The following is a 72,089-nucleotide window of genomic DNA, read 5'->3' on the forward strand; positions in this document are numbered from 1 at the left end:
TGGGGCCTGAGCATGGTGTTGAGCACAGGATAACAGAGTCAGAAAATGACCTGGTGGAGACTGAGCTGAATGGAAAAAGGTACTGGTTGTAAACTGCCTCACTTGAGAAACTTCCAGAACAGGTGACCCGAGGCAGCTATGAGTAATGTCTGAAGACATTTAAGAACTGAGCAAGTACTTCAGGCAAGTGGTCAGTCTCCAGGGGAGATATAGGCTTGTCGCCTCTGTAGGTTCCTTGCAGCCTGAGGAGTCAGTGTTCCACCCAATTCCTAGAACTGTTGGCCGAAAGAGAGATGCTTACGATAAATCACAGCATGGGACTAAAGGTGACAGGAATCACGCATTTGGCCTGATGTTTATCTTGTGGGCCAGCCAGCCACACACAGCCAGTTACTACATGTGATCAGCGGTGTAGGGCTTTCCCCATAAGCTTCCTTTCCAATTACTCACAGCCCCTGTGAGAGGAGGGAGGAAATGAGGGCACATGGGGGAGGGGATCTCTCCCCAGAGTGCCATCACGGCAGGAAGCCAAGGGGTCTTACAGCTACTGGTTGTTTGCTGGCTGGACTAGAAAACCTGGAGGCCCACTTACCCATGGTCCAGACCCAGAGCCTGGTTAGTAGCACCCGCCAATCCTCCACCTCATTCACGACTGGTTTGCTCTCCCAATAAAGAAGAAAGAACTCACTCGGTGCACGCATCAATACCACTGATGTTCTACCGACTTTTCTAGCCCATCCCATATACTCAAAGCACATCTATCTGTTCATTTATTCTTTCAACCAACATTTTTAGTGAACACTTACTGTGCGCCAGCAGGGATGGGTAAGGGTTGGGATATAGAGATGACTAGAGAATCTTTCTCTGCCTTCAAGGAGCAACCAGCCAGTGAGGGGAGTTGGCAAGGTCCAATGTAATAATAGTACAACACGAGAAATGTGTGCAGGCAATAAAGGGAGTGAAGGAGGGCCACCAGGAGACATGGTGATGTTTGAGCTGGGTTGTGAAAATTGCATTAGATGGGAAAGGGCATTCTAGGAGGAGGGTTGCCTTCTGCAATAGGTGGAGACTCAGGAGGTTCAGGTATGGGTGACAGTGAGTTCCTTAAGACACTGGGAGTGGTATATGAGAGTGGGTATGGAAAGTCTGCACCAGTTAGACAATGACGGGCTTGCAAAGCGAGTCTAGATCTTATTCTACCAGAGATGTGAGCCAAGAAATTTCACCCTAGTGGCAACGTGAAGATGAATTGTGGAGAGACAATGGAGAAGGCTGAGGGACAAGCTGGATAATGATTGCCATGGTCCCCAACACCCACAATGAGGCATGACGAGGCGTAGCAGTGGCTCCGTGATTTTACCAGTTTGGCAAAGCAGTAGGGCACACTAGGAGAGAGCCCGAGCTCTGAGTCAGACGTTCCTGGGTTTGCATCGCGGTTCTGCCCCTTTCCCTGTGCGAGTATGGGCCAGTTCCTCTACATCTCTGTCCCCCTGTGCCCCCATCAGTCAACATGGAATGGTCATAGCACCCACCTTAGAAAGATGCTTTGAGAATTAAGTATGCACAATGCTCGGCACACAGTGGGTGCTTTATCGTGGTGACTTTTCTTACAATGAAAGGAATGAGAGGAGTGACAGATGACTGTCTTCATCAGCCAGGGGTGGTGCCATCACTATCCAGAAGACACCATATTCAAGAGGAGGAGCAGGTTTAGGAGAAGGATGTAGAGAAGGAGAGAGGTATGGGTTGGGTATAGGTCTTGAGGGGACTGGTTCTTTATATCTAAAAAGGCCAACATGAGGCACATCACCTTGTGCCATTCCCCCTATAGTCACTTTCCTGCCACAGGACCTTTGTACTTGCTGTTTCCACTTATTCCAATAACTACTATTTGCAAAAAAAAAAAAAAAAAAAAATCATCCCAAAACTTAATGGCTTAAATAGCATAGTCAATTTATTATTACATCTCAGTTCTGGGTTGACTGGACCCAGCTCTTGTTTAAAGTCTCTTATGTGGAGGCAGTCAGACCACGATGGAGCTGGAGACATCTCAAAGTTGTCCTCGCATCCTTGAGGGTAACTCCACACTCAGAATACAGAAATAAATAATATGTGTAAAAGAAACTCACATATGTTATTTCATTTGATTCTTAAATCCACACTGTGCAGCTGGTGCTACTGATATTTATTTCAGACGAGGTAAATCAAGCTCAGAAAGACCAACTGATTTTCTACCAGCTGGTGCGGACTTGAGAGTCACATGAGGTGCTCTGAGTGTAAATGTCCTATTCTTTTCACTTAGATTCCTACTGCTTGCATCTGTAGGTATAAATGACTGGTATGGGGAAGGAAGAGTAGGAAGGCAAGGGGTTTCCCGCGGATGTGGAGGGTGTTAGGACAAGGCTGCCAGCTAAACTTGACTCGCAGACAAAAGAATGTCATTTTTATGTAGAAGTATGGCCCAAACATTGTGTGGCAGCATACTGATACTAGAACATTATTCACTGTTTATCTGAAATTCAGTTTTAACTGATGTATGTGCTTCTATTTGCTAAATATGGCAACCTTACGTTCGGAGTATGAAAAGATGCACAGTGCTGGAGACCAGGTATCTGAAAATAAACTTTATACCATTTAAAGCATCGTGTCAAGCTAAGTCGGCATCCTTGCCCCCAGTGGACATGTGTGAGAGGATGCATCCTATCCTGGGTGCGGGATAAGTTCCGGGAAGAGGAAGCTTGGAAGGAGGGAGAGAGAGGCTGAAGAATGCAGCCTGATGCCGTAATACGGATGAGCCTTGATGGCATTGTGCTGAGTGAAACACCCCAGACACAACGAGCAAGTATGGTATGACTCCACCTATATGAAGTACCTAGAAGAGTCAAGTTCATGGAGACAGAAGTAGACCAGTGGTTACCAGGGGCCGGGGGCAGGGAGAGAGAAGAAGTTACTGTTTAGTGGGTGCAGAATTTCCATTTGAGAGGGTGCAGAGGACGATGATAATCTGGGGACAGGTGCTGATGGCAGCTGCACCACCATGTGAATGTACTTCATGCAACTAAAACATGGAGTGAAAAACGGTTAAAACGGTACATTTTACGTTATGTCTGTTTTACCACAATTGAAGGAAGAGTTCGGCCTGAGATCCTGCTGTGTCCAGTAAAGAGCTCTGGAGGGCAACTGATACTACAGCATTGCTCACTACTTATCTGAAGTCCAATTGTAACTGGCGTACGTGCTTCTGTTTGCTAAATATGCAGTTCGCTCTCGCCAGGGTTGCTCGGGACATGAAAGGCGGAGACAAAGCTCCAGCTTCTTGCTGCTCAACATCCAGGCTGCAGGGGCCAGGCATTTGCTGCCACCCGCCAGGAGGAGGTTTACTTGACCTGATTAAGGTCGCACTGGACAGGGGCTCAGGGAGCCTCTAAAGTGGGCCTCATTCCTCTGCCTTAATGGGAGAGAAGAACACGACGTGCCGCTCTCTCCTCCCTCCATCCCTGCCGCAATGAGCTAATGTCCCAAAAGAGCCTGGAGCTCTTCTCAGAAGGATGCTCTATAAATACAGCATCGTTCTGCCACTGGGAACTCAGGGGCGAAGGACAAATCACCAGAGGGATCCGAATGGGGGAGGCTCCCTGGGGGACTTAAATTTAGCATGGGCAACGCAGCTCAGGTCACTGGCTGAGGCAGCCCTGTGCTGTAGAACCATCAGGAGGGCACTGTTCATTCTTTGTTGGGGGCCTTCCCTGCCCTCAGTCACAGCCTAGGAGCATAATGGCTTTGTATGGAATTTTGGACAGAGAGTGTGAATTTTTATGGGCAACAGTTAGGACATCCCCCACCCTGGTCCTTGCTGTAGGGTGCAAGCCTGCTAAAATCAGACCAGAGTAGCTGCCCAGACAGACTTTACAGGAAGACACAAGGCCAGGGAGGCAAGGGGTGAATAGAGACTGTCCTCAATCTGCCCTAGAGATGGGTCACCAGGGGAATCTGGGAGCTTTATCTTCACCCTCTCTTGTTAAATGAACGAACACAGTAGCTCTCTCTACCCTGTCACATAAAGCAGCACATTTCATAGCAAGTATATTTTTAAACACTAAAAAAAAAGTTTATTTTTCAGAGAGACAGAGTGAGTGGGGAGGAGCAGAGAGAGAGAGAGGGAGACAGAGGCTCCAAAGCAGGTTCTGCACTGACAGCACAGAGCCCAATGTGGGGCTCGAACCCACAAACCATGAGAGCAGGACCTGAGCTGAAGTTGGACGCTCAAACAGCTGATCCACCCAGGAGCCCCATAGCAAGTATTTTATAACACAGTGTTTCCTATCTTAAAGCGAAATTCATGGTTAATATAAATTATGCACACCACTTTAAGAAAATCACTGGGATGCCTTGCTGCAGGAGAAATAGAAGTAACTTAAAACACTTGGTATTTCAACCTTTAAATGGTTAAGCACAACAACGTGAAAAAGCCAAAGAATTCAGTGCCATATATACTTGTAATGGATAAATGTGGATTTCACTGTGACAGAAAATGTTCTATTAAAAATGAATGTTGGAGCACCTGGGTGGCTTAGTCTGTTAAGCGTCTGGCTTCAGCTCAGCTCACGATCTCACAGTTCCTGGGGTCAAGCCCCTCACCGGGCTCTGTGCTGACAGCACAGAGTCTGCTTCAGATCCTCTGACCCCTCTCTCTCTGCTCCTCTCTTGCTCGTTCTCTCTCTCTCAAAATAAACTTAAAAAGAATTATATGCCTTTTTGACCTCTGAAGTAAGGGTTAAATAAGTATATCTGTGGGGGGAGAGAGAGAGAGGGAGAGAGAACACTGTGAATGTGGGAGCCACAAACACAGCTGTACTGATAACTCAGTACCACTGGCAGCACCATTATGAGATGGTTTTCCAAAATGGAGACCTGCTCGTGGAAAGTTCCAAACAAAATGAAGTGTGGTCCTCTGGGGCCTTACACCCTTGCCAGGGAGTTCAGTGGATATGAAGCAGATGGGAAAACACTTCTTGCTTTATGTAAAATAGAGTTTGATTCTAGGCCCAGATTTATGAACAGCTGTTTCATTAAATGACATTTTTTTGAAGTGCATTTATTTATTTTGAGAGTGGGGGAGGGGCAGAGAGAGGGAGAGAGAGAGAGAATCCCAAGCAGGCCTCTGTTGTCAGTGCAGAGCCTGACACGGGGCTTGAACTCACAGAATGTGAGATTATGACCTGAGCTGAAACCAAACATCAGACACCCAACTAACTGAGCCACCTGGGTGCCCCACTTACATGACATTTTAAAGTTGAGCAGAGCACGATGAGGGGACCGTCCTGCATGTTGCAGATGTGTCTAACCTGTGGCCTCTGCCCACGAAGGTTGGGAGCGTCCCCAGTCATCCTGACAAGGAAACACCCTCCCAGGTTGTCTAGGCGCTCTCACTGATAACCACTGACATTACAGGTCTGAAGGTGCCTGGCATTTAACAGAAATATTTCTTCCCTCCCTTCCTTTCCTCCTCTTTCCTTTGTCTCTCTGCAGGATTCTAAGAAGTGGGGGCAGCAGTGCAGGAAAGGAGACCCAGACCTGTCTTGCCTGTGGAATGGCTGAGGAGAAGCAGATGATGCAGCCGAAGAGGACCCTGGCACATAGGTCTCACAGATGTCACCAAGAGCCTGTGACCAGCGAGGAAAGAACTAGTGCAAGGACCTTATGTGGTCCTTAGTGAGCTTCATAACATTCCTTCCAGCACCTCATCTCACGTGAATCTACCCACTGACTGCACAGTGGGCAGTGCAGGGTTATCGATGGAATTTAAGAGATGAGGAAGCTGAGACACGGAGTGCTTAAGTGACACAGGCCCCCGAGGTTATCCTCCATTTTAGCCATGTGCTTGTTTCCTTGCCAGCCCTCCCCACAACATGGAATATGGTTGTGGTGGTGACTTAATGGACGGTCTAGTCTCCACTGAGATGAGAGCTCCCAATAGGCAGGAGCCCACTGTCTCCAGCTTACTGATCTCCACAAATGCCAGCATGGAGAGGTGGGGAACACTTTTGCACTGATGGTGGGAATGCAGACCGGTGCAGCCACTCTGGAGAACAGTATGGATGTTCCTCAAAAAATTAAAAATAGAACTACCCTACGACCCAGCAATTGCACTACTAGGTATTTATCCAAGGGACACAGGTATGCTGTTTTGAAGGGGCACATGCACCCCAGTTTTTATAGCAGCACTATCAACAATAGCCAAAGTATGGGAAGAGCTAAATGTCCATCGACCGATGAATGGATAAAGAAGATGTGTTATATACATACGATGGGATATTACTCTTATATACATATGATGGGATATTACTCAGCCATCAAAAAGAATGAAATCTTGCCATCTGCAACAACGCGATGGAGCTAGAGTGTATTACACGAAGTGAAATAAGTCAGTTAGAGAAAGACAAAGATCATGATTTCACTCGTATGTGGCATTTAAGAAACAAAACCGATGAACATAGAGGAAGGGAAGGAAAAATAAGATAAAAACAGAGAGGGAGGCAAACCATAAGAGACTCTTAGCTATAGAGAACAAACTGAGGGTTGTTGGAGGAGAGGTGGGTGGGGGATGGACTAAATGTGTGTGATGGGTATTAAGGAGGTCACTTGTTGGGATGAGCACTGGGTGTTGTATGTGAGTGATGAATCACTAAATTCTACTGAAATCATTATTACACTACATGGATTTAGTGTTAACTAAGTTAACACTTGGATTTAAAGTGGTTAACTTGGAAGTTAACTAACTTGGATTTAAATAAAATTAAAAAAAAATAAAGCTATGGGGCACCTGGGTGGCTCAGTCAGTTAAGCGTTCAACTTTGGCTTAGGTTGATCTTGTGGTCAGTGAGTTCAAGCCCCATGTCGGGCTCTGTGCTGACAGCTCAGAGCCTGGAGCCTGCTTCAGACTCTGTGTCTCCGTCTCTCTCTGTGCCCCTCCCCCACTAGTGCTCTGTCTCTCTGTCAAAAATAGACATTTAAAAAATTAAAAAAATAAAGTTAGTAGGTTTTAAATAAATATTTGTTTAATAAATGAACTAGTAGTTTTCTTGCTTCCAATCTTTTATCCTTGTCCCAGAAGTGTCCTCTTAAAACAGGATCTCATCACACCACTTCATTGCAAAAGCCTGCAGTGGTGCACCACTGTCTACAAGATAATTTTGAGCTCCTTGGCTTGGCATCCAAGATCTGGTGGCAACTTACATTCCCCTCCACACCCACCCATGCCACCCACCCTCTAAAGCACCCTAACTACTTGCCTGTAGCAGCCAACACTTATTGAACCCCCACGGAGGCTGAGCACTGCACAAAGCACTATAGGTATATCATTCTATTTAATCTTGACAAGGACATAGGAGATTGACACTGGTATTATCCCCATTGCCATGGAGGAGGAGACTGAGGCTTAAATAGCTCACCTAAGATCATGGAGCTCTCAAATGGCACAGGTGAGATTTGACCCCCCACCTGTCGGCCACCCAAGTCCATACTCAGCTGAACTTAGCTTGTGCTTTTATATCTTGACAGGGGCCTGTGCTCAGAGGCCTCTTAGTCTAGAGTATCGCTTCCTCTTCTCCATGTGCCTTTCATCATTGCAGCCCCAGCCTCAGTGGCCCTTTCCATCACTCTGGTGAGTCACTTCTACCTGGTCACTTCCACCTCTGCAACTTCACGTGTATTGTGACTTAAAAGCAGCAGTAGCTGGGCAGGTGACTGTCCTCCACTCAGGACTGTGAGCTCTTTCTAGGCAAAACTATGATCTATTCATTTCTAAAATTAGCATTGGAGTCCCAACTCACAACTGGCATTCAGTGTCTCACTCTTGAACATCTAGGGATGAAATCTAGTGACGAAGTAATCATTATGAAGGAAATAACCACAAGGGGGCGGTACCAAAGAGTCTGAATAAGGCATGCCCTGACTTCCTTCTGGGAGATAGGTGTTCTGTGTAAGAGACCCTGAGGGACAAGGGAACCAAAGGATAAACTAATTGAAATGTGCTTAGCCAAAAGAGTAAACAACAATGTGAAGGGTCAGAGGAAAATCAGAAAAAGTCAGAAAAAGAACAAATTTTTAGAAGTTTTAAGTTTTCGAGTTTTTTTGACAATTTGGAAAACATGAAGACATGGCTTTTTCTGCTGAGTATTTTTTTTTGTTCTTCTTTATAAAATGAGTATTTTTGCTGTTCTTCTTTATAGTTACATCTTTAGTTTACCAAACAAAATTTTATTAACAAATCAAGAAACACATAATACTTTCTATAATGGGAAACATACATTTAGATCTATAAAGAGGGCAAAAAGCATAATTAATGTTATTTTCTATTATTCTATTCCAAATTTTGCTACCTCTCTCCCTCCACCCTCCTAATTGTTGTCTATGGGTTTAAAATATGGGTTGCTTATTTTTTAAAATTTATTTGTAATTTTTGTTTTGCTGGTTGTTCTCAATTAAAAATGAATAGAAGACCATACAAATTTTGAGATATGTTATTTTCCCAACTGTGGGATGTCAGAGGGAACCCACAGCTCACCTTGGAGAAGGATGAGGCAGAGTTGGATAAAGAAGAATGGAGAAGGGCCAAAGAATATTGGGGGGCCGTAGCTCAAGTATTGGTGGAATTTACCCATATCAAGGGCCAGAAAATGAGGTTTTGAGAAGTGGGTTTTTAGGAGGAGACTTTTTAGGAGGGCCTTAGAAAGTCGATGAGATCCCATAGAAGGCTGGATATGTGTCTCCAAAGTTGAGGGACATAATGGATGCTGTGTGATTCTGCCTGGAAAATCTCCAAGGAAGGAGAAAGGAGGGTTCAATGCTGCTTCTGTGGTAAGGGTGAAGGGCAGGTTGCTGCCACTCTGGAGTTTACAGGGGCCAGAGCTGTTTGTGTATTTCCCAGGGACTTGGTGTGGGTCATGTATGGTAGGGGGGATGACTTACAACTTATTTAATATAGCCACCTAGAGAGGTAATGGGCTATGACAGAAAGAAGCTGCAGGTGGACTGCTGGCCTTTAAGGGGATGGAACAGGAGTAGGCAAATTCCCCACTCCTCCTCCAGAAGATGAATTCACTGGGTCTTAAATGTTATATGCAAGAGTTCTCCCGAGATGGACAGTCTCTGAAAAATTGAAAGCAGCCCCTAATGAGAGAAAGAGATAGGGGTAGGGAGAGAATGATATTGAGGAAGAGGGAGAAAGAGAGACAGAGAGAGAGAGAGTTTTAGGCATTTACCAGGCCCAGAGAACACAAAGCCTGGTGAGAACTTTGCTGCTCACCTTACCACTCTTTCTGGCCTCCCTTCTGCACCCCAAAAGGGTTAGGAAAAACTGCTAACCAGTCTGTGAGGAGGTACCCAAGGAAGTGAGAAGAAACTGGGTGGAACATACCTTCCTGCATATATGCAACAGCCCTGGCTGGGTTACGGGGAAGAAGTCTTACCTTTGAATGAAGACCAAAGTGCAGATTATTTTGGTGTTATACGTTCTGAATTGTGACTGTGTTTTGCAACTTGAATGGGAAAAAAAAACTTGAAAAAATTGCTTTTGAAATGCATATGGCTTGAAACACATATGGCTTTGTGTTAGTTATGAGTGGCCAGAAAAGCCTGTGAGTACCTGAGTTTTCCTCCAGGGACACTAGCTCCATGGAGCAAACTGAAAGGGCCAGGAAGAGACAGAAATAGAACTGTTCTGCAACAGCATCCAGTCATGCTCATGCCCCACATACTACCTTGATTTTACACATGAAAGACTGAAGAGGAATATAACAAAATCTTAAGAGCAGTAGTCTTTGGGCTGTGAGATGATGAGTCATGAGGTGGTTTTTTAATTTCCTGAGTTGTCTACATTTTCTACCATGAACATGTTTTAATTGTATAACCTTAAAGAAATGAATATAAACTGTGCTCTTTGGTGGGGGGAAAGAAGAAATTAATATTACATAGGTAACAAAAATTTATGACTAAAGTTCTGAAGAAAAACCCTGCTTGGCTGTCATGGAGCCTGGAGGTAGAGCCCCAGTCCAGGTGTGAGAGGGTGCAGGACGATGGTGAGAAAGAGTAAGGGCCTGTTGAGTTTCTTCCCCTTGATCCTAGTCACCTGCCCTTCATGCCACTCTGCTGACCCAGGAATGCCGACTTGACACCCCAGTGTAATGCTTCTCAGTGTCTATCTGCCAACCCTACTCTCTGGACCAGTAGTGAAAACCCACTGCCCTGATCACATTCTTACAAGGACCTCCTGGAGACTGGGTCTGGGTGTACGGGTTGATAATGACATCGAAAGCTTCTCTTCCAGCCTTTTCTTCCTAACCCGGGTCTTTGATGAGGGTTAATTTAAGTATATCGGGACAAATGAGAGGTGTGCTCTACTTTAGAGCAGGTTTCTCAACCTCAGCACTATTGATATTTGGGACCGGATCATTCTTTGTGTTAGGAGGCTGTTCTGTACATTGCTCGATGTTAGAGAGCATCCCTGGCCACTATCCATGAGAGATGAGTAGTGCTACACATTCCACACCCGCGAGTTGTGACGATCTGAAGACAATGTCTCCAGATATTGCCAAGCGTACCCTACATGTCCTCCCTACATGTCAAAATCATCCCCAGCTGAAAACCGTTACCTTAGAGGTAACTTCCTATTTCACCTACTCAAAAGAATAGGGCCCCCAGATGAGGCCTACTTGTGATTATAGCAGACCACTTGGGGGTCTGGTAAATGGACTGACTGACAATTTCCTTCCTGGAATGTTGTTAGCATGACATCATGTCTGAGGTCAGACTTCCCCAGATGGCAGTGGGGCACTGTTATGGACTGAATTCATATGTTGGAGCCCTAACCCCCAATGTGCCTGTAATTGGAGATAGAGTCTTTACGGAAGTGATTCAAATTAAATGAGGTCATAAGGGCAGACCCGAATCCTATAGGAGGGGTATCCTTATAAAGAGAAGGAGAGACACCAGAGAGATCTCTCTCTCCATGTCCATGCACAGAGGAAAGGCCACATGAGGACACAAAAAGAAGGTGGCTGTCTACCCCTGTGGTCCCTTGGAACTGCAAGTAACTTTGTCTCATGAAGACATATATTGGCCTGTTGGATGGAGAACGCCCCACCAAAACCAGATGGGAGGGCTCTAATGTTTCTTATAGAAATAAGTAATGATTAAGCATTGATATTTATAATAAACACTACAACTGGCCAGTCAACTGACCCTTCAGCCTTCCAAAGGGCCACAGTGAATACGCTCCCTTCTCTCTTTCAGGGCAGCTTCAGGAGGAATGCTCAAAGAATGGAATATTTTGGTTGGCTGATTTTTAAAACCGAACATTAAACTTTTGGGGGGATTGTCCAAAGTTTTCTGTTGAAAATTTTTAAAAACATGCATTTATTTTTTCATAAATACATTTGTCAACTGAAGATTTTTCAGATCTTGAACTTTTCACTCTGAGCATCATTTCCTGTTGTATGATGCTGTAGGAGAATATGGTATAGAAGTTTTGACTGGGTGTGGAAATACCAGAATGTCCCTGAGATATTGTTTTCACAACAAATGTTCAACATCTGGTATTAGCTTTTCTTGGCATTTTGGCACTTTCTCTTAAAGCCAGAGGAAAGGAGTGGAAGCAGCCACCCTGGCCAAGCATTATTTGTGAAAGGAGGTTGTAGCATCCCTTTGCCTATGTTCAGAACCATTGCACTGGGCCTCAAGGCCTTGATGATGGACAGAGATACCAGCAGAGGAGCTTCTTGGTTGGCCCATCTAGGGATGAGAGTGCTCATCAGACGAAGAATATGAAATCTCTTGAGATTCACCTCAGAAAATGGTGGGGCCTGCTGCCTATGTTTTAGAATAATCAAGTTCAGCTTATGAAGAGCTCCCTTTGGTCAGGACTGCTGTGTGAAATGACCAGCCTTTTTTCCACCCACTGTCACCACTCTATTCTGCCATCATCTCCTTAGCCCAGAGCACTCCAAAAGCCTCCAGTGATCCTCCCCATAAAGGGCTCACCTCCTCCATGCCACTCTATACCTGATAGTTCCAGCCATCTTTCTAAAATCCCTGTCTGGTCCTGTTACTTCTTAAACTCTCCAAGGATGGACCTTACATCGTTTTTAGATGAAAATTCAAGCTCCTTCAGTGACAGAAGCCAAACACAAGAAACCACATATTGTGTGATTTCTTTACAAGAAATACCCAGAAAAGGCAAACCTATGGAAACAGAAAGTAGATTAATGGTTGCCTGTGGTGGACATGGTGAAGTGGAGATTAAGGGTACATGTGCACAAAGAATCTAATTGGAGTAAAAAAAAATGTTCTAAAACTCACGTATGGTGATGGTTGCACAACTTGGTAACTTTAATTAAGAATCATTGAGTTGTACATTTGAAAAGGGTGAATTATATATGAAAACTTAAAAAATATCCAAGCGCCTTACTATACTTACCAGATAGATGCTCCATGATACATTTCCTAATGGCCTGGTTTGAGACCCCATCTCACCCCTGCCCTCCCTCTGCACACCTGCCTTACTGGACCTAGTTTAGGTCCTCCAAGGTGCCACGTTCTTCCCCTGGAATCTCACCTGGACCTTTGAACACCTACTGTAACTTTCCTACCCTGCCTGCTGACCCCCACCCACCTGCCCCAAATCTGGCTGATACCCTTCAAAGCCTACCTGTCTCTGGGATGGATTCTGTTTTCCACCCAGATGAGCTCAGCATCCTGTTCTGTGCCCCCATAGTTCACCTGGGCTTTGTTTCTCATGCCACTCATCACACTTTTCTGTGATTATTTGTTTAATGTCTGTCTTCTTTGCCAATATATAAGCCCACATATAATTGGTCACAATGATATTTCAAGGCACATAGTAGGATCTTAGAAATATCAATTGTGTGGATAAATACAGGAACAAGGTGCAGAGGCCACAGGACCAGGCAGCTCTTCCAAGAGTACAGAGATTTATTCAGAACCCAACATTGCTCAACCAAAGTCACATTTTATTCTCTTCCAGAGACTACACAAGGAATAGAAGAGGAACCTGGTTAGGGCTGGCATGATAGGGGCGTGGTCAGGAGATCACAGGTGTGATGATGAAGAGGCGTGGGAAGGGGTAAGTGGGACGTGAGAGAATAAGCTTGTGAGTCATAGGTTCTCATCTGGCTGTGTGATCCTGGGTGAGAAACTTAAACTCCCTCTTCTTCTTCTTTTAACCTATGTTCATAATTTATAGAGTATCTCTTAATTCAAATATTCTTCCGCGTCAGGCTCTGGGCTGATGGCTCGGAGCCTGGAGCCTGTTTCCGATTCTGTGTCTCCCTCTCTCTCTGCCCCTCCCCGTTCATGCTCTGTCTCTCTCTGTCCCAAAAATAAATAAAAAACGTTGAAAAAAAAATTAAAAAAAAAAACAAATATTCTGTAATTCTAGTCATTCTACTAGACTAGGGCTTCTCAATGTCAGAATTGCCTGGGGTGTGTGTTACAAAGGTAGACTCCTGAGCTCCGCCCAGGCCTCTGGATCAGTATCTCTGCAAGTGTGGCCAGGGAATCTACATTTTAACATACTCTTGGGTGTTTTTTTTTTTTTAAATGCAAGTTTGTGAGAGGGTGGGAATTGTGTCTACCTCATTCACTCACATTTCCCAAAACTCAACCCAATGCAGCACAGAGATAGGGTGCTCAGTAAGTATTTTCTTGATGGGTGAATAAGTGAATGAGTAAATGGTACAGTAACAGAAATGTGGATATCTTGCTTTGACCAAGGCAGAAGAGGAAGAGGGCTGCTGCCTCACTATGGTCTATGATAGCTTCCTTCCCCTTCGGAGCTGAATTCCACATTTTTAAAATATGGTGGTGGGACTGAGTGACTCACGTGATTTCTCCCTGCCTTAATAATCCATAGCACCATGAATCAATAATATTGACAGCACCATGAATCTATGCTTTCTGTTTCCCTTCGCCTTGCTCCTTGAGAGAAAAAGAATCAAGGTGAAAATCAACCACAACCTGGAGATTTGTTGTGAGTTTTAATAGGAGGGGTGGAGTCAAACAGTTTAGAGGAACGTATAAAAAGACCTTTTACTTTTTGCTGGAACATGATATGGTTTGTGCATAGCACATACATATTAAAAAATAGAAGCATCACATTATACACGCACATGACTGAACAAATTCTGAGGGTTTTCTATTCACTTTACCCAAACTTAAGGACAGCTCTGCATTGGGACCCAGCCTGAGGTACTTAATTGATTTATAGAAAGGGGAAACCATATGAGGACACAGCTGTCTGAATGCTGGAATCTCAGTAGTTCAATGAGGTATACAAGCATGGTTCTGTGTTGGCTCTTGGCACAATAGACTAGATTCAGGGTCTGTTTTGGGCAAAATCACTCCCTCCTCCCATTCTGGGAAGAGGAAACACCAACTCAGATATAAGCTCAGAGTGGATTATTTCTATCTACTCTTCTGGCCTTGTTCCAAACATTCTGGGAGGTAGCAGAATGAGTGGCCATTTCTGGCCAGGAGGAGGGGGGTGCAGATTTGAGGGACCCACTTCATAGACATGAAAGTGGCAAGCAGCAGAGAATCCCTCCTCAGCGACATCTGACCTGGAGCCTTTGGGGACAGAAAGATGTAGGAGCTTTCCAGCTTCTGTGCACATGAAAAGCAGCAGGAGGGGATAGATGGGAGAGAGAATACCCCCGTGTCTTAGGGCCAGCGATCACCCTTGGTAGATATGTTTGCACCAGTGACCGTGGCACAAAACAGGCAAGGGTAGTGCATGTACAAAGTTAGGAGGAAGGATGGGGCACCTGGGTGGCTCAGTTGGTTAAGTGTCCGACTTCAGCTCAGGTCATGATCTCATAGTTCGTGGGTTCGAGCTCCGTGTCAGGCTCTGTGCTGACAGCTTGGAGGCTGGAGTCTGCTTCAGATTCTGTGTCTCCCTCTCTCTCCGCCCCTCCCCCATTTGCACTCTGTCTCTGTCTCTCTCTCAAAAATAAATAATAAAAACATTTAAAAAAAAAACAAAGTTGGGAGGAAGGAAAACTACAACTTGTGGACTCTCATACGTCCTTCTCTTCTAGGATTGCACAGAGTGATAACTTGGAGGCACTGAGGTCTGAGACAAGAAAGGGGCCCAGCACCATCATGAGAAAGATTCCAAGCTTCCCAGCAGAGGATTAGGTTAGGAGAGACTTTCAGGCCTGGGTTATTGGCCTGGGAAGATCCTATGTCTAGAAAGGAGAGAGGTTCATAGCCTAGATCAGATGATAAGAGAAAATATTCTCTTTCCTAAGCCACAGAATGGCCCTCACCAGGGGCTTGGAGTGTGTGTGCTGGACGTGTTGTGGGACATGGCGGCAGAGGTATTAGGCTGTGAAGGGTAATGGTAGGGTATTAATTACAAAATTATATGCTTCTTTCCAAAGGAGGTTCAAAAACACATGGCAAGTGGGAAGGGAAGTGTTGTTAGAAGGCAGTGAATGATGAAGTGAATATATCAACAGCTTCAATGAGGCAGTTGGTTTCTGGTTTCCTCTGAGGCCCATCCATTGCCCTGAGGAAGGTGCAGATTCTACAAGGGGCCTGGAGCTCCCCTATTGGTTCTGAGCTCACCTTCCCCAGCTGAGAATTTCATCTTCAAGGGTGTGCACATATGTTGCTCTCATTTTTATCATTTGTTCTTGAAAAAGGAATAAGGCAGCATCTGGGCTCTTGGAGGCCCAAGTTTGCATGGAGCTGCCAGAGAAGGTTCAAGATAAGAGGGAAGCCAGTGACTACCAAACTCTGTAAACCAGGGTCACAGCTAAGGATCTGGGGGAGAAAGGACCCAAACTGTTTGTAATACATGGCAGCAGGAAGGTGAGGTTCATTCTGTCCCCCTGCTGCTGCCTTTTGGATCCAACAGGGCTGAGAGCTGAGTCCAGGAATCCTTAGATGTGATGATCAGACAGGAGACAACTCTGCATGCCTATGCACAGACACAGTAGCAGGCAAGAAGGGACTGAACTTGCTGGTCTTCCTTTGTTCCTGCCCCTTAACCCACTTCTGTGGATGGACAGTGACTTGTCCTAAGCCACTTACATGTCAAAGAGAAAGCTCTTGGGAGAGACCTCCTCTAGCAGGAGGAGTTTTAGCGAGTCAACGATGCATCCCCCATCCAGGAATATATTCAGAATGTTCAGCAACTGGTGCAACATAGGCCTTGGTACCGGTTTGAACAGATGCCCGGCTGCTAGTAACCAGTTCCTGTCCAGCAAATGGTGTGCTGGTGCCTCCATGTAGTGACTGACTAGCAAGGCAGCCTGGTCCTAGGCATGTCATAGCATCTCCTTCTCACTCTTAGCATGAAAAATGGGAGTGGACATTTGGGGGAACTCCTTGTCAGTATTTTGGCCCTTTTAGGAGCCTCTAGAGAGATGCAGGAAAGGTCTAGCAATCTGAGGCCTCTCTTTAGAAGTGTATCCCCTCTTACGCCAAATTGGCTCAGAGACTTAGGAAGAAAGGAGCTAACGCTTTGGGACCTAAAACTTTTCTCCTCATCAGATCATTGTCCGTCCATCCACCCAGCCTTCCTGCACTGCCAGTACATCCCATCAGAAACTGATACGTGCCTTAGGTCCTGAGTGCAACTCAGGTCTGATGTACCCTGTCAAAGAGGCCAATTACTCTGGACAAGATAATCAGCTTTGTACTCTGCCTCCAAGCAGAACTGCACTTCTAGTATTCTAAATGTTCAAGATGGACCAACTTTCTCCCATTTGACCCAAGACCCCAGCTCCTTCCCGTTTCTTCCAAGGCTTGGCCATGTCCACTCTTGCTCCCAAGCTCTTACTGTTTGTTCAGTCTTTCTGGTTGCTCACCTTGGTGTGGCCTTTTCCTCCTCACCCAGCACACACCCTCCCTGATGTGTGCCAGGCAGAAAGTAGTCAATATGATGTCTCCCTTGGTTTCCAACCTCCATGTCCATCTCACAGTCGCTCAGCTCAGATCTATCTATAGATGGCCGCATCTGCAAATAGAGAGGTATGTCGAAGATGAAGGTATTTGCAGCAGATGAGGGGTTGTCTTGCAGGGGCCCCTGAAAGCAGCAGGGTGTCAGGTCATTTTGTAACTTGATGGTTCATGTATGCCGAAAATATTTGCACTCTGATATGGCTCTCTCTGGTTTCAGATTTAGGAACATTCCAATGGTTCAGGAATCTGAAGGCTCCAGGCAGACAACATTTATAGTCACTTGGGGAACCTCTGCTTTAAATACTCTCAAAGGACAGGAGGCAAGAAGGCATTGTACAGCAAGGAGCTGTTTCAGTTTGGCTGCTTGATTTCACAGGATTATCACTCTTCTCTTACTGTAGAGGGGCCGGAGGGGGCAAACTCTGGAGGTCATGGTGCCCATTCTACTGCATCCAGGCATCAGCGTGTATGCAAACTGATGATGACCAAGAAGGAAGTGAGAGTATCAGATGAGGACTTGGGTGAGTTTCCTGGACGTAGCTGGAGAGGAATTATCATCTGCAGTCCAAAGCCTCTCTACTTCCTTCATGCCCTATTTTGCATCCCCTCACCCCTCGCCAAACAGGTTGCCATTATTAGGATCCTTGTCATCTGAGGTTAAAATAAGACCCAGTTCAAAGTGAGGAAAAGTTATGGGCAGGCAGCCTGGCCCCAGCTTGTTCTTGGAGCCACACGCAGCACTGAATCCTCCAGGCAGAATGGCACTCCATAGAACATCCAGTCCCTTCCGCTGCTTCCAGCAGGCCTTCCCCAACTGCCCGAGACACTGCTCTACCCCTTTTCTCCAAGAAGAGGATCATCCCTTCTCCCCCAGCTCCCCAGACAGGGCAGTCCCAGAGCCCTCACAGACAGGAAGTTTGGAACCTGCCCACCTTCTTTCTGGTTTGCAGTTAAACCCTACTTCCTCCCACCCTGCCCTCCCTACCCTTAGAGGACAGCTGTGCCCCACCACCCATGCAACCCATGCATGCACTAAGTGGCCTCTGGATGGAAGAATGATTGGAAAGAGGCAGAATGGGCACACACATCAATCCAGCTGGTTTGACAAGTGACATTCTTGCAGGCAGATTCCTGCAGCAATGATACTGGGAGAAAGAAACCCAATGCTCTGCAATGCCTTTTCTCAGACCATCTACATGAAGATGTATGGATATACATCAACACACACGAATACTCCCACCCTGGCCTTTTCCTGTGCACGTGGTCATATGCCACATGTACCTTCTTTCCTCAGCTGAGGTCACAGCATGCATCCATTGCCATTCTAGGATGTTGGTCGCAACCTCTCTCTTGGGTTGGTTACATACCATGCGGTCCGGTCACCCAGGGAACCAACTCAGGTCTCCCCAAGTACAGGAAAAGCCTGACTGAGGAGTCATGGGGGGTGGGAGGTAAGGGGAATTGTTCATTTGTGCAAAATTCCAAAACAAAAGATGTTGCTTTCAATCTGTGAGCCTTCTTTGAGGGTCCTTATATCCTGGGGAGGAAGTGAGTGACAGTCATGATCGGGGACACTTTGCTGCCCCGCTTTACCCGTCCATATTTGCTCAGTGCGATGTAGGTCCCTCGGTACAGGTCTGACTCGTAGGCATTGTAATTGTTGGGCAGGAGGGTTTCTCTGAACTTGCATTCCTCTTGGAAGCTGGGCTGCAAAAGAAATGGGCAAATAACAGAGGCTCAGTTATAAATGAGGTGTAGTGGGCCCTCTACCGGGTACACCTCCCTTCCCTTCGTAAGATAGCCAGCAGGGAAACTGAGCCATTCTAGGCCATTCTAGGCCATTCTAGGCCAACCAAATCATGGGAGGGCACAAAGGAAGAGACTTCCAAGCTCTTTTGGACCGCTCTCATGTTCTCCTCTTCATGATAAGCAAATCAAGGCCCAGGGACATGGTTGGAGAAAGTCTGTGTCACATGGGGTGGATCTCCTGATTTTCAGTTCAGGGCACTTTCCACCAAGCACCTAGCCGATAACTTATTCCATCAGAGAAAGAACCATAAAAGGATATAATAGGCTTTTCCCAAGTCCACTGTGAGAGGTGGTCTAGTGGAATGGGTTTGGGACCCCAGGCTCTACTTAGTGGTTTTCTGCTTCCTAGTTGTGTGACCATGGGCAGTCTCCTCTCTCAGCCTTGGTTCCCTTTCCTGCAAGCTGTGTGTCTGGGGAGGAGGTGGGGGGGGGCAGTTAGAGGAGGAGTGGGGACATATGATTCACTAAGTCCTTTCCAGCGCTGTTGACTATGTTAAACCTTTCTTCTTTCCACTCGTTGCCCCCTCACTCCATCTTTCCCAGGTTTGCCACCCCTTAAAGATGCCCATTCTTGGTTTTGACTTTGAGCCCAGAAGATGCCTGGTGCCTCCTAGACATTCATGGCTCTCTAGAAAAGTTCAGGAACAGAGATGGTAAGGAGCAGTGATTTTTATGGAGAAGAGAACCAGGTTCCCTCTGTGGCAGGTGGTGCCATGGAGTCTGGGGCCAGTGCTAATTTGGTAGAGAAGCGTGTGGAGCACCTGTTCTGAAAATGAGCACTAAACTTCCTGCCACACATCAACAAGTTCATTCCCTATGCATCACCCACGCCCTCCTTTATTCCTAGAAAAGAAGGCCGTTCCTCCCCGGACTTGCAGGGCCAATGCCGAGGGAGGCTGGGGGGATTTTTGTGTTTTGTATAGGGAATGGCTCTGTAGAGTCTAGAGGAAGAGAGAGAGCAAGGTGAGAACCAGGAGGTCTGAGATCCAATCTTGAAAGAAACACAGAATGAAACAAAAAGAGAGGTGGGGTGTAATTTCTGACTCCTTCCTGCTGACTGAGGCCATTGGCTATAAAAAGCCCACTCAATGGCTGGCCGGCTGTGCCAAAGGTGTCATCTGACCTTCTCGTACTATGAGCACCCTGGGTTGGCTGGAGGCGGGGGATGGACCAGAGCCTCTTCCTGTTATGAACAGAGGGTGATGAGCTAGTTCCCTGGGCTCCCAGACACCCACAGCTCTTTGGACGCACCTCTCAGACAGCATGTGCAACAGTGTGTGATCCCTGGGGACAGCTTCTTCTTTCTCAATAGACTCCAAGTTCCCCGAGTCAAGGATTGTGTCTTGTCAGGTATGTGACCCTGAGTGGATGATGACTTAATAGGGATGCCAGGAGGACAAATGGACACCCATACATGACCGGCTCCTTCAATGTAGCATAAGAGTGAGCAAGGGTACAGCATGGTGTAAGGAAGGAACACCACACTCACCTTCTGCCCTTCACCTCTCACCCCTTTCCCCACTCAGGCATCCAGTTTATTGTTTACAAGGCACTTCTACATGTATTAATTTACTTGAGGTGAATGTGAAAGCTTTAGCCAGTCACACCAACTGGCTTCCTAATACCACACTAGGGAATTTGGGTTTTTACAACCTTTAGTTTCCTTTGTAAGGAAATTTGAGGTTATGCTGATGATGATTCACCTCTTACTTCATTCGCTATGTGAACTAGGGCAAGTGATTTAACCTTCTAAATCTCAGTTCTCTCATCTGTAAAGTGGGGGCATTTAGAATAATTATGTCATAGAATTGGAGCATTAATTGAAATAATGTACAGGAAGTCCATGGTGTAACACCTGACACATAGTAAAATATAAAAAAAAATTGGGGGTATCTGAGTGCCTCAGTCAGTTAAGCATCTGACTCTTGATTTCAGCTCAGGTCATGATCTCACAGTTCTTGAGATTAAGTCCCACATCAGGCTCTGTGCTGACAGCGTGGAGTCTGCTTGGGATTCTCTCTCTTCTTTTCTGCCCCTCTCTTGTTCACATGTGCTCTCTCCTCTCTTTCTCTCTCAAAATAAGTAAACCTTTAAAAAATTCTTATTACTATAATTATTCTCTATCATGAACTACTTTGCATTAAAAGCTCTAAAGGACTTTGTCTTACCCTGGATTGCTATTCCTGCAAAACCTGCTGTGGGTTATTGGACATTTCCACTTTTAAGCTCTGCAGTTATTGACTGAATGACTGGGAGAACTTGCATGAGAAGAACACAGAACTAGGATACACAGAGGCTGATGCTCTGGCACTGCTCTTTGGGGTCTCTCTGGGCCATGGCCTCTTTACCTGTGCATGAGAGGTAGAAGCAGCCACAGAAGCTGAGACCATTTGAGGGGCAAAGCTCTGAAGCAACACCACTAGGAGAATAGAATCTCAGGATTAACTGTAAAAGGTAAATGAGAAACGAAGCTACATTGATTAAAAGTCTGGTGAAGATTGATGAACAAAATACAGAGTCCAGAAGTAGATCCAAATATATAGCAATATAACATAAAAATGGATTTGAAATTAATATAGAAGTGGAGTTTCAAATCACTGGAGACAGCATGGTGTTGAAACAGCTGGGTAATATCTAATAACAATAATTAAAAATAATAATAAAATTTGACTTATCATTTTATTCCTTACGTTAAAATAAATTCTACAAGTAGCAAAGACCTAAATGTAAAAAAAAGAACCTCATGAGTCCAGAAAAAAATTTTTTTAAATAATCTTGAGTCAGGATGATCTTTTTGATCAGGGCACAAAAAACTAGATGCCATAAAAAAAGCAAAAGGAATACATTTGACTTCTGCCTGGAAAAAAATTACCTTAAACAAAACAAAAATGTAAATGGCAAACTCAGTTAAAAAATAGTTGCATTTGTGTCAGAGTGCATTTTGTTACTATATTCAGGACCCTTGGACAGTGTTTATGAACAGACCATTCACAGAAAAGGAAATACAACTAGCATATGGACATGAGAAAATACGCCTAATGAGAGAAATGTAAGTCCTAACAGTGAGACCACATTTTTAATTGTTTGATTAAAAGAAATCAGATTTTTGGGCACCTGGGTGGCTCAGTCAGTTAAGTGTCTGACTTCAGCTCAGGTTATGATCTCACGGTTTGTGAGTTCAAGCCTCTTGTCAGGCTCTGTGCTGTCAGTACAGAGCCCACTTCTGGTCATCTGTGCCCCCCTCTCTCTGCCTCTCTTCTGTGAACACACTCTCTCTCTCAAAAATAAATAAACATTAAAAAAGAAATCAGATGTTTGATAATATTCTTTCATTGGTGAATGCATGAAGACTAGGAATTCTCATTTAATGTCTGTGGGTGTGTATATTGTTATAACCTCTATAAAGAGAAATTTGACAATATCTACAACAATGAAAAAGGAATATAGCTTTGATTAGTAATTCCACTTGTAGGAATGTATCTAACTAGCACACTCCCACTCATGTACAAGAGTTACTCACTGCAGCATTATTTATAATAGTAAAAGACCCAAAACAACAAAGTGTCTATTTGGAGGGGAGTAGTTAATTCAATTATGGCAGATCTACACAACTGAATGCTATTAAGCCATGAAAAAATATGAAACCTTTGTGGGCACTGACTTGAAATGGTCTCAAAGACATACTGTTAAGTGATGAAGCAAGGTTCAAAACGATGTGTAGTATGCTTCTATTTGTGTGACCTTTAAAATAACAGTGAGGGTGTACACAGAGGGACACAGGGTCTTCCTGGGATGATACATAAAGAGCCAGGACAACATCTTTGTCTGGGGAGGTACTAGTGGCTTCAAAGAGCATGAGAAAGAGACTAAATTCCCATGGCATATTCTTTTACACCTTTCTCCCCACCTTAAACCGTGTTCATGCATTACCTAGTCATCTAAGTAGATTATTTAAAGTGGGAAAGAAATTCAGGATACAAGTTGAGCCAGGAAGTGGAATAAGAAAACATTTATATATAAAAAAAAAGAAAAGAAAACATTTATATCAAAAACGTGTGGTCCCCCTGTGTCCTGGTAGTCCTAGCCCCTGCCACCTGCCACTTTTCCCTCTGTTCTAACTTGTACATCCCTGGAGAGCAACCTGCCCTCAGTCTCCAGAATTCATTTCTGATCTAGATGGTGGTTAAGGGAGAGGATTTGCGTGTGGTTTGCAAACTCTAGAGAGGAAATCAAACCTTGGGGCTGAGGGTGCGAGGGAGAGGAAGGAAAGGAAGAGGAACTGAATGATTCGGCAAGAAATTCTGAGAGCATCTGCCCAAATCCTCCATTCTAGAACATGTCCAATTTAAGAATCCAGCCTTTCACAGTGTCTGGGTCCCCTCAAACATTGGTTAAATGTGTATCCTGGTGGTTGTACACATTGTGCCTTGTTCTCCGCTCATTGCATTTTGATTATTCAAATTTCCTGCCCTTTAAAACAATTTTTCCCACTTTTGTTTCTGTCCATTTGGTTCCTTTTCTCTAGCCTTGCTCATATTCCTGGCCTTCCCCAGAACTGGGTACAAATCTAAAGTGGAAAAAGAGAAGTGGATGAAGTTTGCTTTCAAAGCTCTGTCTTTCCTTTGCCTGTCTCTTTCTGTACCCCTCTGCCCTGTCCTTGGGGTTCAGGTGGCAGGAGGCCAAGACCATTTCCCCGAACCCTTTGAAGCAGCTGATGCTTCAGGCCAGTGGGTATTCCCGCTGCCCAGACTGATGCCTGAGCTGGTATCCAGACCCAGCCTCTTAATCCACGTCTACTGCATCCTGAGCCCGGTTCTCATGACCCAAGAGTGGTGACTCCTCAGCTCTGGTGAGAAAAGCACTCATGTCAAGTGAGCGTCATGTTAATAAAAGCAGCTACCATATATTATTACTTGAACAAATGAAAATAATTCCACCAGATCACATTTCCTGGGTTTGCCGGGGCTCAGGCCCCAGTGTGACAACGTCTTAAATTCCATGTAGGTCTAATCAGACTTATGTGGAACCAAACTCCAAAGCGATCGGCTCTTACCATGGAGAAGGGCATTTTGCAGAGGGGCTTTGCAGAGGGCTGTTCCAGCCTGTGACCTCTGGCAGAAATGCCCCATGCGGTCTGGGCTGGATGAGACATCCATCCTCTTGTCTTCGGGCAGAGCTAAGTCACCCGGACTGGTGGAAGTGGATGCGTGTCTTTAAAGCTCTTCCTCCCAGGGCTAACCCAGAGCCACTTGCTTCTTCTATTCCTCCTGGTTTGTGAGTGTGCATGGAAGGGGCAAGGGTGGGTGGTGTTTAAGGAGGTGGGAAATGGAGAGAAAAAAAAAAGACTCTTTTTCCTAAGACCCTTTCCTCCTGCAGCCTCTGTTTCTTTTTCTGTCCTTAGCTGAAATGGAGAAATAGATAACATCTCTCAGCTCCAAGAGGTCTGTATATTGTAACCCCCTTTCCTAACACACAATGGCATTGTCGATTTAGATGTGTTTGAAAAGCTTTTCAGCAGGCATGACTTTCTTGTCAATCCTGTGCAGCTCCTTGTAGCAGGCAGGCCGTGTGTCGGGGAGAGTTGTCTTCAGGGTTCTCGGGTCCCATCCCCCAGTACTTCTACCCAGCAGGTGCTAACACATCCCCTCAGGAATCTGTTCTCTGCTGGATGAGCTTTGCTGCCAGCTGAATGAAGGCATGGCTTGGTCCTCCCCTCTCCCAATGTAATGCCCCACAGAATAAGCAAAGGCCTTGATGGATGAAACAAATACTGTGTTCTCTGCACATTGTCATACTACTATTGATTAAAAGGATGTAGATGCAGTTATAAATAGTAAAACTAAAATCATTTAAAAGCATTACTGAATTCCTACTAGCTTTTTGTCAGTATGCATTTTTTTCTTGGCCAAGGGATTCTTGTAGAGAGTGCCCAAGCCGACCACCAATCGTTAAGTGGGGTTCCTTGATTTTTTTCAATTTTATTTTATTTTATTTATTTTTTTTTTAATTTTTATTTATTTAAATTTTTTTTTCAACGTTTTTTATTCATTCCTGGGACAGAGAGAGACAGAGCATGAACGGGGTAGGGGCAGAGAGAGAGGGAGACACAGAATCGGAAACAGGCTCCAGGCTCCGAGCCATCAGCCCAGAGCCTGACGCGGGGCTCGAACTCACGGACCGCGAGATCGTGACCTGGCTGAAGCCGGACGCTTAACCGACTGCGCCACCCAGGCGCCCCTTTTTCAATTTTATTTTTAAAAGCATTAAGGACATTGGAATTCACTGATTTCTGCCTCTGTCTACATGGAGAGAGCAGAGGTCCAGGCCCAGAGAAGGCCAGGGATTTTGCCCCACATTTAAGCAGGTAGTGGAGGGTAGGTGGGGCAGGAGCTGGAATTTGGGTCCCAATCTGTACATGAGATGCACTTCTTCTGTGGGTTTCAAGAGCCTTACCTGCAGAGCCCTGAGGCAGGTCTGCACACAGCACTGATTGTGTGAATTTAGAGACCTAGTGTCCCATCTGTGAAGGGAGGATAAAGACCACATGCCCCTTCCAGGGCTGCTAGGGGATAATGCTTGGAAAGTACTCCGCAAGATGCCTTACAAACAGTAGGTGCTCAATACCAGGACGGCTATTTATATTGTCTCAGCTGGGAATAGGCATCCTGCCATGGGGCTCTGCGCCCCTCTTTCCTAGAAGTGAGACATGCAGGAAGTCACTTTTCCTAGGTGGGTTTTCTCAGCTCTTCTTCTCTGGCCATGAGTAGTCTCCTGTCCCCACCCCGTGCAAGGGTCCCCTCCCCCCATGAGAAATCTCATTTAGCTGCAGGCGGTAGCAGCTGAGCCTGGGGAGATGAGGCAGCTCTAGGGGCTTAAGGGAAATAGTGTGAATGAAATCATCACCCAGCGGGAGTCTTCCTGGCTCCGGGGATCAGTTGGCAATTGTTTTTTTAGACTGTGATAACAGGCCCCTGAGGGGCAGCGGGAGGGGGTAGAGGTGGTTTGGAAGCATCTGGGGCACAGCCACACAAAGCATCAATTGTCCAAGCTTGGGGCATAGTTGGGCCACACTCCTGGGTCCAGCCCCACTCTCCTACACAAGCCTGCCCAGCCCTGGGCTCCAGGGAGGACAACCTCCCACCTTAGAGAAGGTGCTCCCGGACTCAGTGCTCCTGGGGTGTGGGAGGGGGAGGGCAGAGTGTGCAGAATGAGCAAGCCTTCCCTCAGGACAGCCCCCCTTTTCCCTGGACTCTCTCATTTCGTGAACCCTCCAGCTCAGGGGCCCACCTGACCCCCTTTGAAGTCATGTGCCCCTGAGGGAGGGGTGCAGGGGTGTCTCCAACATGAGGAGTCAGTTCACACTTACTTATGGAAGGTGGCTCCTTCCCATTTGCTACTCCATGCTTTACCCCTGTGCAGTGCCTCTGACTGTGATTAAAGCTCTGATTTTTGAATGTCATATAGGTTCTCTTACCGGGGTAATGGATTTCTAGTTGGAAGTGGGTACATTTTCCTATATTTGTGCCCTCTCCTTGCCTCAAAGTTGAAAGTCCTTCTGGTAATGCTTTCTGCACTCTGTCCTTCCTTCCAGGAGATCTACCTGCTAAATGGTCCCTTGCAGAGGGTGCCTTAGTCAACAACCCCAGTTCCTGGCTCTCCAATCGGCGGGATCCCAGGCACGGTGCAGGCTGGCGAGTAAGGGCTTTTTGGAAAGACTATTTCCACAAGGAGGGGCCCTGCTTCACCCAAACCTAGGCTGGCCCCAGGCTGGCTCCTATCTTCTCCAGCACCTTTGCACAGAGTGATGTCTGAGAAAGAAAGGGGATGTCTGAGGATTCCAAACCTCATGCTGGGTTTCACCTGCCCTGCCCTCCAAAGGCTGTGTGGCCTGGTGGTCCCAAACCTGCCTGTGCTACAGAAACACCAGAGAAGCTTAAAAACAACAACAACAACAACAAACAAGCAAACAAACAAACTGATCTTTGGTCCTCCATCCCAGCCCTGCCAAATAAGCATCTCTGATGGAGGTCCCTGCAAATCTGTACTTTTAACAAGCTGCCAAGGTGATGGGATGCAAAATGTCCCACACATGTCACTTCTAGGAAAGAAGGGTGCAGAACCTCATGGCAGGGTGCCTCGCCGCATCAGCTGATATGATAGCTGCTCAGTATTGAGTACTTACTGTCTGCAGGGCACCCTGTGGAGTGCTTTCCAAGCATTATCTCCCGGCAGCCCTGGGAGGCGCATGTAACTTTATCCTCCCTTTACAGATGGGACACTGGGTTCCTGAGGTCTCCTGTCCTGTCAGGGCAGTGTGCAGACCTGCCTCAGGGCTCTGCAGGTAATGCACTTCACGGCTCTGCAGAAGTGCCCTTGGTGAACAGACCAGGGACTGAATTCTGGTTCAGGGTACCACCTAGCCTAGGGCTATTCCTCTTACTTCCAACGCCCACTTTTAATCCACGCCTTGTCTCCTTGACTAAAGGTCACAGGGAGGGACACCTGCGTGGCTCAGTTGGTTATGCATCCAGCTCTTGTTTTGGGCTCAGGTCATGATCTCATGGTTCGTGGGTTATAGCCCTGCATCGGGCTCCTTGCTAATGGTGCAGAGCTTCCTTGGGATTTTCTCTCTCTCTGTCCCTTCCCCCACTTGCTCTCTCTCCCTTTCTGTCTCTCTCAAAAATAAGTAAGTAAACTTAAAGATCACAGGGAAGAGACCACCTGAGCTCCCCTTTGGGTATGTAATAGGCCTCTCGTGTAGGTATAGCCTCGCCAGAACCAGGCACCAATCCCAGATCTCTGCTCACTTCCTGGTGCTCAGTCTGCCTCCAAGGAGAGGTAGAAGAGCACTCCACGCCCTCCCCATAAATAACTCTGGTATTCCTTCACAATTGCTCAGAGGTCTACCTTTTTATCCTTCTAATTTCTGTCGAAAGAACTCCCAGTGTCTTCAACTTCATAAGGATGTTGTTCCCCCCCACCCCCCGCCGTAGTTTTGGAATAAGCCAAATCATAGGAGGAGAGACCCAGGACTCCGGGGGTCAATAAAAGCAGAGGTTTTAGTAAATGCACTTAGAAGCCAACTAGGTTAACCAAAGGGCCGGCATTCACCTTCCCAGGGTGATCTGTGATGGGGAGCGGGCTGGAGGTTGGGTTCCAGTCCAGAGGGTGGAATAAGAGGATGTTTCTCCATCCTACAGGATCAGGGGTCAGAGGGCTTAAAACCATAGAGTAAAACTTCAAGTTCCTTCGTCTCTCCTCCTCATACTGCGCGCTAGATGGGGTACCTCTCGGGGTCATGGGGAACAGCACCCGGACTGAAAGACAGGCTTGCTTCTCCAGACCTCTCCAGTTCAGGGGGTCAAACCCGACCGTAAGGCTGGGTGACAGCTTTATGCCAGGGTGCAGGTCTCCTTCAGAACCAGCAGCCTCCTGACCTACGGTTCCTATTTAATATTACAAAGGCTGGAAGGCTCAGGAAAACATGGTCCAAAGCAGAAGCCAGTTAATCGCGAAGCACATGAAACACATGAAGCATGAGCTCACATGCTTCCTTCTTATTCTAGACAAATATTCACTTATTTATGCAAGCTTTTGTAGCATTTTCTTCAACTGTGTAAGCTGTAGCCCTCAAATAGCCTGGACGTCCCCCAGCCCAGTGGACTCACCGTTGTGTATAATCTCCCTTTACTGTTCATGGCAACGAAGAGGGCACTCTTCACTCCAAAGAGACTCACCACACCCCGCTCCACTGTGGAAATCTCCAGCAGGCCTGACAAAGAAAGGGAGGCCAGGTTACCCAAGGCTTGTGCAGGGCTCAGCGGGACATCAATCTAGAGGCGACACTACAAGGGCACCTCAGCCCATCCCCCAGCTCCTAGAAAGCCAGACCCTTCATCACCTCTATCCCTGATCTCACTTTGGACTCGGCAAGTCCTGCCACTTTACTGTCAAAGATCCACTTCCGCTGGGGAAGTTCTGACATCGGGGTCAGGGATTGCAGCCATATCTACATGAGATTAGCTTTTACAGACTTCACATGAAGTCCTTGCCTGGGGTAGAAACATGAATGCTAATTAGCTTTTTAATAAAGTAGATACTCTCCATGCTTCAACAAATTTCAGCTCATCTAATCTTGCAAACACTGCAGGCACACGGAAGACTGAAGGCTTGTGTGGATCCTGCAGCCCCCAACCCCTCTTGGATGCGGGAATGCACCTATGCAGCAACCCACCAACTTGCAGGACAAGGACCTGGGGACGGAGAGGGCAGGTGGAAATAAAGGGAAAGATGCGCTTCAGTGAGAAATTTTGCAAAATACTTCCTTTCCTTCTTAAAGAGGGAAGCTAAATAAAAATGAGCTTAAGTCGAATCTGGTCCAAAAACCCTTACTTATTTTCACCACTCTTGCCTTAAGGCTTCCTGGCTGGTTCCAGGTGGTCTTATATGGGCACAGATGTGCCTTTAACACTGAAGTAATGGATGCCACGGGGGCTCTGTGGGGTGATGGCAAAGGACACCAGAATGCCTGGACCTCAGCATATTAAGCCTGCACCCAGGCAGGGTCAAAGTCAGTCTGGGGGAGGTGGCTCTGCTTATAAGATTCCAAATAGAGAATATGACTTCTGTCTCCTTTATAATAGGCCCCATGCACCAGAGCAAGTCCCCTTCATCTTTTAGCCTTGCTTGCACCCAAGCCCCCAGCTTCCCAACTAGCTGCAGCTTGCACTCACTGTAGGGGTTCTCCTCGTGGGTCCCGCTGATCCGGCCGTCGGGGGGCACCTGGAGGTGAAAGCCGATGCCCACGTTGCAGTAGAGCCTCCTCTGCCGCTTGATCCCCACCAAGTAGCCACTCTCCCAATTCACTCCGGCAATCTCTCCAGCTAGCCCAGCTCGAGACCTTGACAGCAGGGTGCCCCAGCCCCTGGAGTCCAGCAGCGTGCTGTTGGTGCGGGTGCCTGCAGGCGAGGGCACCACCATGCCCACTAGGACGCCTAGGAAGACAAGAGCCCACAGCGTGCCCTGAAGACGTCCTGCTCCCCGGGACATAGTGATGAACAGCCTCTGTCCCAGGGCCATCCACCTTGCCTCTCAGGCACGTGGTCAGAATTAATGGCCCTAAAAATACCGCCCTTCTTGTTTTTCTCCCCTCAGCATGGCGGCAGGGGCTTATTTTTGGAAGGCAGATGAAGGCTGCTGACATGAAACCAAAGCCTGCTTTGGGCACTCGGGTCGGGAGCAGAGGGACCCAGGCTGAGCCGTGGCTGGTAGGGACCATGGCTTGGGGACGGTGTCTAACTCGCCCGCTTGCTCCGTCCCGAGTCGATTATATTTGATTTGACCTATCTTTATAGTTCAGCAGCCTGGCCCTCCCCTCCACCCATCATCACCCTGACGTCAACTGGCCCAGCTCACTTATCCAAGGCTGTAACATTAATCTGCTCCTGGGCCTGGCTGCCTCCCCAGACCCCCATCACCCTCCCCACACCCCAGGGATTCTGGGAGCCACTGTCATTCCAGCTATGAGGCAGGAATGAAGTGAGCAGGGAGCATCTCTGAGGGAGGGAGGACTTGGCTGGGGGCCCAGGGGAAGAGGGAGGTAAGAGGCCACCCACAACCCAAACTGGGCAAAAGTTCTTGGCCTGGCAGTGCTGGCTTCCTTGTTTAGAGGGCAAAGGGTAAAGATAGTGGTAGGGAAAAGCTTGGTGTCAGATGATGACAGTGGCCTATGAGCTACCCTAGAGACCTTTTCATGGAAAGAGTTCATGGTTGAGGGCAAAGTAGGCTCAGGGGACACTGAAAAGCTGATCCCTTTTAACAGGAGAGAACAGAGATTCAGTGGTGAGGGGTGGGGAGGTGGTCCCTAGGATTGTTGAGGAAGAGAGGGCTAGGGTCACGCTTCTGCTCGCTGTTCTGGCCATGGCGTTCACCCAGCCAACGGGGTGGAAGTTGTGCTGGCCCCCAACAAAGCCCACTGGCCATTTTCCTACCTGGGCTCATCCTTGGCATCTGACTATTATTATTCCCATTTTGTAGAGAACTTAAGGGACTTGCCAGAACTTGTAAGCCAGAACCTAGAAAATTGGCTTAAATCCAAAGGCTATGCTTTTAACCCCTGCACGATTGCCTATAGTAGAAGTGAGATTACCTGGCTGGGGCCCACAGAGTCTAGTGAGCTCATTCTATGCTAAGAGTACATCATGGAATTATTTCAATAGCACAAAAGGATTCCCCTTCCCACACAGGCTGGAGGTTACAGGCAGCCTGGGGAAACCTCCTAGGATGAGTCTCACTGCCTAGGGACTCTTCTCAGACACCATTCCTCCCCTCTGCTTCCAAGCCTCCTGCTCGGGTCTGGGCTCAAGTCTCCAGTCTCTACTTCTCCCTGCCTTCTGCCTTGCTGCCTCATTCATTTGAACTGATGCTTTGGTTAGAATTTCCATCAAGCCGTGCATTTCAGTTTTGCCCTAGATATGTTCTCTCATATCCCTGGAAGCCCTAACATCTTCTGCCATTATCCTCTGCAGGTAAAATTAATGGGGAGGGATATATGCACCCCTGCTTAGGATCACCCTCACCATCAGGCCCCCCAGCTTCCCAACCATCCTTCCCCTCCCTGTCACCTCCATTGCCTTGTTCCCAGCCTTACAATCACCAGCACCCCCCTCTCCTACAATAAGGAATGGCTGGCACCTGTGGCACAGATTGAGCCTACTATGTAGGCCTTTGTTGGAAAATTATACAAAAAAAAATCTCTGCAAAGTAGGAGAATCGTGAATAATCCAAAGACAAAATAAAATTACCTCCACCTGGATCTCCAGCTTGATTTCATAAATTTAAGTTTTCATATACATAACAGCAGTGGAGATGCTCTCTTAATGGTGTTCAGTTTGGAACATTGTATTAATCATGCTTGCGGTAGGGAAGAGGCATCCAAGAAGCATGCAAGATGGTAAGAAGTTAGTCTGAAATGAACTCTTGCCTTGGATACTTGGGGATGTGCTCATCGCCCTCACTGTGGGATTCTTCTTGGAACCTATCCACTTTAGGGTTGCCTCAGAGGAGAGTCTAAGCTATAATAAGGTCAATACTATATATCAGTGGTAGATCTCTTTAGATCCACCTTTTCTCAGATTCTTCTCTGTGCAGAGATTGTGGGTGGTGTCTTATAAAGCAATGGGCTTTTGGATGGAAGACACCTGAATTTGAATCCCGACTCCACTATTTATTAGCTTTGTGACATTGCAAAAATTTTTGAACCTCATTATTTTCATTTGCAGAATGAGATCATTACTTCATAAGACTGTTATAGGCATTAGCAATTATATATGCAAAGGGCCCAGTGCAAAGCACAATATAGCTCTCCCTCAGTCCTTTATCTGAAATATATTGGAAATCTATCACCCAATTAAGGGAGGACAAGCTTAAAGTGAGAAGGACTCTGTCTCATCTCAAGGGGTGGGAGAGAGACATGGGCTTCCAGTTCTTAATTCCCAACCACCAGAGCATATGTTGTGATGGCTGTTAACATATGTAGAAGCAGGCAGTCTAGATTCCTAAAATATTCTGAAAACCAGTAATAGCATTGGTATCGTCCCTGTTAAATATAAAACTTAAGTAATTCATTCTATTAAAAAGCCTGAGTCTTATTTTTATCGGGTGATGTGATGAGGCCCTGTTCTAAATGCGCCTCCTGGGCCTGTCTCTATAGCAACTCCACTGTGCTCATATATCCATATATTTCTCCTGAAGGCTAATTAAGTTGACAACTGCTAGGGCTTCTTGGTTTACCAGATTTGCACTTGACCCTTCTCCTGGGGCTTAGGGACCCCTATGGATGTGAAGTGATAGAGAAAAGAGTAACAGGTGGAGGAGGCCTCTCTGTGGACCCCTCTTTCACATAGTTGCCCAGCAGCCTTTGCGGTTGTCAATCACTCTCTCTGGATGAGCCAAGAGTTAGTGGAGGTGAGTAGGAAAAAATGTTAATGTCTGTCTCCTTCCATGACAGGGTCTTTGTCCCTGAGTGGGGTACCACATTATGTAGATAGCTCAAGTTTGGCACATCACCTGCACCGTGGGACCACCTCTGTAACACCAAGTGGGTTGTTTCTATGACTTCTGTTTATGACATATTAAAACTCAAACACCTCAGAGTGACCATAGGGGTCATGTAGATTGTGAACAGCAGTGTCCATTTGTATCTTTCATATTTGGTTTTGAAAAAGTGATATTAGCCTTTTTCTATAGATAATCTGGAAAATACAGAAGATGATAAGGTAGAAAATAAAATAACTCTTTGTGCTTAGTGTCTTTATAGATTTAGTCTCGGTCTTCCTTTGAGCTACATTGGCACAGAGGCCTGGCCACCTCCCTTTGCCTCTCCCTCCTTCTTGCTCAGACAGGCACCTGTGTGTAAAACACACCTGTGCCTGGTGGTTAGGGGTCGAGTGTGCTCAACAGACTTGGGTGTGACCTGGGCGTGTGCAGAGGGGAGGGATTAAGCAGAGCCCCTACCTTGGAGCTGAGGGAAAGGGGTATTTGGGCTCATAAAGCTTACTTCAGGTGGGAGGATTCAAGAGAAAAAGTTTGACCAGAACAAAGATCCTCAACTTCTGCGGGTAGGAGTCCCATGTGGTCCCGCTAGCTTGTCCGTGGAGGAGTCATACTTTGTTCTTTCCTAGTGGAAGTCAACTTTCCCCAGGCCTCACCCACATAAGTGGGGATCCATTAGCATGATCCAAATTTCCTGAGTTTTTGCCTCTACCAGCTCATGTGGGGAGGGACTTCACCTTACTATAAATTGTCCCCGAGTTATTTCTGGAGCTCCCCAGCATGCCTCACACGTGTTTGTGAGTACGTGACCCTGCTCCTGCCCGGGACTGCCGCAGGGCATCTGCATGGACCACCCTGTCCATCAGCCTTCCGCCTCCCCCTGGCAGCCATGGCTGTGACATTTCTCACTTCAGCTTACCACCTGAAGGCCGGAGAGGAAGCTTCTTCATGTTCTGTTTCAAAGGAGGAACGAGCATCTTAGTCCCCCTTCTTTATACTTCTACTCATTAAAGGGTACTACTTGTCCCCTGGTGGTTTATTCCTTTCAATTTTATTTTCAGATTCCCTGCCTGCAGAGGATTCAGTCTTTGTTATGGGACAAGCTTATCCAGTTCGGTTCTTTTTTCCTTCTGGATGGAGCCTCCTCAGGCTTCAGACAAGTAGACTTCTGCTGGGGCCTGCCCACCGGTGGTCCAGATGTGTCTGAATCACCACCTAAGTTCACAGGGGAGACCCTGCTCCACTCCCTGCAGCCCCTTTCTTGGGGAGCGAGGGAGGCCTGGATGCTCGGTTTTGTGGCTTAATTGTTGGAGGATTTGCAGAGTCTGCTGGGAGGAGGTTATGTCTTCCTCTCTACCCCAGAAATTATCTTTTTGATCTATCCTTCAAGCTGAGCCCCCATCTTGCTGTGACTCAGTGTGCTTTCCTGTCTCCTGGCTCTCTGTCGTTCTTTTCTCAGTCTCTCCTGCTCTCTCTCCAGCCCTACTCTCTAGCCTCCCTCCTCTGCTTACTATTCTTCACCATATGCACAAGCCTAGAGGTCTAGCCAACTGCCAAGGAGGCAGCACCTCAGGTCTGGCTGACCACTATGGCAGCACATCTCAGCTGAATTTGCAAAGGGGCAGAGGAGTCAGATAACTTTCTGGAGCCTCAGAACGTAAGGGATTTTGGCTCTGCTCAGACTTTTGCGGTTTCTCAGATTTGCCTTTCATGATCATCATCTAATAATACCTACTGCGTGCTGAGGCGGGCATGCTCTCTGCCAGCCACCATGCAGAGTTATGTAAAAGACTCAGCCCTCAGTGGCAGGCTCCCCAGTGTGGCACGACAGGCCCTTGGTGTCTGACCTCTGCCGGCCTCTCCGGCTTTATCTCCTGCCTCTCCTTCTCTGGGGATTTTTGCTTCATGAACCCCACATGGCCTGCTGTTCTCAGGCACACTCTGTGCTGGTTCTGCCTCCCTGTCTTTGCTCTGACTGCCCTCTCTGCCTGGCAAATTGCTTCCCATCTTTAAGGACTCAGCTTAAATGTCACCTCCGGAAGCAATCCCCAGCAACCTTCCACCTGTCTCCAGGCTGGACATGGTGCCACCGTCTCTGCTGCCTGCCCCATCCTCACCTTGTTAATGTTTTGTACATACCTCTGTCACTGCCCGGGTCAATATCATAATAATTTTGACAAGGAGATCACACTGAGAGTGGAATCCTTGGGGCAGCAATGGTGCCTTACTGGTTTCTGTATATTCAGAACCAAACACAGTGCCTGCTACATAATAAATATTATAAAATGTCTGAATACATGTTGTTGAATTCAAGGCTTTGAATCCATGGATTTTACTAGGCAAGCGATTCTTGAACAAGGGCTCAGCCCTCTGTGGAGGGGTGATCAGAATTTTGGTGGGGGTGGGGCATAGTCATTAAAAAAAAAACCCACTTTCAATATTACTATTTGCATTTTGTCATAAAAAAAAAAGCAGTTACTCTGGAGACTTCTGCTTCTGCCGTTTCTCAGGAAACTTGTACTGGACTTGTGCTCCCATTGTAGACTGTGAGAAAACTGGCAAATGGGTGAAACAATTATTTTTGGACATGGGTAACAGGCAACATGGGACTGTGATCTCTGGAAGAAAGGGAACAAATGAGATGGATTCTAGCATCACCTTTTCCTTCTCCCTGGAGACACTTCCCAGGCCACAGGGAAGGAAAGCAGAACTCAAGCAGAGCCCAGAGATCAGAGTGAGGATGCAGAGACCAGTGTTTGAGGGACACTGAGGCAGCAAGAACTTGCAGGGTAGAGCACAAAAAAAAAAAAAAAAAAGAGGGAATGCATAGAGAAAGAGCTCCAGAAATCTGGATGTGTTTGCCCTTAAGACTGTTGCTCAATACGAAGCCATACAAATGTAGGATGAGCACTATCAGAATGTTGCAAGGTGGGCAATTTCCAGAGCTCACACAACTCTTTGTGTTCAGACCAGCCAGAGTAGAGAGAACTAGATTTTCTCAGTAGAGAGCATTCAGTAGAGACCCCAGAAGAGGCCCCTACTAATATGGATAATTAAACCCTGGAATAAGGTGCTGGGCACCCTCTCCCCAACATTTTCAGGATTTCTACTTCTGGCTAAAATGCACTAACAGGTACTGGATTTACCCTCCTGTTCAAAATAACTAAGAAACTGGAAAAGATACATCAAACAACAGTTTTCCAGACATTAGATATCAGGATATAAACAGCAATGATCCCTGAGAAATGAGAAATTAACAAAGTGAATGCTACGATTGTCCAGTTTACTCCCTTAAGAGAATTCTCAAGCATGGCTCAGGGAGAAGAAAACTAGGTGGAGCCTGTAAACACCTTGAATTGAAGAAATGAAGCTGACTGAGGGAGACTAAGTTAGAGTTTACAGGGCAGAGTAGCAGGCAAGAGAGAGAGATGTACAGAGAGAGAACTCAGAGATATGCAGAGGGGCAATCCCCTGGAGTGGTCATCTGGGTACAGATTAGCACAAGTGTAAGCTCCCTGAGGCTGGGGAGAGAGCTACCCAAAAGGATTGAGACAATAGTACTTGGTACTCACCTCGGAATGGAGACAGTGCTAGTTCCTACCAGACAGATGAAAAAATATAGTCATTCATGGGACATTAGTTTGAGTACTCACAAGGGTCTTACCTTAATAGCAGAGAATAGTTATTTCAAACCAAATGTTGCTCTGGTCCCACCTAACAAATACTAAAAGAAAAACTCAAAAGGATCAATCTGTTTTCAAGTAACTTAAATTCACTCCAAGAAAAAGCTCAAGAATATTCATAAAAACAGAAGAACCTGCAGACTCCAACAGGGTAAATTTCACATGTCTGGCATATAATAAAACATGACAAGTCATACAGAGAAGCAGGATAATATGAGCCATTGAAAGAAGAAAAACTTAAAAAGTAGAAACTGATCCATGACTGACCTAAATGTTAGCATTATTAGACAAGGACATTAGCACAGTTATCGTAATTGTATTTTATATGCTCAAAAAGCTAGAGGAAGATTAAACATGGTAAGTAGAGACACAGATGATATAAAAATGACCCAGATGGAACTTCTAGAGATGAAAACCAGAGTGCCTGAAATGGGAAACACACTGGATGGGATACATGACAGATTAGACACTGCAGAAGAAAATATTAGTAAAATCAAAAACATAACAATAGATATTACCCAGACTGAATCACAGAGAGAAAAAATTAATTCAAAATGTGCAGAGCACCATTCAAGCAACCTAATGTGTAATTACACATTACCTAATGTGTAATTGGAGTCTCTGATAAAAAGGAAGGACCAAAAAAATTTGAGGAAATAATGGCTGAAAAATTTCCATATTTGAGGAGAACTATGAAGTCAGATCCAAGAAGCTCAAGAAATCACAAGCACAAGAAATACAAAGAAAACTAAAACACAGTCATAATCAAATTAAAAAAAAAACAGAAAAATTTAAAAACAACCAAAGTAAAAAACACTTATTATGTACAGAGAAATAAAGGTAAGGATAACAGCAGATTTTTTGGTAGGAAATACTGCAAATAAGAAGATGGTAAGCCAACATCTTTAAAATACTGAAAGAAAATTCTGTCAATGTAGAATTTTATATTCAGCAAAATATCTTTTTTGTTTTGTTTTATTTTATTTTATTTTTATTAATTTTTTAATGTTTATTTTTGAGAGTTAGAAAGACAGACTGTGAGCAGGGGAGGGGCAGAGAGAGAGAGAGGAAGACATGGAATCCGAAGGAGGCTCCAGGCTCTGAGCTGTCAGTACAGAGCCTGATGCGGGGCTCGAACTCACCAACCATGAGATCATGACCTGAGCCGAAGTTGGATGCTTAACCAACTGAGTCACCCAAGTGACCCATCATTTTTATTTTATTTTATTTTTTAAAATGTTTATTTATTTTGGTAGAGAGAGCACACAAGAGTGGTGGGGGGGGGGGCAGAGAGAGAGAGATGAAGAAAGAGAATCCTAAGCAGGCTCTGTGCTGTCAGTGCAAAGCATAACGTGGGACTTGATCTAAAACTGCAAGATCATGACCTGAGCTGAAATCAAGAGTCAGACACTTAGCCAACTGAGCCACCCAGGTGCCCCCAAAATATCTTTTTTTTAAGACAAAATACCATTATTTTCAGCCAACAAAGGCCAAAAGAATTTATTGCTAGCAGACTCATGCTACAAGAAATGTTAAAAGAAGCCCTTATGGAAGAGTGAAAATGATACCAGATGGAGGTATGCATCTACCTAAAGGAAGGAAGAACATCAGAAATGATAAATATGTTGATAAATATATGAAATTTTAAAAATTTTTATTTAAATCTCTTTAAAAGATAACTGAGAGATTAAAATAGTAATAATAACAAGAGAGTGCAGAGTTTATAATAAATGAAGAAATAAAATGTATTACAATATCAGAAAGACCAGGAGGAGAGAAATGGCATAAGATTCTTATGCTAGACACAAAATAGTATAATATCACTTTAAGGTAGAGCGTGTTATGTCAAAAATGTACTCTATAAACCCTAAAGCAACCACTAAAAAATAGAACAAAGAGTTATAGCTAATAAGCTAACAAATGAGTTAAAATAGAATCCTCCAAAACATGCAACTAACCCAAAGGAAGGCAAAAAAAAAAAAAAAAAGCCCCACAAAAAACAAAAAACACAACCAAGAAAGCAAAGACAGTAAATAGCAAGACACTAGATTTAAAACTAAACTGTGGCAGGGGTGCCTGGGTGGCTCAGTCAGTTAGGTGTCCAATTCTTGGTCTTGGCTCAAGTCATATTCTCATGGGTTCATGAGTTTGAGCCCCACATGGTGAGTTCTGGCCTCCTTGGGATTCTCTCTCCCTCTCTCTCTGCCCCTCCCCTGCTCATCCTCTCTCTCTCTCTCTCTCTCTCTGTCTCAAGATAAATAAACAAACTTAAAAAAAAAACTGCGTCAATAATCACATTAATGCAAATAGTCCAAATATGTAAATTAGCAGGGACAGAGTATCATATTGGATAAAAAAGCATGTTAGCTAATAAGCTAACAAATGAGTTAAAATAGAATCCCCCAAAACATGCAGCTAACCCAAAGGAAGGCAAAAAAAAAAAAAAAACCCCACAAAAATACTGCCTAGATTAAAATCATTGTAAATGTACTGATGTAAATACATTAAAAATAAAGTAAAATAACTCTTATATGTCTATATTATTATCAGTCAAATAGACTTTATATCAAAGAATAGAATAAAAAACATTTTAAGTTCATTTCATAATGAAGAAGGGACAATTAAGAGGATATAACTGTCCTAAATAATTATGCATCTGATATTAGAATTTCAGAATACAGAAAGCAAAACCTGATATAACTACAAACAGCAATAGATAAATCCACAGTTACAGTCAGACATTTTAATTCCTTCTGTCAACAATTCACAGAACAAGGAGACTGAAAATAAGTAAGGATAGAGAAGTCCTGAAGAACATTATCAACCAACTTGACCTAGTTGACATTTATAAAACTATCCACTCAAAAACAGCAGAATATCCATTCTTTTCCAGGGCACATGGTACATTTACCAAGACAGATTATATTATGGGCCAGAAATCCAATATTGATAGAATTCAAGTAATATGAAGTATGTTCTTTGACAAAAATAAAATTAAAAATCAATAACAGAAAATATCTGGGAAATCTCCAAATGTTTGAAAATGAAATAACCCACTTCTAAATAATCTGCAGGTAACAGAAGAAACCTAAAGGGAAATTAATAAGTATTTTGAACTTTGGACACCTGGATGGCTCAGAGTTAAGTGTCCAACTCTTGCTTTCAGCTCAGGTCATGATCTCACAGTTTGTGAGATTGAGCCCTGCATCAGGCTCTGTGCTTGAGATTCTTTGTCTCCTTATCTCTCTGTTCCTCTTCTGCTCTCTCTGTCTCAAAATAAATAAATACACATTTAAAAAATACTTTAAAAAGTATTTTGAACTAAATGAAAATGATAATACAAGTTAGCAAATTTTGTGAAATGCCACTGAAGTAGTATTTAGAGGAAAATTTATAATTCTAAACATCTATATTAGAAAAGAAGAAAGATGTCAAATGAATGTCCTCAGCTTTGATTTTAAGAAACTAGGAAAAAAAAAATGGGGCACTGGGTGGCTCAGTTGGTTGAGGGTCTGACTCTTGATTTTGGCTCAGGTCATGATCTCATGGTCATGAGATCAAGCCCCATGCTGGGCTTCATGCTGGGTATGGAGACTACTTAAGATTATCTCTCTCCCTCTCCTCTTCCCCTCACTTCCCCAGTAAATAAATAAATAAATAAATAAATAAATAAAAGAAACTAGAAAAAAAGAATAAATTAAACCTAAAGTAAGAGTAAAAGAAATAATAAAGATTAGAGAGATCAATAAAAAAATGGGGAAAAAAGAGAACATTAATAAAACTAAAAGCTGAATTTTTTTTCCAATATATGAAATTTATTGTCAAATTGCTTTTCATACAACACCCAGTGCTCATCCCAAAAGGTGCCCTCCTCAATACCCATCCCCCACCCTCCCCTCCCTCCCACCCCCATCAACCCTCAGTTTGTTCTCAGTTTTTAACAGTCTCTTATGTAAAAGCTGAATTTTTAAAGAAGGTCAATAAAATTAATGACCTCTAGCCAGACTGATCAGGAAAAGAAATAGAGAAGATGAAAATTACCAATATCAGGAATGAGAGAAGCGACATCCCTACAGACTCTACAGATATCAAAAGAATAATAAAGGACTATTATGAACAACTCTAAGACAATAAATTTGGTGACTTCACCAAATGAATATACTCTGTGAAAGATCCAGACTACTAAAACTCACTCAAGTAGAAATAAATAACCTGAATAGCTACCTATTAAAGGAATTTATAGTTAAAAACTTTCCCAAGGAGAAAACTTCAGACCCAGATGACTTTACTGGTAAGTTCTATTAAGTATTTAAAGAAGATATAATATCCATTCTCCATAAGCTCTTACAGAAAATTGATGAAAGGGAAACTCATTCAATGAGGCCAGCATTACCACTTACCAAAGCCAGATAAAGACATTACAATAGAAAAAAAGAAAGCTCTGTAGATCAATATCCCCATGAGCATAGATGGAAACATTCTCAAGGACATTTTAGGAAATCAATTACAATATGTAAAAATAGTAATTCATTATGATAGTGTGGAATTTATCCTAAGAATGTAATTTTGGTTTACCACTCAGAAATCAATCAGTGTAATTTAACAAACTAAAAAAGATTATAATTGTCTCAAGCAGAAAAAAAATATTTGTCAAAATCAATACCATTTCTGATAAAAATTCAGAAAATCAAGGATAAATTGGAACTTCTTCAACTTGATAAAGGACATCTATGAAAAAATCTATGAAAACTTTATATTTAATACTGAAAGGCTGAAGGCTTTCACCCTAATATCAGGAACAAGTCAGACATGTTTCTTTTCTCCTTGTAGTGGAAGTGTCAACCAGTACAATTAGGCAAGAAAAAGTAAAGGGCAACCGGGTTGGAAAGGAGAAGTAAAACTGTCTTTATTTGCAGATGACATTATATTACAGAGAGAAAATCCCGAAAAGTTAACAACAAAAAAACTATTAAAACTAATAAATGAGTTCAATAAAGTCAACATCAATATACTAAAATCAATTTTATTTTTAAGTACTAACAATAAACAACCTGAAAATGAAATCAAGAAAATAATTCCATTCACACTAGTATCAAAAATAATACAGTACTGAGGAATAAATCTATCTAAAGATGTTCAACTGTAGATTATAAAACATTGCTAAAAGAAATTAAAGAAGATCTAAATAAATGGATAGACAATCCATGTTCATGGATTTCAAGACTCAACATTATTAAAATGGCAATCCTTCTCAAATTCTAGGTAGATTGAATGTAATCTCTATAAAAATTTCAGCTTTTTAAAAATAGAATTAGGCAATAAAATTCTAAAATTTATATGAAAATGAAATGAACCCAAATAGAAAAAAATGGAGGACTTCTTGATTCTAAAACTAACCATCTTGATTATTAAGATTAAATTTTTAGTAAGTTTTTTATAAATCTTTTACATAAGGATAGAAATACAGATCAATAGAACAGAAATGAGAGTCCAGAAATAAACTTGTACATTTATGATAAGTTGATTTTAGACAAAACTGCAAAGGAATTAAATGGGGCAAAGAATCACTTTTTCAACAAATAGTTCTGAGACAAATGGAAGTCCATATACAAGAACAAAGATTAAGATCGTTGCCTCACACCATACACAAAAATTAACTTTAAAAATTGATACATTAGCTCTTTCCCATCTTGCAAGACGGTGGGCGAAAAATCTGAGAAGATTGATACTAAGGAGAAGAAACTTGAAGCCAAAAAGGCTGATGCTGGTGGCAAGATTATGAAGGGTAACCTCAAGCCTAAAACACCAAAGAAGGGGAAGCCCCACTGCAGCCCAAACCCTGTCCTAGTCAGAGGAATTGGCAGATATTCCCAATCAGCTATGTATTCCAGAAAGGCCACGTACAAGAGGAAGTGTTCAGCAGCCAAATGCAGGGTTGAAAAGAAAAAGGAGAAGATTCTTGCCACTGTCACAAAACCCATTGGTGGTGAAGAGAATGGTGGTACCAGAGTGATTAAACTTCACAAAATGCCTAGGTATTATCCTATTGAAGATGTGCCTCAAAAGCTATTAAGCCATGGCAAAAAACTTGTCAGTCAGCATGTGAGAAAATGGTGAGCTAGCATCACTCCTGGGACCATTCTGATCATCTTCACTGGGTGCCACAGAGGCAAAAAAGTGGTTTTCCTGAAGCAGCTTAGAAGTGGTTTGTTTCTTGTGACTGGACTGCTGGCCCCCAATTGAGTTCCTCTGCATAGAACATACCAGAAATTCATCATTGCTACTTCCACCAAAATTGATATCGGCAGTGTGAAAATCCCCAAACATCTTCACTGATGTTTACTTCAAGAAGAAGTTGTGTAAACCTAGACATCAGGACAGTGAGATCCTCGACCCAGAGAAAGAGAAATATGAGATGATAGAGGTTGATCAGGAAGCTGTGGATTCAAAAATTCTGCCAAAAATCAAAGCTGTTCCTTAGCTTCAGGGCTACCTCCACTCTGTGTTTTCTCTCACAGATGGAATTTATCCTCACAAATTGGTGTTCTAAATTTCTTATACAGAACCTAATTAAATAACTGATCCACCTCCAAAAACATAAAACAAACAAATGATAAATAAAAAATTGATAAATTGGACTTCATCAAAATTAAGTGTTTGTGCTTGATTTTGCTTTTATTTTAGAAAGTCAAAGAAGCCACACAATGGAAAAAAATATTTGCAAATCATATATCTGATAACAGACTTATATCCAGAATATACAAAGACCTCTTATGACCCAATTATAAGAAGACAAACAACCCAAGTAAAAAAATGGGCAAAATATTTTAATAGACATTTACCAGAGAAGATACATGAGGGGTACCTGGGTGGCCCAGTCAGTTAAGCATCCAACTTCAGGTCAGGTCATGATCTCACAGTTCATGGGTTCAAGCCCTACATCAGGCTCTGTACTGACAGCTCAGAGCCTGTAGCCTGCTTCATATTCTGTGTCTCCTTCTCTCTCTCTGCTCCTCCCCCATTCACACTCTGTCTCTCTCTGTCTCTCTCTCTCTCTCAAAAATGAATAAACATTAAAAAAATTAAAAAAGAAGATACATGAATAGCCAATAAACAAATGAAAAAGTGCTCAAAATCATTAATCTTAGGGAGATGCAAATTAAATCTAAAAAGAAATATGCTTTCACACCCACTAGGATGACTCTATAATCAAAAATACAGACAAAAACAAGGGGGTGTGAAATTATGGAAAAACTGGAACCCTCATACACTGCTGGTAGGAAATGTAAAATGATGCAGCCTTCAAAAATAGTTTGGCAGGTGCTCGGGGCGCCTGGGTGGCGCAGTCGGTTAAGCGTCCGACTTCAGCCAGGTCACGATCTCGCGGTCTGTGAGTTCGAGCCCCGCGTCAGGCTCTGGGCTGATGGCTCAGAGCCTGGAGCCTGTTTCCGATTCTGTGTCTCCCTCTCTCTCTGCCCCTCCCCCGTTCATGCTCTGTCTCTCTCTGTCCCAAAAATAAATAAAAAACGTTGAAAAAAAATTAAAAAAAAAATAGTTTGGCAGGTGCTCAAAAATTAAAGAAAAATGAAAATGCAGGTCTATACAAAGATTTATATATGAATGTGCATGGCAGTATCATTCATAGTTACCCCAAAATGGAAACAAGCAAATGTCCATCAAACTGGACATTTTGCATCAACAAAATGTGGTATATTCTTAAGATAGAATACTTTCTGGCAATGAGCTGTTACAGAGTACTGATACATAGTAAAAGATAGAACCTCAAAAACATTATTCTACATGAAAGAACCCAGACAAAAAAGATTGCATATTATGATTCTATTTACCTGAAATGTCCCTAAAAGGCAAATCCACAGAGACAGAAGTAGATTAATCATTTCCTAAGGCTAGGAGTGGAAAAAGAGAGTTACTGAAAATGGATGCAAGACCTTTTTAGGATAATTGAAATGTTATAAAATTGAATTATGGTAATGGTTGTACAAGTCTGTAAATTACTGAAATTCTTTGAATTTTATGCTTACAATGAATAAATTTTATGGTATGCAAATTTCACCTCAATAAAGCTGTTCAAAAAAAATAAATAAACCAAACCAGGATGGCATTTTATAGAAATTGATGATTTGTCTCTAAAATTTATAGGAAATATAAAAGCCTTAGAACAGTCAGAAAAATTTTTGAAAAAGAACAAAGTTAGAAACTTACACTATCTGATTTCAAGATTTCTATAAAGCTACAGAAATCAAGAAGAGGTTATGGTATGGCTTAAGACAGTCAATGGAACTGACTAGAGTCCAGAAATAGACTCACACATATGTAAAAAACAAACAAAGCAAAACAACAACAACAACAACAACAAAAACCTGACTTCAGCAAAGATGCCAAGGTAATTCGACAAATGGTGCTGGAACAGTCCATAAATGTGGTAGGAAGAATAATAACTCTCACCCCCAAAGATGCCCATGCTCTAATCTCTAGAACCTGGGAATATGTTTTCTTCCATCTTCCATGGCAAAAGGGACTGAGTGAAAGATTTGAGGAATTGGGAAGTTTACCCTAGGTAGACCCACTGTAATGATAAGTGTCTTTAAACATGGAAGAGAGGCAGAATAGAGTCAGAGAGTGATGTGACGATGAAAGGAAGATACAGTGCAATGCAATGTTGCTGGCTTTGAAGACAGAGAGAATAGATCCTAAGTCAAGGAATGTGGGTGGCCTTTGTAAGCTAGAAAGACAAGGAAAGAGATTCTCCTTAGATCCCCCAGACTTTCCTTGAATGCAGCTCTGCCGACATCTTGATTTTAGCCCAGTGAGACCCGTGTTGGACTTTGAATCTACAGAACTGTAAGATAGTAAGTTTGTGTTGTTGTTGATTTAAATGTTTATTTATTTATTTTGAGAGAGAGAGAGAGCATGAGCAGGAGAGGGGCAGAGAGAGAATCCCAAGGAGGCTCTGTGCTGACAATGCAGAGTCCCATTTGGGGATCCATCTCACAAATTGTGATATCATGACCTGAGCCGATATCAAGAGTGAGATGCTTAGCCGACTGAGCCACCCAGGTGCCCCATGTTTGTGTTGTTTTAAGCTATTAAATACACAGTAATTTCTTATTGCAGCTACAGCTATGAGATCCACACCTCATACCATATATAAAAACTACCTCAAAATAGACCTGAATGTAAAATCTAACACTGTAAATCTTCTAGAAGAAAACATATGAAAAAACATTTGTGACTTTGGTTAGGAAATGATTTCTTAAGCATAACACCAAAAGTGGTATCAATAAAAGAAAATAATTTTAAACTGTATCTCATCTAATTAAAAACTTCTACTCTTCAAAAAGAATGGTAAGAAAATGAAAAGCTAAGCCACCGCACGGGAGGAAATATTTTCAATACACATATCTGAGAAAGGACTAATAATAAGAATCTATAAAGCATTCTCACTCATCAATAATAAGATAAACATTGTGAGTAAGCAAAAGATTTGAACAGACTCTATGTAAAAAAAAAAAAAGTACAAAAGGGGTCAATACGCACATGAAAAGGTGCTTTTCATCATTATATGTTAGGGAAGGGTAAATTGAACCAGAGTGAGATACCACTTCACACCCAGTAGAATGGTAAAATAAAAAGTATCATAATGCCAAGTGGTGGTGAGAATTAGGTGAGCAACTTAAGACTCTCAAACCTTGCTGGTAGAAATGTAAAATGATACCACCACTTGGTAGTTCTTACAAAGTTCAACATACATTTACTGTTCAACTCAGCAATGTCACTCAAACATCTTTAACCATGAGAAATGAAACCATATTCTGTAAAAATATCTATCAACTTGTATGTGAAAACTGTAAACTTACATATGGAAATTCATAGCAGATTTATACATAACTGCCTCAACTGGAAACAACTCAAATGTATATCAACCCAAGGATGATTCACAAACTGGCATATCCGTACAATGGAAAAACACTGAACAATAAGAAAGAAGGAACTGTTACAACCTGGGTGAATGTCAGAAACAATCTGTGGAGCCCAAGCTAATTTACACAGCAGAGTTTATACTTTATGATTTTATATTTGAAATGAATGCTTTCATAGACAAAAAAAAAATAATCTAAAATGACAAAAAGCAGATTAGTGGTGCCCTGAACCAGGAGTGATGGGAATTGGCTGCAAAGGGGCATTCAGGAGCATTTTGGGAAATGGATATCTTGATTGTGATGGTAGAGGTTGCACATTTTCAGAACTTATTAGATGGTATACTTAAGATGATATTTTATTCTATGCAAACTCTATTTTAAGAAAGTTTATTCAAATATAACTCAAAAATTTCTAATCATATAAAAGGAAGGTCATAAAATATTTATTCTAAATTAATAGGAGCTCTGACTCAAGACATAAGAAATAAAGTGATATACAATCTCTTACATCGTATCAATTCTGATATTCTATGGCTTCATGAAATACACTGAAAGCTCAACAAAAGAATCTTAATCTTGACATCATGAAGAAATTCGCAGTAAATATAGAATCATTGATTTTGAAAAAAAAAAAAAGAATCATTGATTTTGGAGTTAGAAGGGAAATTGGGGGTTGTGTTATGCAAATTTTCCTCCTGTAGAGGAATCCCCATTAGCAAATCATGTATTGTATTTGTTGAAAATGTGTTTTGCTTGTATTGAATTGGAAGTTTCTCTCCTGGGTCTTAGTTATTCAATTTGGGGTTTTACTGTTATGAGCAAATGTCATTTAGGGGAATGTGCCTCTTCTGAAAGTCATTTTAAGGGCAAGAGAGATACCCATCTACATTGATGGTCAAAGCATGCTAAGGCAGGCCTTGATAAAAGACTCCACTAGTGCTTCCAAAGTTCCTGCTACCAGTGAGGGGCTCAGGGACTGTCTCCTAAATAGGTTGGCCTCAACTTTTTACATTTATTACAATTCTGCACTTTGACCAGAAGCCTCTGTCATATATTCATGGAGCCCAAGCTATTTTACTACAGTGAAAGGAAATCTTGGTATATGGCAATGTTCCCTGGATCTGATAGAAGGGATGCAAGCATTACATGGGAACTAGACTTAGTCATCTCTAAGATCCTGTGGTTCTAAGAAAGTTACAAGTACACTGTTCATATTACTCAGTTCAGAGTGTCACACCAGTTTTTGTGGCAAGCGGTGTTTGCTGGCTACCCAATAGATATTCCTTTCTTTCTGCTTCCACATGCAACTGTGTAAACATGTAATGTGGGCTGTAGCAACCATCTTGTGACCATGAAGGAAAAGCCAAGAAAACCACAGAAAGGTTGAACAAGAACCTGATATTGTTGAGCTACGGAATTAACTAACCCTGAAAATTCCCAACTGTGGACCCTTTCATAAGTGAAATCAATCCTGTGGTTTAAACAACTTGAAGTTGAGTGTTTTGCTCTGTTTTCTTTCTCTAGCCAGATGCACTCTAACTAATACAAATTCCTAGGCGATCTTAATATGCAGATCCTAGACTGGGACCACAGATGCATCTTTTAGTTCTCTCTGTTATTAGGCAGCAGATGGTCAGTCTCTAAGATGGACCTCATTGATCCCTGCTTCCTGGTATTTGCACCCTGGACTAGCCTTCCCTGACATTTAATCAGGGCTGGTCACTGTGACCAGTGAAGTATGGTAGACATCATGGTGTATGACTTCTGATACTGGGTCATGAAAATATTGCACCTTCTGTCTTGGCCTCTTGGTTTACTTACTCTGGAGGAAGCCAGCTTCCATGTTGTGAGAACACTCAAACATCTCTGTGGAGAGGCCCATATGGAGAAGAACTGAGGACCCTCACCGAACAGCCAATGCCATCTTATATGAGTAAATCAGGTCCTTCGGATATAGTCAAGCCTTCAGATAATAGCTGTTCTGGCTGACTTGTCTTTATTTTATGAAAAGTCATGAGCCGAAACAGCTGGCCAGACTATTCTTGACTTCCTGATCCACAGAAACAATGAGAGGTGATAAATATTTATTTTTGTCTTAAGTCACTAGGTTTGGGGTTACTTTGTTACACAGAAATGGTTAAGTAATACAGGGTGATAGTCCTTTTATATTAGAACCAAAATTCTACTCTTGAGTACTTGGTCACAACTGCTTTCCTTGCCAGTACTTACAGCCCACTTGAAGATTTCCAAAACAAATGGCTTAAAGAGTTTGTTCTTCCCTTTGCACACAGCCCGTAAGTTCAGATGCTCCAAGTTATCTTTATTCTAAAAACAATTATTACCCATTCTTCACCTCTTCCTTTTCTTCCTTTCCTTCTCCATCATTTCTGTCTTTTAGTCTTTACCCTCAAAGTATCGAGATTTTTCTTTTTTTCTTTTTTAAATATAATTTATTGTTAAGTTAGCTACAATACAGTGTATACAGTGTGCTGTTGGCTTCAGGAGTAGATTCCCATGATTCATCACTTACATACAACAGCCAGTGCTCGTCCTAACAAGTGCCCTCCTCAATGCCCATCACCCATTATCCCCTCCCCCACCATCAACCCTGTTTGTTCTCTGTATTTAAGAGTCTTTTATGGTTTGCCTCCTTCTCTATTTGAAGCTTTTTCCCCTCTTCCCTTCACCCATGGTCTTCTGTTAAGTTTCTCAATTTTCACCTATGAGTGAAAGCATATGATATCTCTCTTTCTCTTACTGACTTATTTCACTTAGCATAAAGGCCTCCAGTTCTATCCACGTTGTTGCAAGTGGTAAGATTTTTCAAAACAAAGTCCTCATAGTACTAAGTCACTCAGTGCGGGAGTCAGCAAACTACCTCCCACTGGCCAAATCTAGCCGTCTGCTATTTTTGTAAATAAATGTTATTGTATGTTATTGGAACATACCCATGCCAATTTGTTTACATATTGTCTAAGTCTGCTTTTTCACTATAGAGCTGAGAAGTTGTAACAGAAATTATATGGCTCATGAAGCCTAAAATATTTACTATTTGGCCCTTCACAGAAAATGTTTGCAACCCAGACTTCGGGTTTCTAATATTTTATTGTGTACCACTTTCCTCAGGGCTTCTAACTTGGGGAAAGTACCAGTCACAACTTATATCCATGCAGAAGCATTCACCTTCACAACCTAGGGAATCTGTTGTTACTCTCAGGTTTTCATCACCTGGACGGTAAGCAATCAGTACATCTCAGCCCAATTCACTTCAGTTTTTCTGCTTTGTTGATACTGGAGTTCTCAATTCACACGTAAAGTTGTGGGGTGAAAAGATGATTCTAGTTTCCTTCCCTTCTTACTTCTCTGCCTCCCTTTCCAGTAAGGATGGGTGAAATGGCAAAAGCATTTTTTAAATTAAAATAATTTTTTAATGTTTATTTTTGAGGGGGTCGAGGGGCAGAGAGAAAGGGGACAGAGAATCCAAAGCAGGCTCTGAGCAGACAGATGTGGGCTCGAGCCCATGAACCGTGAGATCATGACCTGAGTCGAAGTTGGATGCTTAACAGACTGAGCCACGCAGGCACCCCAAAAGCATTTTAATTCATTATTTATGAATTGAAAAACCATGCAGGGATGTGGGGAAATTATGTTCTGGAAGCACGCACACACACACACACACACACACACACACACACACACTCATGCATGCACACACACGCACACGCACACACACCAAATCGGGCTGAGCAAGTTTGGCATGGAGATGCCATACCCTAACACATAATCACAGAGCACTTCTCAGCTCTGGCCCTTCAAAGAGGAAGAGGAACAAGGGTAATTCCAGCTATTACAGGCTCCTGGGCACCAAATGAAACACTCTGCTGTAAATTGTATATAATCACCGAGGAAGACTTTTATTTCTCCGTGGTTATGAATGGGACTTTTCCTTCCTCTTGTCTAGGAGGAAAGGAACGGGTTTAGATCAGTATGGGGGAGTTTCATTTGGCTGAGATGACCAGAACTCTCTCTGGATTCTAACAGGCCCTGGGCCTATATTCAGGACCTGTGTAAACAGAGCTTCTTAGGTCTCTTTTCTTATATCAGAATTTCTCTTCTCCTGATGACAAGATTTCTGCCCTTAGGACCAAGCACATCAACCACGAGGTGGTAGAAATTTTCAGATGCTTGGAAGTGGTAGATACAGAATATAAAGCTCTTGCTTATTCTGTAACATTTCTGAAACTTTTCCCATATCGTCTCTGCTCTCTGGCAGCTCACAGTTTTGTAGGGGAGACCAATTATTTATAGGAAAATGCTGAGTTACAGATGTCTGGATTCTTGAGAAGCAGTAAGGGAAGGGATCATCAGATACTGCATACATTTTTATTGTGCTAGGGCAAGCTAGTTCCCTCCAAGTTGTTTTTAGATTGTTTTCCATGGGTGATTGGTGATGTCCTACAGGATGGTGATACTGGTAGTTGGAGATTGGCAATGGCCCTCCTATTCCCACTTCTATACCAGGACTGGCCTCCAACACATTTTCTCTCCTCCTCATACTGGGTGAGATACCAGGAAAGTGGAGAGAGTGGTAGACCCACTCCCCCTGGGCACACAGTCTTTTGGAATGGAGACAAGAATTGCATACACAAAACAGTTAGAAAACCAGACTGAAGAAGGTAATTTCTGAAGTGTACAGAACAGAGAACAGGAAGTTCCCAGAGGAACATGGTCTAGAAGTCAGAGAAGATGAAGCTAAGCTGTGTGGGAGGGGGTTGGGGTGCAGGGCTAGGCAAGGGGACAGCAGTCTCCTCCATCTCACAGACTGGAGGTCATTGAGTCCATTGTGACTGAGTCCCACCCTCCCTTTCATCTTTCCTTTCTGACCCTGCTTTTTTCCATGTAGCATCTGATGCTACTTTCTACATTTCATTCTGAGTTTATCATCTAACTATATTAGTTGATCCTTCTCAGTTATGTCATCTTATCAGTTACTTTTTCCCACCATTTTTCTACTTCTGTGATGTTTTAATTATGTGATGTATGTATTTCTTAATCTCTTTTTATCTCATATCTATCTAATGTCTATCAAATCACCTATTTATTCCTATTTATCTTCATCTATCTGTTTTTATTTCACTTTCCTTTTTCTTTTGTGTCTAAATGGTATTTACTTACCTTAAGTCTTTCATCCTTAATACTGCCTTTTTAAAGTCTTCTTTCCCTCTACTTCTTCCCCCACCCTTATTTCCACTGAATAGTTTTCTTTTATAGGGCAACACTCCTCCCTTCCCCCAACGATTTGTTTCCTTCTTATTAATAATAATAAGCAAATATTTACATAGCTTTTTTATGTGCCAGACAGTATTATAACTGTTTTTAAATCTGCACATTCATGTAACCCTCACAACAACACTATGAGATAGTTGAGTGTCATTATCATTAGTCTGAAGAAATCCTACAGCTAATAGATCACAGTGCGAGGCTTAATCCCAGAGAGTTGGTTTCTAGAATCTGTTCGAATAACCCGTATGTTCAACTACCTCTCAAGAAGATCCCCAGTACTTTAACTTTTTTACCTGTGGCTCTGAACCTGCCAAGCTGGTGTTTAATGCAGTTTCCATCATTGTTGGGGCTCCTCATGTCCCAGGATACGGCAAAATCCCAGGAGTTTTTTGCTGAATAGAATGCTTAGCAGAAAACTCTTCTGGTCTTTAGTCCACTTTGTCAGAATTGATATCCTCACTGTACCACACACAGGCGCAGGAGTACTTTATGAGGCTGGCACCCCTGGAGCTCTGGGACCTGGGTTCAAGCATTCTGTCACCCACTCTGAGGTCCCTAGGCCTTTCAGAGCCAGAAATCACTGGTTCTTCACAGTTTGGGGGGATTTCCCTCTCTGCTCTGTTCTCTGCTTTCTCAGCTTCAACTCCCACTGCCCCCAAAGGGTCTCTTATCTCTCCTCCCCCAACACAATCCCAATATTGAGTTCAGAACTTCTAAAACAGAAGTCAGGAAGGGTGGCTGTCCACAGGCAATTTGCTTTTAGCTTAGCTCCCAAAACTGCTTAAGCTAAGGAATACAAATATCTGCTATCTTCTTGGAACAAGGGAGGGAAAATAAAAGAAGAAAAAGACATAGATTATTATCTCAATAAATTATCCTGCTGTCAACCTCACCATCCTGGGTGGAGTGAGAAGCCCATAGACAGGCTGTGGCACTATGACCTATTCTGGTCTAGATCTCCAAGCTTCTGAACCTCTTAGCTTGTCTTTGTGTCTAGTTTCTTTCCACACAATCATTCCTGCTCCTGTAGCTGGGTTAATCTGCTTGAAATGCAAATTTATCCCATGAATTCTCTGTTCAGAAATATTCAAAAGAATATTGTCTGTTCTGGAATTAGATAATGGTGATCATTGTATAATTTTGTGAATATACTAAAATACCATTGAATTTTATGGTATGTGAATTACAACTCAAAGAAAAGAAGAAGGATGTTATCTTCCCACTTCAAGTTAAATGTCCAGTCTTCAGGGTTTTCCACCACAACACTTCATTTTTCCTCCAGCCTTATTTCCCACTCCTCACCTCTCCTCCCCACTCTTGACACTCAGTTCTCTTCCTCACCTCTGGCCATGTCATCTCCTCTAGCTGAAATTTTCTCTTTCCATTCATAAATCTGTACCCCACACTTTCCTCAAGACCAGTTCAAGTTCCACCTCCTTGATGGAACTTTCTCTGACAACTTTAGCCTTTATCGATATCTTTAACTCGAAACCCCATTCATATTATATATTCCTACTGGAAATTGTAGTAGATGGAGAGTATCCTTGAATGAACTTTTTGTCTCTGTGACTTAGCATCCCACACAGTGACTGGCATTGAGTAGGCACTTTAAAAAGTGAGTAAGTAGGGGTGCCTGGGTGGCTCAGTCGGTTGGGCGGCCGACTTTGGCTCAGGTCATGATCTCGCGGTGCATGAGCTCGAGCTCCGCGTCGGGCTCTGTGCTGACCGCTCAGAGCCTGGAGCCTGTTTCGGATTCTGTGTCTCCCTCTCTCTCTGACCCTACCCTGTTCATGCTCTGCCTCTCTCTGTCTCAGAAATAAATGTTAAAAAATTTAAAAAAAAAGTGAGTAAGTAAATAAATACATGCATTTTACTAATCTCTAAATGGTTCAAACATACCTATCTTATTTTTTTCAAATAAATTATAAGGTTCTGTGGGAAGGGCCCACGTCTTTGCCTGAGATTTAGCAATAGTTGAGAGTAGGACACATGGTTGATCCGTCAGATACTTAATTACCTGATGGCTTGGCAGAGAAAGTTGCCCTTTTCCCACTTTATTGGTAATGGGCTGAAAAGGGAAGACACTGAACAGGCAGGGAGAGTCCCCAGGATGCCTGGGTGAATGGTGGTTGCTCCACCCTTAACCACAAATGGTTCATTGTCCACCGCCTTTGGCATCTACAACAGCCTTTGGAAAGAGATGTAGCAATTTACCCCCTCGGGGCTTATTTTTAAAATCAGTGGCTGAGAATGCTTGCCGAAAGTGGGGTCAGATGGCTCTGAGCTGCCTGGTAGATGGGATGGGTGCTGTCTGAGAGGAGATACAGTGGCTGGTCCTTAATTTTGGACCTCTTTTCCCTGGGAGAAGTCAGGCCAAAGGAAAGGGATGGCTTGCCCAAAACAGATCACAGCTTCTATGGAGATACAACCATCGAGTTAGGCAGTATTTTCCCTGCCCTGAGTTTCAAGACAGGGGCTAGGTCAGCCAGAGAGCTATTGGCCTTCCCTTCACTGAATAGAAAAACTGAAAGTTTTATTGAATGCTTGTATGTGCCAAGTATTCTGCTAGGTACTAGGGATTAAAATGTGGACACGACATAGTTTCTGCCCTCCAGAAGCTTATAGACAAGTGGGAGAAGACAGACAAGGAAACAGGTAAATATATCAGTAGGTAAATATATTAATGTGGTATGTGCAATGTAGAGGAATAAGGAGTCTAGGAAAGAATTTGATGAAGTGGCATCCAGGTTGATACCTGGTGATGGAAGGTAGCCAGACAAAGGAGAGAAGCATTCCAAACAGACAGTATATTGTGCAGTACTCAAGAGATTAAAAAAAAATGCCATGTCCACAGATTTGTAGGTAGTTTAATTATCTAAAGCAGGGGTCACCACATAATGGCCCATGGGCCAAATCCAGGCAGACACTTGTTTTTGTAGTTAAGGTTTTATTTGCAAATAATTCTACCCATTTATTTACATATTGTCTATGGATGCTTTTCCACTACAACTACAGAGTTAAGTAATTGCAACAGAGAACATAAGGACTTTAAAACCTAAAATGTTTACTATGCTAGTCTAGGGAATATAGTTAGGGGGAGAGATTATAGAGTGGCAAGAAATGAGACTAGAGAGATGATCAGGAAGCATGCTATGAAAAGCCTTTTAACCAGGCTAAAGAATTCACTATTTTAAAAGCACTGAGGGAGGAATTTATGTTTTAAGCCAAAATATATAATGACATTTGAATTTTAGGTAATTGGAGTGAGATGAAGAAGAAGTAGGAGGCAAAACTGGAGTTAGGGAGACAATTTGGGGGAATGGTATATAGATCAGAAATGATGCCCTGGACTATGAAGGGCCTATCAGAATGGAGAGAAATATTTGAGATTTGAAAGAAGGAAGGAGGCTTCAGTGATTGTTTACATATGGGGGTATGTGAAAGGACTGAGGAATGAGGCAAAATTTCCATTTGGAATCTTTCTCACATGAAGAAGAAGCAGTCAAGAGCCAATGGCCCTTTGGTACTGTTTGACTTCTTATATATTTGAATGCATTAGACACATTTCTTGTCTCAGAATTTTCACTTATTTATTTATTTGCTTGATTATTTTCATGGTCTACTTAAGGCTTAATGTTGCCACTTCGGTGGAATGTAGAAACCTGATCAACATATAGGCCCTTTACTCCCTCTCTTTATTTTGTAGTTGCTAGGTAGTTCTGTCTACATACACTGAAATCCTCATTAGACAATGTTATAATTTTTGCTTCCAACTGTCCAGTATAGTTTAAAGAACTCAAGAGAAGAACAATCTATTATATTTACTCAGACATTTACCATTTCTGTTGCTCTTCCTTCATTGTTGACATTCCAGTTTTCTTCCTGGAAGTCATCTTCTTATGTCTGAAGAACTTCCTTTAGCAGTATTTTAAATTCTCTTACTTTTCCTTCAGCAGAAAATGTCTTTATTTCATCTTCATTCTTGAATCTGTTTTCACAGGATTCTGGGTTGATGGTCCTTTTTAGCACTTAAAAAGTGTTTTCTACTTCCTTCTGGCATCTACAATTTCTGACAAGAAATCTGCTGCCATTCAAATTGGTGTTCTCTGTAGTAATGCATTGGTTTCCTCTGGCTGCTTTCAAGACTCTTTTCTTTGTCTTTAGTTTTCAGCAATTTGATTAGGATGTGTTTTAGTGTAAGTTTCATTGAGTTTATCCTGTTTGGGATTTGCTGAACTTCTTGGATTTATAAGTTTATATTATTCACTAACTTTGGGAAGTTTTCAGACAATATTTCTTCAAATACTGTTTCAGCACCATATCCTTTCTCTTCTTGGGACTCCAATGACATGAATGTCAGAATTTTTGTCAATATTCCCTAGGTCCCTGAGTCTCAGCTCAATTTTTTTCCTCCATTTTTTTTCTCTCTGTTGTTTAGCATGAAGAATGTTGTTTAGCATGGAGAATGTCCATTGAGCTATCTTCAAGTTCAACAACTCTTGGCACCTCTATGATGTTTCTGATTCTTACCTAGTGATTTTTTTTTTTTAATTTTAGAGATGGCATTTTTTAGCTCTAAAATTTTCATGAGATTCTTCTTTATATCAATTCCTTTGCTAAGAATTTCTACTTTTTATTCATTTCAAGAGAGTTTGTACTTAGTTCATGAAGCATTTTTATAATAAGTGTTTTTTAAGTCTTTGTTATATAAACCTGACATCTGTGTAATCTCAGAATTAGCATTTGTTCATTATCTTTTGGGAGTTGAGATTTTTCTTGTTCTGTGTATGACAGATATTTTTAGATTGCATCTAGGGCATTCAAAATATTATGTTATAAAATCATGGATTTTGTTTAAATCTTACGAAGAATGTTGATATTTTCTCTAATCTGGCAGTCAACTGAATTTCTTTCAGTCCATACATTCAAAACAAACTTTTGTTAGTTATGGTTTCAATGTCAGGTCCATTTTCAAAGTCTTTGCTGTGCTATTTAAATTTTTCTCACATGTATGTTGGTCAGTGGACAGTCTAGAATCTGCATAGTGGTTTACCTCATGGTGGATCCATGCTGACACATCTCTGGAGTAAGCCCAGGAGTTCATAAACAACTTTATGGGGTATTAAATCTCTCACATTCTATGATTTCCCTGTGCCTCCCTATTTTTAATCTTCTAGTCAGAAATATGAGGCCTTAATACAGAGAAAGACAGATACCATATGGTTTCACTCTTATGTGGATCCTGAGAAACTTAACAGAAACCCATGGGGGAGGGGAAGGAAAAAAAAAAAAAAGGTTAGAGTGGGAGAGAGCCAAAGCATAAGAGACTGTTAAAAACTGAGAACAAACTGAGGGTTGATGGGGGGTGGGAGGGAGGAGAGGGTGGGTGATGGGTATTGAGGAGGGCACCTTTTGGGATGAGCACTGGGTGTTGTATGGAAACCAATTTGACAATAAATTTCATATATTAAAAAAAAAAACCCAAAAATTAATTAAATAAATAAATAAATAAAATGTTTATATATATAAAACATAAAAAAAAAAAAGAAATATGAGGCTTTAGTTCTTCACTCAGTTGTGTACTTCCTGAAGCTGCTGAATTTTTATTTTTAATTTTACTTGTTCTTTGTTTTATTTCCTCAGCCTAGGAAAGCCTCTTCCTCAACTCTTCATCTGGATAATTACTATTAACTCTACAGGTCTTAGCTTAAATATCATTTCTTCCTAAAAGCCTTCCTGTATTTCCATATCAACTATATTCTTCTTATAATTTTCTCATAGGAGTCCTAATAATTTATAATTACATATGTGTTTACCTCTTGATTTATTACATCTCAAATACTAGGCAGGGTATGGGATCATAGCTATCTTTTTTACCATTATGTAATATTTCTAGCATTTAAAATAATGTATGACATGTAACAGATACTCAATAAATATTTAATGGATAACTTTAGTTTTCCTTCTGTCCAGCGATCCCCCATAAGAAATAAGATTCTCATATTCAAATGTGGTCCTGGTTTTTAAGAATCAAATTAAATGTTACTTTTTTAAAAAAAACTTTATAATTTTTAAAGCATTCTCTCATCTCATTTTTTTCTTGCCTGATTTTATGAAGTTGAGAGGGAAAAAGGTATTAATTGTAATTTCTAGACAAGTAAACTGAAAGTCAAAAAGATAAGCAACTTAACTTTCACCTCAAAGAACTAAAAAAAAAAAAAAAAAAAAGGAAAAAACCAAACTCAAACCCAAAAAAAAAAAAAAAAAAAAAAAAAAAAAGGAACAATCCAAGCTCAAGCCCAAAGTTAGTAGAAGGAAGGTATTAAAGATTAAAGGAGAAATAAAGAAAACAGATACTAAAAAGACAATAGAAAACACCAATAAAACTAAGAGATAGTCTTTTTAAAAATATAAACAAATAAAAAAAAAACTTCAGCTAGACCTACCAAGAAAAAAAGAGGACTCAAATAAATAAAATTAAAAATTAAAGAGAAGACATTACAACTGATACCACCAAAAATCATAAGAGACTACTATGAAAAATATGCCAAAAATTTGGATAACCTATAATAAATGGATAAATTCCTAAAAACATGCAGGGTACCAAGACTGAATCATGAAGAAATAGAAAACCCAAATGGACCAATTATTGGTCCTGAATGGACCAATGTAAGGACATTGAATCAATAATAAAAAAAAAAATCTCCCAAGAAAGAAAAGTTCAGGACCAGATGGCTTTACTGTTGAATTCCACCAAACATTTAAAGAAGAATTAACACCAATTCTCAAATTCTTCCAAAACACAGAAGAGGAGGGAATACTTTCAAACTAATTTTACAAGGCCAGCATGACCCTGATACCAAACCAGACAAGGACAATACAAGAGAAGAAAATGATAAGACAACATTATTGATGAACATAGGTGCAAAAATATTTAACAAGATATTAGCAAACCAAATTCAACAATATACTAAAAAGATCATATATTATGATAAAATGGAATGAAGGGATTAAAGGATGGCTTAACATCCAAAAATCAATGTTACACACTACATTAACAAAATAAAGGATAAAAATTATATGCTTATCTCTGTAAATGCAGAAAGAAAAGCGTCTGACAAAATTCAATACCCATTCATGATACCCACAACAAACTGAGTATAGAGAGAATGCCTCACAAGATAATAAGGACCATACATTACAAGCTCATAGATAACTTCATACTCAATGGTGAAAAGCTGAAAGCTTTTTCTCTAAGATCAGGAGCAAAACAAGGATGCCCACTCTTCCCACTTCTATTCAACATCGTACTGGAAGTCCTAGCCAGAGCAATTAAGCAAGACAAAGATATAAATTTAATCCAAATTAGAAAGGAAGAAATAAAACTGTTTGTGTTTGTAGATGACATGGTATTATATATAGAAAACCCTAAAGACTCAACACACACACACACACACACACACACACACACACACCTGTTAGGACTAATAAATTCAGTAAAGTTTCAAGATACAAAATCAATATACAAAAATCAGTTGCATTTATATATACTAACCATGAACTATCAGAAAGAGAAATTAAGAAAACAATCTCATTTACAATTGCATAAAAAGGAATAAAAGACCTAGGGATAAATCTAACCAAAGAGGTGAATGATCTCTACACTGAAAATTATAAGACAATGATGAAAGAAATTGAAGAAGATAAAAATAAATGAAAAGGTATTCCCATGCTCATGGATTGGAAGAATTAATATTGTTAAAATCCCCTCACTGCTGTCTTTGGTTAGGTTTATTCCTAGGTATCCTGCACTCTGAAAACTATAAAACACTGAAGAAGAAATGGAAAGACATTCCATGCTCATGGATTGGAGGAACAAACAGTGTTAAAATGTCTATATTATCCAAAAACAATCTACACATTTAATGCAACCTCTATCAAAATACCAAAAGCATTTTTCACAGAGCTAAAACAAACAATCCTAAAATTTGTATGGAACCACTAAAGACCCCAAATAGCCAAAGCAACCTTGGAAAAGCAAAGCCAAGCCAGAGGCATCACAATTCCGGACTTCAAGCTATATTACAAAGCTGTAGTCATCAAGACAGTATGTTATTGCCACAAAAACAGACACATAGATCAATGGAACAGAATAGAAAACCCAGAAATGGACCCACAACTATACAACTATATGGTCAACTAATCTTCAACAAAGCAGGAAAGAATATCCATGGGAAAAGATAGTTTATTCAACAAATGGTATTTGGAAAACTGGATAGTGATGTGCAGAAAAATGAAACTGGACCACTTTATTACACCATACACAAAAATAAATTCAAAATAGATGAAAGCCCTAATTATGAGACAAAAAAACCCATCAAAATCCTAGAGAACACAGGCAGCAACCTCTTTGACATCAGCCATAACAACTTCTTATTAGACATGTTTCTAGAGACAAGGGAAAAAAAAGCAAAAATGAACTTCATCAGGATGGGACTTCATCAAGATAAAAAGCTGCTTCACAGTGAAGGAAACAATAAAACTAAAAGGCAACCTATGGAATAGGAGAAGATATTTGCAAATGACATATCGGATAAAGGGTTAGTATCCAAAATCTATAAAGAAGTTATCAAACTCAACACCCAAAAAACAAATAACCCAGTTAAAACATGAATATACATTTTTCCAAATAAGATATACAGATGACTAACAGACACATGAAAAGATGCTCAACATCACTCTTCATCAGGAAAATACAAATCAAAACTATAATGAGATATCACTTTATACCTGTCAGAATGCCTAAAATTAACAACATAGGAAACAACAGATGTTGATGAGGATGTGGAGAAAGGGGAACCCTCTTACACGGTTGGTGGGAATGCAGACTGGTGCAGCCACTCTGGAAAACAGTATGGAGGTTTCTCAAAAGTTAAAAATAGAACTACCTTATGACATAGCAATTGCACTGTTAGGCATTTACCCAAAGGATACAAAAGTACTGATTCAAAGGGACACATGCACCCGGATGTAAAGCAGCATTACCAACAATAGCCAAATTATGGAAAGAGCCAAAATGTCCATCAACTGATGAATGGATAGAGAAGATGTGGTATATATACACAATGGAATATTACTCAGCCATAAATAAAAATGAAATCTTGCCATTTGCAATGATGTGGATGGAGCTGAAGTGTATTATGCTAAGCATAATAAGTCAGAGAAAAACAAATACCATATGATTTCACTCATAAAACAGACTCTTAACTGTATATAGAGAACAAACTGAAGGTTGCTGGAGGGGCGGTGGATGGGGGGACAGACTAAATGGGTGATGGGTATTAAGGAGAGTACTTGTGATGAGCACTGGGTGTTATATGTAAGTGATGAATCACTAAATTCTACACCTGAAACTAATATTACACTGTCTGCTAACTGGAATTTAAATAAGAACTTAAAAGAAATGAAAATTTAAATATCTACACTACCAAAAGCAATCCATAGATTCAATACAATCCCTATCAAAATTCCAGTGGCATTTTTTTTTTTACAGAAATAGAAACAATAATCCTAAAATTTGTGTTGAATTATAAAGCCTCCAAATGGCATAATCCATTTTGAGAAGGAAAAACAAAGCTGGAAACACCATACTTCCTGATTTCAAACTATAGTACAAAGATACAGTAATCAAAATAGTATGGTATTGGCATAAAAACATAGATCAATAGAACAGAAGAGAGTACAGAAATAAACCCACACTTATATGGTCAATTGATTTATGATAAAGAGCCAAAAATAGGCAATGGGGCAGTTGAAGGACAATATCTTCAATATATGGTGTGGGAAAAACTGGATAGCCACATGCAAAAGAAAGACATTGGACCACTATCTTACAGCATACACGAAAATCCACTCAACATGGATTAAAGACTTGAACATGACACCTGAAACCATAAAACTTTTAGAAGAGAACATAGTTCCATGGCAATTTTTTGGGGGGGAGGGGTTGACACCAAAAGAAAGGCAACTAAAGCAAAAATAAAGAAGAGGAACTACATCAAACTAAAAAGCTTCCATACAGCAAAAGAAACCAACAAAATGAAAAGGAAACCTATGGAATGTGAGAAAATATTTGCAAATCATGTATCTGGTAAGAGGTTAATATCCAAAACATGTGAAGAACTTATACAACTCAATAGAAAAAAAAAAAAAGAAAACAAACAATCTGATTAAATATGGGCAGGAACTATACAGGACTTTTCCCAAGAAGACATACAAATAGCCTACAGGTACATGAAAAGGTGCTCAATATCACCAATTATCAGGGAAATGCAAATCAAAACCACAATGAGGTATCACCTCAGACCTGTTTGAATGGCTATTGTCAAAAAGACAAGAGATAACAAATATTTGTGAGGCTGTGGAGAAAAGGAAACTATTGTGCACTGTTGGTGGGAATGTAAATTAGGCAGCCGCTATGGAAAACAATATGGAGGTTCCTCAAAAAATTAATCAAACTATGATATGATCCAGCAATTCCACTTCTGGGTATATATCTGAAGGAAATGAAATTGTGATCTTGAAGGGATATCTGCATCTCAATGTTCATTGCAGCATTATTTACAATAGCCTATATATAAAAACAACCTAAGTATCCATTGACAGATAAACAGAAAGAAAATGTGATATGTATATGTGTGTGTACATACAGTATACAAGGAACCCTGTGTACTCTTGGTAGGAATGTAAATTTGTGCAGCCACTGTGGAAAACAATATGGAGGTTTCTCAAAAAATTAAAAATAGAACTATCATATGATCCAGAAATCTCACTTCTAGGTATATATCCAAAGGAGAAGAAAACAGGTCGAAGAGTTATCTCCATTCCCATGATCATTGCAGCATTATTCACAATAGCCAAGATATGGAAACAACATAAATGTCTGTCAACAGATTAATGAATGAAGAAGATGTATGTGTGTATATAAACACATATGTGTGTGCGCGCGCGCACACACACACACACACACACACACTAATTTCAGCTATGAGAAAGAAGGAAATCCTGTCAATTTGCAACAACATGGATAGAACTTGAGGGTATTATGCTATGTGAAATAAGCTAGACAAAGTAAGATGAATTCTGCATGGCATTGATTATACCTGGAATCTTAAAAATACCCAAACTCTGAGGGGTTGGGGGAAATAGGGAGAGGTTGGTAAAAGGATACAAACTTCCATAAAATCTATTAAGTTTTATGCATCTTATCACCATGTAATGTAAAACATAGTGACTATAGTTAATAACAATGTATTATATAATTGAAATTTGCTGAGAGAATGTAAATTTTTTCACCAAAAAATAATAGTCATAATAATAGTAATAGTAATAATAATTGAGTGATCTGATAAATATATATAATAAATATATCTCAAATGATTAAAGTCATAGAATATAAAATATAAGAAAAGAATGAGACACTACAAAAAAATACCAGGCAGATTTACAAAGAATTTTTAGAAATGAAAATAATGTAGAATTTCTATATAAAAAATACATGGTCCTTGACACTGAAGTTAAATGAAATCGAAATAAACAGTAAGTTAGATACAAACTGAGAGAAAAAGTGAACAGATAACAGATAAAAGGTATTGACTTACAGTGTAGCATAGGTGGAAAGTATGAAATAAAAGTTTAGGGATGGAGAAATTCTGTAAGGGAAATGGTATCTTGATTGAATAAGGTGGATATTGCAACAGAAGGACACTGGAAGGCATTACACGGAGACAGCCTGCCATGCTCCATGGCTAAACTCTCAAGGCATTTCAGAAAATCCATAAATAACTAAATATTTTTGTTGATTACCTGGTCAACTTTATCTTGGCCCTTTGCTTTTTATTTAAATAAACCATATGTTCTCTCATTTGAAATATTCTCCCTTCCTTTGAAGATAAGTTTCCCTTTTTCTGAAGTAAAGCAGTTTCCTTGAGATTTTTTAGAGTTCTGCTAACACATATTCACCACAATACCTGTGTAAGAATGTGGTTACTGCAGCACAATACAAAATGGCACAAATGTGAAAGTAACCTCATTGTGCATCAATAGGAGAATGAATAAATAAACTGGGTTGCAAGTGTATAATTTAGAGCATTCAAAATAATATATAGCAGCTAGAATTAATGAACTAGTTCTATCTGTATCAACATAAACTTAAATGTGTTTATGTAGATGTATGTCTTTAACGATAGTTTAGTTGGGTATAAAACTTTTAGTTAGTGGTTATTTTCTCTTACTCTTTCATCATATTCTGTTGTTGTATCTGTATCTGTTGTATCTGTTGTTGCTGCTGAGGAGTCTGCTCTTTTTGAGATTGTAATTCAAATCTCTCTTTGCTTGGTTTTAATTTAAAAAATTAAAATACTTTTGGGATGTCTGGGTGGCTCAGTCAGTTCGGTGACCAATTTCAGCTCAGGTCATGATCTCACAGTTCATGGGTTCAAGCCCTGCATTGGGCTCTGTGCTGACAGCTCAGAGCCTGGAGCTTGCTTCAGATTCTGTGTCTCCCTCTCTCTCTGCCCTTCCCCCACTCACTCTGTCTTTCTCTCTCTCAAAAATGAATAAACACTCAAAAAATTTTTTAAAAAATTAGAATACTTTTAAAATTTTCATTTTCATTTTGAGTGTCCTATAGTTTTACCATGAAGGGTCTGGATGTAGATTTATTTTTGCTTTTCCACTCAGATCTCAGAGTGATAAATTATATTACATTAAAATTTAAAACTGTGTGGAAAATAAAATATAAAAAAAAGTGAAAAGAAAACTATAAAGTGGGAAAAACATGTGCAAGAATAATTTATAAAGGTTTAGTGTTCAAAATATGAAAAAAAAGTCTAAAAATCAATATGAAAAAGACAACCCAATAGAAAAAATAGACATAGGATTCACACAGGCAACTCATCATCACTAGTAGCCACAGAAATGTAAAACAAAAGAGCAATGAGATGCTATTTCATACTTATCAAAATAACAAAAGTTAAGATTTCTGAAAATTATTGCCTAGGTTATATGGGATATGGAGAAAAGGGGATAAGGATATACTGCCAGTAAAAGGAGAATTTGTACTACTTTGGGAGTAATATTTGGAATTATGAAATTTGAAGATGTCAACACTCTATAATCCAGCAGTTCCATTCATAGATACATACTCTGGAGAAACTAACACATGCACAACACCTGTGTAAGAATGTGGTTACTGCAGCACAGTACAAAATGGCACAAATGTGAAAGTAACCTCATTGTGCATCAATAGGAGAATGAATAAACTGGGCTGTAAGTGTATAGTTCAGAGTATTCAAAAATAATACATAGCAGCTAAAATTAACAAACTAGCTCTATCTGTATCAATATGATTAAATCTCAAAAACATGATGTTGGATTTTTAAAAAGCAAGTTGTTGAATGATATGTAGAAAATAAAGTTTTCCATATGATCTTTTGGCACATTTCAATATGACACATTTTATGGCTATACTGTATAGACAAGGCTACACTACACAGATACGAGTTGAAACTATAAATAAACCAATAGGAATGAAAAACAACAACAACATCAAGAAAGTGGTTATGGAAGAGGAGAGAGTGATACATTAATAGCAAAAATATTCTCAATTCTTTTCCCCATCCTATGTCCATGTTCTTTACAATGTGACTCCTATAGCCCTTCTCATCAAAATGTGGAGTCTATTACCTCACTCCTTGAATAGGGGATGGCTTTGTGACTTGTGTTAACCAGTAGAATGTGGTGGCAGTGTTAGTGTATCAATTCTAAGTCTCAAGAGTCATTACATGATTCCACTCTCTTTTCTAACTTTGCTACTGTTATGTGAAAAATTCTGGGGTAGCCTCCTGGAGGACGAGACCCAGTGAAGGCATGTCCAGTTGCCCTAGCTGAGATCATTCAATTCCAGCCTCAGAACTGACTATTTGACCTACTGAAGTAGGTCTGAAGACTCATGAATGAGTCCAGGTAAGATAAGAAGAATTATAGAGGTGACCCATAGAGCTATGAATAGAAACTGCTTACTGTTTCAGCCAGTAAATTTCAGAGAGGTTTGCTATTCTGTTAGCCAAGATGATTTTTAAAATAAAGAGATGTATTTATTACCCCTTCCCCTGTCACTGCCACCACACGCACAAAGTAGACTAAACGAGTGATGTCTAAGTTCTAATCCTCTCATCCTCAGGACCTCTTCCCTGTAGCTTTCTAGCATTTAGTCCTTTGCCAGCACTTAATCCTCTGGCTTCAGTCATCTGTAATATAGGAAACTTCTGGTCATCTCACTGACAAGAGAGTCATAAGAGATGAACCAGAGAAGCATTATAAGAGCTCTATATGGCTGCTACAGGGCTAGGAGAGTTTAAGTTTTATAACTACTTTATACCATTGTTGTCTAAAATCTAGATTCACCTGATAAAAATGTAATAGTACTTCCTGCTTCACTCAAATACAGGGTTACTTACCTACCTTGTGACTTCCTCCTGACATTATAACCTGCCCTGTCCTTTGTTTCTGAAGTTGTTGCTGCCACTGGCACAGGTGGTGTTCTGTCTGCCTGCCAGGAGGATTTGTGCTTGACCTATTGAGTGTAACAAGGGCTCCCAGAGGATACTTACTCAATGCCAGAGAAAGGCAGGGCTAAGCAGCTCTCAAGGGGCTCAACATCCTTCTCAGCCCAATGTATTGCTCATGTTTCTATTTTGACTTCCACAGTACTCTGTGTACACTCTATTTGGCACTGACTGTATACCCTTACTATATGCTGGCTAATACTGTGAGTTACTATGTGTTCCTTTCTCAACTCAATAAGGCTGTAAACTACTTGAGGACATGATGTTTTAAGTGACTTAGTATCACTACTATCTAGTGAAAGGAAGGAAGGAAAGAAGGAGAAAGGTCAGACAGGAAGGAAGAAAGGAAGGAAGGGGAGACAGGAAGGCATGAAGGAAGGATAATAGCAGCAAATATTTATAGAATGACTATATGCCAGGTAGTATGTGCTTTCTTACTTCATCCTTCCAACTACTCAATGAGGTAGATACTATTATTAATTTTTCAGAGCTTACAGACAAGGAAACATGCTTACGGGTGTTAGGTAATATGCTCAATGTGAGAAGCCACAGCATGTCAATCAGGGAGTTGGCACTTGAACCAGCTTTGTTTAACTCTAGAGACTGTGCTCCCCCTCTCTGATGCCATACTGTCATTCTGAGTAGTTTTGAGCACATATTTGCTAATAAAGAAACTAGGAATTCATTATAAAGAAAAAAAAGGAGCAAAGGATAGAAAGCAGGAGAGAATGAAAGAGGGCGGGAGAAACCCACAAATACAATCTCCTCCTGCAGATATCATATCTAATCTGTGACAGCAGCTTCTGCTTAATTCCTAAACACCCCCAGAAAAGATCTGTTTGCTTCTCTGGTAATACGTTCCATGTTTCATTCCCCATGTGCCAAAGATATCCACAGGTAGCTCTTTATGTGCTCTGGCCTGGGAGAGAACACACACATACAGTTGATTCTAGCACTGTGAACACTAAAGGAGGAAATATCGAGCCATTGCTCCTAGAAATACAGGTTCAGGTTCCTGCAAGCCTCACATTACATTTTTGTGAGTTAATCAGCATAAAACATTTAAAAATGTTTCTTTTTAAAGACACCTTATTTAATATAGATTATTGATGCATTAACAATGAACTCACGACCAACAGTGTTGTAGCTTATGCCTGGACAAAGCTTATGGAACACACACATTTCCTCCATTAGGTACATCACAACCTTTTTAGGCTTGGGAACACTAGATAGCACTTCAGCACTGCACTTGGGGGCCACTGAACAGCAAAATCAGCAACAAAATGCATAAAGGTGTGAAAAACATGACACTAAATAGACCATGAAAAGGACACTTGTTTACGTAATGAGAGCTGACACCAGAAGGCAGAGTGTTAGTGGCCTTGTTCCTCTCAGCTGGGGAGGTGTGTGTGTCTACTCGAATTTTTCACTTGAGTGCGCTCAAGTGCTGCCGAAGGTTCTCCCTTTCATTGTGTGGGCCAGTTACAACAGCCACATGACTTGGATGTGATAAAAACCATTGTTTTTGTAAATGACTATGTGCCTTGGCAAGTGCTGTTATTAATTTTAGAGTTACAGATAAATTTAAGCAAGCAGGTGAAATCATATAGAATCCATGATTAACGATGAGTGGCATGAAATTCAGCCAAATCTTACATTTAGATAGATCAGGAAAAGGACAGCAGGAGAGATCTGGATTGTACTGCACTAACTAGCTGTGTATACTGAAAGGACATGAGCTGGTATTCTTAGTTCTGTAGGTCATTTCAGGAGGCTACTCATCCCTTCGGCTTCACTTGGGATTTCAGCTTGGTCATAGGCATCATCACGGATCACAGAAAAGCTTGCAAAGTCTTATTACCTTAATCAAATAGTTCCTCAAGTCCCATAGCCTTTGTATAGCCTTCTAGAAGCTGAATCTTGCTTAGCACCATGCCTTTGTGTATGGGAGAAACTCAGTAAACACTTGGCATTTATTGAATGGGATTCTTGGGTCAATCTGTCACTCATGTTGTCCTTATCTCTGCCCTCCCTTTGCAATGCACTCATGTAAATATTTCTGCCCAAAGTTGTGGTTCTCAGCTTGAGGTTCTTGGAATTAGTGGTCCTTTGTGATGTTATTGAGCTATAAAACAAAAAACAAAAAACAAAAAACCTCTCCAAAATGTATTTCACTGGGATGAGACCTTACAGGTTAAATAAAACAGCAAGGTTTTTTTGTTTTGTTTTGTTTTTGTTTTTGTGAATTTGCCTGGAACTACACGATAATTCTATGCATTCTATGTGAAAAAAGTATGTATGGGAATTATACAACGATACCTATGTGGGAACACTATGTGTTGCTTGCTAATACTATCACTCAGCTCCACAGATATGTCTGTTGCGACAACAAAGACTACTGCTCAGATGACTTTGTTTGCTAAGTAAACATTTTCAAGACACTTCAGAGAAATATGGGGGAGCTAATGGAAAGGTTCTTTGATGGTTAAAGGATAGAAAACCAGTGATCTCAGTGGTTCTGAATACATGGCACTTTTGGTAAACAGGTGTAAAACATGTTCTATTCCATAATAAAACAATTTCTATTTCTGTAACTACTTTTGAGCAAAGCAATCCAGTTTCATCTAAATGGGAGAATGAAGTAACAGAAAAGTAATCGTTTTCACCTAGAAACTGAGAAATTGCCAAGACTCCACTCTCTAGGTTGTATCTGTTCTTTCGGACACAGCTCTGCTGATTCTCCTTGGGGCCTCTAGAACAGGAATGTTGCCATGAGTTCATCTTTCCTTTGTGGAACATTTTTTCTCCTTGTGAGAATGAGCCAGCATCTAACCAAAGTGGCACAAATGATGTGTGTACTGTGCCAGTAAGAGATCTGCCAGCTCCCAGGCAAGTGAAGTTGTGTTTCTGTTGAAATTCTTTTTCATGCATTTCTTCTATTCCGGTCACATGGTCGTGCTGAGAACATGACCACAATCAATGGCGAGGTTATAGCTTTACTTGGTTTTGTGCTTTGAGAACAAAAATTGGGGAAGGGGAAGAGCAGTATGGAATGGAGACACCAGGCTCAATGCCCCTGAGTGATTTCCAAAGCATATTTTTAAGGCCTTGAGGCCCATGTTGTCCATCTGTCTTAGGAATACTTAGCTGTTTATGCAAATAGAAAGCTTCATGCTCACTGGAACACTCCTCGCCCATGTTTGTGTTGAGGCCCTCCACCCCTACCCCTAAAAGGCTCTTGTGGTCAGCTTCTCTCAACTTACTGGCCATTCATCAGTGCCTCCCTCATTCTATTTCTGTTCTTATCTTTATCTTAGATCTAGAATTCCCCTTCCATTCTCAACCTGCTAAGGTACTTTCTTCACATCACTCAGGAAGTACCTGAAACCCCTCCTCTCCACAAAGCTCTCTAGAACACTCAGAAAAAGATCATGATGTCACCTTTCCTGGTCCAAACACAAAACTCCAGACTTTCACCCACAGCTTCACTAAAATCCCCAATAATTAGTACTTTGAATTATATATTTGTTATTAGCTTAGGACTTGGTATGTCTTCATAGCAGTAGTGTATAACATCATAAGCATTTTCCCAATCTTAACCACTTCCATATATATCAAATTACAGTACAGGTGAAAAAAGGATACTTAATATATTTATCTTGATTTCACAGGCCAAATATTACCTTTAATTGTCCTGGGGTGAAAGCCACTACATTATATGGTGGAAAAGGAATAAGTGGGCATTAGCATTCACCAAGTTTCCATAAATGAACACTTACTCCTACCCCCTGACCTCTGGCTGCGCCCGTTAGCTGTCCACTTAGCTTAGTTACAGTACTACAATAGAAAGATTCTCAGTTCCTCTTTTTGAATGCCTTTTATTGATCCGACTCCACCCACCTCCAATTTGACCTTTGATATTATGAACTAAAACAGTCTTTTGATACTGCTCTAACACACCTCTATTTTCCACCTCTGCCTACCTTGCTTTGCATTAGAATCAGTCTCAGTGATACCAGTGGCGCCTGGAACACAATTTTTTGCTATAAAAGCAGAATTCCTACCTTTTTCTTGGTGGGATCATCAAGTTCCCTGAAAAATGTGGAAGGATGTTAGTGTGTAATGGACAGTCTGGAGTGAGTGTTCTTAGTGTTGTTACTTGGGCAGTCATTTCCTTGAGTAGAAAATCAAGACACATTCCATGTTATGGGAAAGCATTTTGTGTGTCAGAAGAGTTTCTATAAGTTACTAAATTTAGGTCTTTAGGTATACTAACAAGAGTGCTTTATGTTCCTTGGAATCAAGATATACCATCTTATCATGATGTCAAACGTCCTCCATTTCATTTCACTGGCCAGTTACATCTATATAACTTGGATTTGAGGAAACTATTGCTTTTGTAAATGTCTTTGCTTAATGTAGCCACTACTCATAGCAAATGTGTTACAGATGTTATAAAAATGTTGTAGATGGGAGAAATAAGTGACATGTGGCATCTAAGCAGGTAGGAAAGACAATGGAAAAGGAGGACAGACAGAACAGAGAAAGAAATGGGCACATAGTTATCAAAAATGGAATGCAGGAAGTAGAATGGTTAAGGAAGTTGAGAATGCAGGAAGACAAGGGCAAGGTCAATAATATAGAGAAGATGAGACAGAGGTAAAGAATCCAAAGTCTTTTTCTGACTCATTTCTTTTTCTTCTGACTCTTGTAAAACTTTAGAAAGAGTACAATAAAAACAAGTTTTACAAACAGGAGAATTTAAAAGAATAAGTATGTCTGTTTCATAGGCTTGTGTTTCCACAAAGATTTTCACGAGAAATCCATACTTGAAATGTGTATCTCAATGTCTTTTAATTTTCACTTGGCAAATAAGGTAAAGGGAAGATTTTATTTATATGGTTGATTAAGTCTTGCACTAGATAGGATTCAAACCTTTTGGAAAAGTCAAATGTCTCCATGAAAATGTAATCAACAATCTCCTACATCAAGTGTCCAGATATGATATATAGGATGTTTTAACTTACTAATATTCACAGAGAGGACATAACAGTAGAAAGAAAGATTTCTTTCGAAAAGGTATTTTAAGAGTAAATATATAAGTAAAATGCTGATCACTAGGCTATACAGTATATGAATTTTTGGAAGGTTTCACAGACATACATCATGATTTGATTTGTGGCTTGGATTGCAAGTTCTCTTTCCGGGCATCTTTTGCTTGACAGAAGCCCAGCACAGCTCAGGTTCCTGGAGAGTTTGGCAGTCTTCTGCCAGAGTGTCAGTCTCTAAGGGTTCAGTGCTTGGACGTCAGAGTAAGCGTTGATGACACTCGGAAGATCTGGGGGAGCATGTTACTAAGTTGATAGAACATTTCTTCAGAAATACTCTGTAAGAGGTAAAAAGAAAAGTTCACATCTGTTAAATCATCACTTTTAAAAAAAATTTTAAAGTAACTTAAAATATGGAACTAATCTTGGATATGGAGAAAGATATATGAAAATTCTCTTTCATGACTGAGTTAACCGCAGGGTCATGGGGCAGGGGGTGTTTTTCTGGCTCAGTCTTCTGAGAATCTATGTTGTTTCTGTCAAATAATAAGTTTGATTGCCAGAAAAATCCCTAGATAGCTCTAGTGTAATCAGTAACAAAAGTACCACTACCTTTGCTAAGCTCAATACAGAATACAGAATCATTTTCTGCTAATGCCC

At 41.6% G+C, this 72,089-nt stretch overlaps 2 protein-coding genes and 1 pseudogene across 5 annotated transcripts in view; 1 reads left to right on the plus strand and 2 right to left on the minus strand.

Moving 5' to 3' along the window:
• Nucleotides 1-18,136: 18,136 nt before the first annotated feature.
• FGF6 (fibroblast growth factor 6) lies at nt 18,137-29,896 on the minus strand. The gene is made up of 3 exons (XM_049624928.1): nt 29,529-29,896; nt 28,464-28,567; nt 18,137-18,693 (listed from the first exon to the last, which is right to left on the minus strand). The coding sequence occupies exons 1-3, from the start codon at nt 29,872-29,874 to the stop codon at nt 18,517-18,519; spliced, it is 627 nt and encodes a 208-aa protein (XP_049480885.1). The 5' UTR covers nt 29,875-29,896; the 3' UTR covers nt 18,137-18,516.
• A 10,913-nt stretch (nt 29,897-40,809) lies between these two features.
• Nucleotides 40,810-43,108, plus strand: LOC125919789 (60S ribosomal protein L6-like; annotated as a pseudogene).
• A 28,142-nt stretch (nt 43,109-71,250) lies between these two features.
• Nucleotides 71,251-72,089, minus strand: part of CB4H12orf4 (chromosome B4 C12orf4 homolog) — a 46,232-nt gene continuing 45,393 nt past the window's right edge. For all 4 annotated transcript variants that reach the window (XM_049624929.1, XM_049624931.1, XM_049624930.1 and 1 more), the window contains one exon: nt 71,251-71,767. In XM_049624929.1, the coding sequence (XP_049480886.1) occupies nt 71,675-71,767 (93 nt within the window). In that variant the 3' untranslated portion in view covers nt 71,251-71,674. The remainder of the gene's footprint in view (nt 71,768-72,089) is intronic.

This window comes from Panthera uncia, chromosome B4 (assembly GCF_023721935.1).
Source record: "Panthera uncia isolate 11264 chromosome B4, Puncia_PCG_1.0, whole genome shotgun sequence".
NCBI lineage: Eukaryota > Metazoa > Chordata > Mammalia > Carnivora > Felidae > Panthera > Panthera uncia.

Coding starts and splice junctions, on each gene's coding strand:
- FGF6 (XM_049624928.1), bottom strand. CDS start 29,874: ATGGCCCTGGGACAGAGGCTGTTCATCACTATGTCCCGGGGAGCAGGA. Junction 28,568..29,528: donor CCACGAGGAGAACCCCTACA/GTGAGTGCAAGC, acceptor TTTCTTTGTCAG/GCCTGCTGGAGATTTCCACA. Junction 18,694..28,463: donor AAGGGAGATTATACACAACG/GTGAGTCCACTG, acceptor TTTCTTTTGCAG/CCCAGCTTCCAAGAGGAATG.